Source organism: Haplochromis burtoni, unplaced genomic scaffold (genome assembly GCF_018398535.1).
Source record: "Haplochromis burtoni strain Fernald_Lab_line unplaced genomic scaffold, NCSU_Asbu1 Contig_54, whole genome shotgun sequence".
In the NCBI taxonomy this organism is placed as follows: Eukaryota; Metazoa; Chordata; class Actinopteri; order Cichliformes; family Cichlidae; genus Haplochromis; species Haplochromis burtoni.
Genome location: NW_024582415.1, coordinates 1,910,176 through 1,982,264, shown reverse-complemented (window position 1 = coordinate 1,982,264; position 72,089 = coordinate 1,910,176). Strand labels below are relative to the sequence as shown.

The 72,089-nt window shown below is 37.7% G+C and overlaps 1 protein-coding gene across 1 annotated transcript; it reads right to left on the bottom strand.

The window, feature by feature from the left end:
* Positions 1-28,337: 28,337 nt before the first annotated feature.
* Positions 28,338-67,361, bottom strand: aacs (acetoacetyl-CoA synthetase). The gene is made up of 18 exons (XM_005924516.3): positions 67,032-67,361; positions 65,903-66,006; positions 65,130-65,250; positions 63,891-64,004; positions 56,334-56,431; positions 55,630-55,744; positions 55,357-55,438; positions 55,123-55,276; positions 52,635-52,715; positions 51,625-51,749; positions 41,773-41,837; positions 38,079-38,201; positions 32,128-32,241; positions 31,077-31,202; positions 30,736-30,805; positions 30,479-30,537; positions 29,963-30,165; positions 28,338-29,844 (listed from the first exon to the last, which is right to left on the bottom strand). The coding sequence occupies exons 1-18, from the start codon at positions 67,168-67,170 to the stop codon at positions 29,707-29,709; spliced, it is 2,031 nt and encodes a 676-aa protein (XP_005924578.1). The 5' UTR covers positions 67,171-67,361; the 3' UTR covers positions 28,338-29,706.
* Between the last annotated feature and the right edge of the window lie 4,728 nt (positions 67,362-72,089).

Sequence of the window (72,089 nt, the reverse complement as noted above, 5' to 3'; positions counted from 1 at the left end):
AATATGCTGACAACAGATGTCCTAAATTGGTGCAGCAATCGCAGAATGATAATATATCTCATAATTAAGACAAAAATGGAAAAAGCTTGTTGAGCAAATTTAAACAAAGGTTCTCTTCTAATTTAAAGTCATTAGAGTAACACAGTGAGGCAGATTGCAGGGAAATTAGTTTCTACAGTTGTTATCTGGTTATTTAAATCTTTGATTCAAAGTTAAAAGTACATTTTATAGTATCATCCCCAAAGTAATTTCACAAAGTACTGCAATTTATTATGATATGTTACTTTTTGAAAGCTAGTTTTCAAGATTGCATTGATATATGAAGTTTTTTCCTCTTTTTTTTTTGTTACACACTGGGTATATTTTGCTTTAGTTTATAATCAGTGTTTTTTTCATGGGTTGCTAGGAGAAGAGTTCTACAAAGGAAAGAGTTCAGAGCAATCTATTTTTAAAAAATTCAAAAAGTGATTCTGAACTTCACCATCATGGGGTACTGTAGGGTCTTTACACAATAAAAGGTTTCTTGAGATCACTGGCACTATATAAACCACTGCCTAGATCAGTGAGATAAACATTCAACCTCAACTGTCCCTTTTTTAACAGTTTTCTTTAGGAAAAGCTAATACAAACAAGAAGTCCAGGTTGAAGACTAAAAGAGTAGTTTTGATTTAACTACACCACAGCAGTGTCCACAAATAGACAAAAACAATGCAAAACAAAGATAAAGGCAAGCTGGGAATATAGTGATTACCTTCAGCAGTAAGAACAGAGTTTGCATTGGTCTGACAGCATTTTCCAAAGTGCCTTTAAAATAAGCCCCACAGATGTAACATTTCATTCTGAAAAAACGAAAGCAAAAGTTGAGAATACCTCTTAGATAAAATAGATGTTTTATTTCTTTGTTGATTTCCTATCTACATAAGCCACAGAAATTCTAAATGTGTAAAGCAGGTTGTTTGATGTAGAAGGTTGGAAAGAAATATATCATTGATTTTTCAGTTTGCTAAGCTTGAATATAAATTAGATTTTCTTCAGATTTTAGCTTCGCTGTAAGACGGCAACCGCACACAGAGAAGAGTCTGTTGAGAAAAGAGTCTGTAGAGCACACTGACCACCTGTCAGGAAAGGATCAATCTATTAAGCTTGGTTTAATGTTTTGGATAAAGTTCTCTCTCTCTTTAATCCAAATGGAAGATTGGTAAAGATTGGAAATTAGAAAAAGAAGACATACAGATGGATTATAAAGCGAACAAACAACAACAAGGTAGAGGAACAAGGAAACTGCGAGATGAAGGTATAGTGACTGAGACAGACAGGCAGATGGAGAGAAGAGTGAGCAAATAAGAGAGAGTTTGGGATGGATGGATGCTGTGATATCAGTGAAAGTAAGCAGGACAGAAATTGTTGAGCTGGTTGTTTGGACAGATGGCTGTCTGTGTGCTAATTACAGACTGAGTGCTTGACACTGTGAACACAATCAAAGAGGAAACTAGCTTTGTTTGTTCAGCTTCACCCACACATAGGCATGCACACAGAAAAAAAGACACTTATATACACATTAAACACCAATGAAAACAGTTTGCAATGCCACAGAGTGGCACAGGCAAATACACAGAAACTCACATTAATACTTACACCGAGGCCCAAAGTGAGACCTGCACTGAAAACACTCTTATCACAAATTTACTATGCACTACTTAACTGAATTGCCACACTGTCCAAAGGTGCAGGATGACAACTGAACACAAACCTTTTATCTTCTGTTTTTGTTTTGCTTTTGCTTCTTTTTATTGTTTTAAAAGCTAAATATTTTTTTGGATTTTGGATGGATTGGGTGGATGTTTGGACGGATGGATGTTTAACATAAAAAAGTAGAGAGACATTTTTTACTACAATTTGCTCATGAATTTCTCTCATAAAACATTATATTTAATTGATTCATATTTCTCCAACGCTCATTATGAACATAAACTGCAGTACTGAGTCACTTCTTATTTCTTTATATTTTGCCTCCAGGGAGCCAACTTTTTTCACATTTTTTAAAGTGGTCTTGACAAATAATTCTTCAGGCTTTCTGAACATCTCTTAAGGTTTTCTTTGAATATCAATGCTTTTTCATTCATTTTCATTCCAGTCCTTGTACCTGACCAAGTCGATCCATCAACTGTCCAAAAAAGCCTCATCAGAAATTTCCGTTTGAAGGTTGGTCAACAAGGCATTCTTAAGGAAGCGAAATAAGGGTTGGGGTATGGCAATTTACACAAGAACTGGAGCGAAAATCAGTCCACCGGGTCTTAAAAAATAAAAGGTCAGGCAGAGAGGTACAACAGTATCAACAGCTATTTGTAAAATACAGTGGAGGCTCTGTCACAGTTTGGGGATGGATTTTACAGAGCGCTGTTGGGGATCCTGTCAAAACTGATAGTATTATGACCACAGACAAATATCATCAGGCTTTGATCCAGAGTGCAATACCATCTGGAAAGCATCTGAATGGCTATAGCTTTACTTTTCAGAAAGACAATGATCCCAAACAGACTGCTAATGCAGTAAAGTATACTTACATAGAAAAACATTGGTGGATTGGCCTTTCCAGAGCCAGAATCTCAACATTTTTGGAGCAGAATGGGATTCGCTTGAGAGAGAATGCAGGGGATTTGTTTTTTCTTTTCCTGTTTCTTTTGTATATGTGACTCCATCAATCCATGTCTTCCATTTTTCTAATCCAGGGTTATGGTGGGATGCCGGAGCATAGTAGTTGTCATGGATTGAGCTGTATCTATATATAGATATATATATAGATAGATAGATCTTTCTCTTTAGATATCTCTTTCTCTATAAATAGGTGTGTCTCTAGAGCTAGAGATAGATATCTGTATCTATATCACTTTGGTCAACCTGTGCTGTTTTTAAATGTGCGTAAAAATACATTGACTTGTCATGTCTTTGAACTGTGGAAGGAAGTGAACCTATTCAGGCAAGGCGATCACAGGGCAAAGGACACACTGTAAAATATATCATAAATATTGTAAACATTAGAATTTGTTGCTTCCTGTGTATTTGTGTCCCAACTGGTCTGAATTTACAAAATAAACATGTGGATCTAGAAATTTTAATCATTTTTTTTTTAACTATTTTCTAAAGAATTCATTCTTATTACAGAAGGTATGTTTGTTCTCCAGATTTAAACACTAGTCCTAAAATAAATCCTATCTATAAGGGCTAATAATAGAAATGTCAATCACATGTGAGAACTGTTTCCAAGCACTGACAGGAGGCTTTGTTGACATCTGAGTCAGCTGACTACACTTCTTCTATGGGACTGTGCACCACCCTAATAAATGCTATTAGCATAAATTTGAGAAATTAAAACCACATTTATATTAAAGATACAATGAGTGTTAAGCTTTTGTTTTTTGCTTTTTTTCATTCCAAGTAACCATCCTGCTTAAGCATGTATAATCAATGAGTCCTGGAAGAGGACATCTGTTAGGTTTACTCGAGCTGCAGTGATTTTTCACTGGCATAAAATCTTTTGTTTGTAGTCTGTTCAAGATGTGTTTGTTTGTTTTTTTGCCTTTATAATTGAATGCATCTGTGACTTACAGGGGGACACTTAAACCTCTCCACACTAGCCAAAATAAACAGAATAACCTATGAGGCAACAGACTGTCTCTACTTCACTTTTATCTGTGAAGAAAAACACAAACACAATAAAATGGCTATTTTCCATAAAAATGTTCCAGCAGCAAAAAAAATACACCACAGCACTGTAGAAATAATTTTAAAAAGCATAAAGGAGACTTTATACCCAAAAACCTGCAAGTCATTCCAAAGGACACCACTGTGTGTACGTATATTCCCATTTGCCCAATTATGTAAAATGGATCATGTTGAAACAATTATATGTATTTCAGACACATAACACAAGCCAACAACTTAACTGAAATGATAGAAGCACACAATTATCAACCAAGGAACTATGAAAATTCAGTCTTTCTTTCCTTCACCAAGGTGAAAACAGGTATATGTGGATGAAGTTCTTATATCAAGAGAAAAGGTAGCTTTGTTAACGTTTCTGAGTAAAAAGAAAGAAAAAAGATCAAACCAGGGAACCCAATGAGTCAAGAATTCAATAAAGAAAAAAATATAGAGCACACAGGACATACAGGTTTAGGAGACATACCGCTAAGTGCAAACAGGTGGCAAACTAACACGGGTTAAACTAATCAAGGATGATGAGACAAGGGAAGTTTAATTAAATACAAAGGGCAAGGCACAAAAGGCTACTAAAATAAATTTAATTATTACAACTAAAGAGGGGAAAGGGATTAACTTGATACAACCTAAATAAAACCAGAAAGTCAAAGTAACTTAAACAGAAGACTCAAAAAAAACAGCAGGATTGGTGTGGAATTTCAGTTTTGGTGAAATTAAGCACCACCAAAAAGATTAAGATCAAGAGTAAGAGTAAAAGACAGTTTAGTTTAGATTGGCAACTGGAACTGGAACTCTAACTTGATCTCCCTTCTGTCTGCCTCATGAGTCCCCCTTCCTTATTGCTTTCCCTCTCTATTCAAGGCCATGTGTAAGCTTGTTGCATTAGCAAGCCACCCATTCCCACATCCCTTCACAGCTCAGTCACCTCCAAGCAGCCTCATTATCAGGGAAACATAACGAGTGGGGTCTTAACGAGCTTAACGAGGGCCTAACGAGGTGTTGGTGTCTGTCGTTACCTTGGCGTCTGGTTGCGCCTCATCAGGCAGCCATACAAAACAAGGTAACGGGCACCAGATGTTCTGTTAGTTTCAGTTTTTGTCTTGTGTTGCTTATTTTGCTGTTTTTATCACCTAGACTTTATTTGGATTTTTTCATACTTTCGTAATTGAAAAAGTTGGTTAAAATGTGAATTATTTTGAACAAATTCTTCAGTTCTTTTTTACTGCAGGCATTTTCGTACATCAAAGCAGGAAAAACACAGGTAATAATGATGGCTGCATTCAATGCCCTGCAGTTACTGATATTGATTCTTTACCATGCTTTCCTGCAGCACTTATTGGACTTGACCTTATGTTGTTTTTTTAATAAAGTAATTATTTTTCAAGTTAGGTTTTTTTTTCTATGCCATGAAAAAGTGATTGATTTGACCTTTTTTGCAGTGGCCTATTTTTTGTATGTCCATAAGAAAAATTGTGCATCTACACTTCAGTTATTCCCAATAAAAAGCTTTCTTAAAAAATTAAATTAACATGCGAAATGGAACTAGACGCCATAACAGGATAACTGATCAATTCAGTCATTATGACCATCAATGTTTTAAACCAGATTTGATATACCTTTATACCTTTATTAGTCCAGATTATGAGACCCTAAACAAATCGTTCTCTTAATTAAAACTAATCAAACAGGAATATTTTTAACGAAATATTGTCAAACCAGTAATCCACAAATTGCACAAAAAGTGACAGTAAAACAGGACATTGCCTCTAGCCTTGTGGGTGAAAGCCTTTGCAATGTAAAAATAAGCACCTCATTCTTTGAGTCCTTGTGAAACAAACTTTTGTTTGGTTCTTCACAGTTACTGCAATTTTAATGTGAGAAAAATTCAGAGAGTACTAATAGTCATTAGCACTTTATGCATCTGTCCTTATATACCACTATATATGATGTTTGCCCCATTTTGTCATTCTCTTGGTGGGTTTGACTAGATAGTTTAAAATGAATAAACTAAAATATTTCTAATTCTTGTACTCAATCTCTTTTGCCCTTTTGTTGGCTTCTGACAATAACTCAGAGAAGTTGGTTAAACTTTTGCACTAATCCATAGGCGAACTTATCTTTTTTGTTTGTTTTTGTTTTTTAGACAGTGCTTACTGGAGTAAAACAGACCGTTCTGTCATCTGCCAGCTGTCGTGAAACATTTGCTGCTGACAAGGCCGCTAGCCTGGCTCAGACTGAGCCGCTAATCCTCCAGTAAGAGCCGTTAAACCACTACAGCTGCGGCAGGCAGTCTGCCACCTGAAGCCAACTGGACTGTCTCAAGCCACACACATAGGGATAGACTCAAATGCACACACAAACTCAGTGATGTACATCATATACAGTAGAATGTCAGACAAAGGCACCACATTTTTCCTCTTGTTTAATCTCTTCTGACAGTCTGTATTTGTATGCGTCTTAGGTCGCTGGATACGCACAGGGTCAGCTGTGTGATATTTGTCTGTGTATATGTGCGCATGTATAAAGAGACAGAGACAGACGGCCAAAAAGACCGAAAAAGACAAGAAAACACAGCAGGACAGAGCTCATGGTTTTGCCTTTTTCTATGTTTTACACGGTAAAACATACATGCAGGAGCTTAGCCCTCTGCCTTAATTATCCCAGTGTGCGTTTGTGTGTTCTTTGTCTATATGAAGCAAAAAGAGAATAATAAAACAATTGACAATTAAATGGGTAGGTTTGAGAATGTGGCGAAAGGGGCTTACCTGTTTATTTATTCATTTAGGGTCTACACGCACACACAAACTGACACACATTTGGACAGACCTCGAGTGAAACAGCTTGCAATGAATATTCAGTGAATAATATTGTATGTGTGTGTGTGCGTGCGAGAGAGAGAGATTAATATGGAAGTATGGTTACCGCCTTGTATAATCCCACTCAACAGGAAACCTACACTCCTGGGACAGGACATTTTGTGTGCTGTGTGTCTATGTGTGTCTCTGTGTTAGCTCTCACAGTGAAGTGCTTTAGGGACATGGGGGTACTTGTGTTTCTGAGTTAAGTAGGAAATCAGCACAGCGAAATACAAAAGGTTAGGCTAAACAGAACACAGACACATGCAAACACATCTTTAGCTCTCGGCTGCGCTCATTTTTTATTTAAACTGTCGTGTACAATTCTGCATTGTGTGTCATTTTATATGTAATTATGGCTTGCGTGCTTTGCTACAGGCCAGCTTTTACATTGGGAACAATTAAACACCTAGAGCATGAACTAGATGGCTCTCCAAGCATATGCATAAACAAAACAAAAAGAAAATGTAAATATAAGATCATATTCTACTATGTTTTAGGAATCTGCACATGTAGGGCACTACTTCTATAATCTACTGCTCTTTACATATGAATAGTCAAAAAAAATACCTGTGAATCATGTTGTCTTTCTAATTATGGCTAACATATGGCTAAGTTTAAGTTGAAAAGAAAGTGTCGTATCTAATGACATATACCTGGAGTAGAAGCAGTACCTATGTATTATATATATATATTATACTATGCTATTGCTCAGCAAACACTGATGTTATGATTCTGTCTAGTGTTAATAACAGACATTCAGTCAGACTTTATGCATGCATCAGGAGATGAGATGTTCATCAGTCTTTATTAAGACACTTTAGGTAGCATTTGTGTGTCTAATTAGATGCATGTAGTTGCATAGCTTGTTTGGTGCAGAAAACAAATTGGATGATTAATGTGCTGATGAGATGTGATTGGATAAATTGACAGCAGGATCATTTTATCAGCTAGTTATTCCATCTGTTATTCAGTCAGTGAATCCAATATCAGGTTAATTAATCAGTTAAACAGCAGTTGGTTAATCAACCAACCAATCATACTGTAATTAGTTTATTCCTCAAAGAGGTTTTACCTCTCATCACCCCGTCTACCTCCACTATCACCACTATCACCCTTTTAGATAGTTGGGAAATTAAAATATAGTTTGCAGCACATAGCAATTCAACAAGTCTTGACTTCTCAGGGTAGAGGAAGGAGGAAGTTCTCTGCTGGTGTGCACTTATAATACAAAGTAAAGAACTATTATTGCTCTGCTATTAGCTTCTTTGAATGGTTTAGTGCTTAGCTTAGTAATTTAAGCTGTTAGGTTTTGTATTTTGAAATTATGCATTTTTTCTTTTCAAATTTGACTTCAGATATGAAGAGAAAAATGTACACAAGTTCAGTATTTTACTTATTTACTTATATGTCAGACTTCTGACTTTTTGTCATCTTTACTGAAACATGAATGACTAACCCTTTGAGCTCCTTTTGTTTATAAACAGATACACAAAGTACTCTTCAACTGTTGCAGTTCCTACAGAAATACTGCTCATGATATAATTTTCTTGCCCTACAACAGACTGGCAACCTGTACAGGGTGTGACAGCTGGGATAGCCTCCAGCCCACTGGCGACCCTAAATAAGCAAGTAGAGGATGGATGGATTTTGTAATGGAATGATTTGAATTGTCATAGAAGAACATCATTTTGCCCTTGCAAAATTTACCCTGCATTACATTTTACATAGGCATACATAAACTTTCATTCTCCTTATCCAAACAAACATGTAGGCCTGGTCTACTTTGGGTGGCATGGTTGTGTTTTGGTCTTCACAATACGAAGTTTGCCTGGATGGGTTTCTTCCTGGCTTGCTCTCAAACTCCAAAGGTCTGCATGTTAGGGTAACTTAGTGATTCTAAACTGGCTGTGGATGTGAGGAAGATAAAATGCTTAAGATCATCGTATGATTGTATGATTAAAACACTTGAACTGGTGCTATTTATTCAAATTCATATTTCACTAAATGGCCTGTATTTATATAGCGCTTTACTAGTCCCTAAGGACCCCAAAGCGCTTTACATATCCAGTCATCCACCCATTCACACACACATTCACACACTGGTGATGGCAAGCTACATTGTAGCCACAGCCACCCTGGGGCGCACTGACAGAGGCGAGGCTGCCGGACACTGGCGCCACCGGGCCCTCTGACCACCACCAGTAGGCAACGGGTGAAGTGTCTTGCCCAAGGACACAACGACCGAGACTGTCCAAGCCGGGGCTCGAACCGGCAACCTTCCGATTACAAGGCGAACTCCCAACTCTTGAGCCACGATCGATCCCACTAGTTTAAGGAAACTGCAAATACCACATAAAGGATAATTGATGTGACAGTATTCATGAAGCATTACTCATTACCATTTTCAAAAGGTTGCCCACAGTATGCATCCACCTTCTGGGAGCACAGAACAGTAAAGGGTTAAAGCTATGGCTGTGGATATAATTACTTCTTGACTTTGTATTTTTGACTGAATTTATGGTGTTTATATATGGTTAAACTAGATGTAATGTAGCTATTGTTTCCTGATCTTGATCTTAGCATGGGGTACATAGTATTTAAAAGTCCTGCACTTCCTTCAGCATATTTCAATCAACCTGGGCAGCTGACATTTAAAGAGGTGTAACTGAGATCTAGCAGTTGCAATGAATGTTGATTAGCAGCCACTGCAGAAGGTGAGTCTTCTCAAACTGCAGGGGAAATGATCAGGAATTTGTGGGATAATTCATAAAGCTGTACAACTACTATAAAAACATTAATAAAAAAAATTCCCCTCTCACCCCTGCGGGCGGTCTATCCTTCAAGCTCGGGTCCTCTACCAGATGTCTGTGAGCTTGAGGGTCCTGTGCAGTATCTTAGCTGTTCCTAGGACTGCACTCTTCTGGACAGAGATCTCTCATCTTCCTGGGATCTGCCAGAGCCACTTGCCTAGCTTGCTCACTGCACCTAGTGCTCCGATTAATACTGGGACCACTGTTACCTTCACCCTCCACATCCTCTCCACCTCTTCTCTGACCCCTTGGTACTTCTCAAGCTTCTCATGTTCCTTCTTCCTGATCTTGCTGTCATTCAGTATCGCTCTAGTCCTCATACTAAAAAAAATTGGAATTAGTGCATAATTTAATTTTAATTTTAAAATTTCCATTCAAATGAGTGTGCTTAAAAGTAAGTTTCTAATACTTTACACAATGTTCAGATGACAGCAGTAACACTAACACTTGTGTTTGACATGATTTATTACATATCTTAACACTATGTAGTGTATATCTATATCCCAAATACTAATAATACACATAATTCACATTTGCAGAGGAAAAAAGAAAGACAGAAAAAGTCCACATTCTCTAACAGGCATGGGAACAGGAGTGTTAAACAGTAAAATCCCATAAAAACCTTAAACCCTCTCCTTGGGCTCCTCCTGGTGCTTCTCTTCCTAACTTTGCCCCTTTAGAACCGACCTAGTCTACTTTGTTATTTCTGAGGCAATTAAACATGTTCCTTTACCCAGTCTGTGAATGGTAAAATGGAGTGGATGGCCTTCAGGATAATCCTTGAGAGGGGGCAGAAGGATACATTTGTAGCAGGTCACTGAGGAAAACGACGCAAGAACTGTGTGGCAGTCTCTGAGTGAGGCAGGAAGAGACAGACCGAAAGAAAAGAAAAGAAAGCTTTTCCACAAAATCTCAACTCTTTAGATTCTTAAAAAGTGCAGAATCAGCATAGCCTAAACATTACGACTGAAACATACTGTACCTAAAGCCAGTCTGGAAATATCACAGATTTATGTGAGAACTGTAGACTATAAAACATGTAAAGTGAATTATTGTGGCCACTAGTAGTAGTATTAATATTATATTATTTAGTTGTTGTAGTTTTTATTGAGTTTGCTACTAATGTGGGTTTGTGAGGGGGAGCATATTTCATTTTACTCGATGGGAGTCACTGAGACTGTTATGAGACGTCATCAGTGAGGTCTGTTTGGAAAACTCAAAGACAATCAAAAGACCAAAAAATGTCACTTTGTGTTACAATGGTGCTATTGCACAACAATATGCCCTGTTACCCTTCAACTATTCAACTATCTTTCTGGCCTTTAATTAGTTTCTGTCATCATTGGACGTATTAGCATCAGCCAAGATATTAGATATTCATAAAGATATCCATGCTCCCTAGAGACACTGATTAGGATGAGAAAACACTCCCAGGTGAGGGTTCTTTAGCCCTCTTTAATATCTTAGATGGAGATGAAATCGATCCACAATCCCATTCGGAGTGCTGAGGTGAGGATCTTCCCACAGTGAACTCACGATGTGTTATATAAAGCAGATTAATATCGCTGCCATATTTAGACCTCCAATAATTATTCCTCAACTTAATTTACAAGATTGTAAATGCTGCACTGAATGCATCTGAACACTAATAAAATAAAGTTTGCATGTCTGATGAAAGTGTATGTAGTTGATAAGGAAGAAAGACAGACTGTCTTAAGCCAAAACAATAAAACCAGTGTTTGTTTATTATTTAAAATTAAAATAAATTTTTGTTTTTTATTCATTGCTGAAGTTTCTGTACTGCATTTCCTATTTTCTGCTGCACAATATTTCTTTATTTATAAATATTTATATAAAAACTGGGTTACTGATGTGAAAACTTGAGTAATAACCACAGAAAAGGGTGAAAAGGGAAGTTTAAAGTATATTCGCTGCACATAAATTTTCATTAAAAACACAATTTTGCAAGCTAATAAGACTTCTATGCCTCAGTGAGTAGCATGTTTTTTGCCATATCTGCATTTTACATGCTGGTTAAAGCAGAAGCAGACCTGTGAAAAATCATGTTTCTCATTGATGCTTCCCTTCAATTTCATGCAAATATGCACATCCTGCTCAGCTCAGAGACCAAATGTGGATGTAATCCCCGTACTGCAAACTTACATATGCTCACAGGCAAACAAATGGAAAACATAAAAGGACAAAAATACAAAAAGAAAAAAAAATGGCAGTGGAGATGCACTATTACTCTGACCCATGAAGGGTTTGTCTCCACCTGCCTATTTACTACTAGAGAAAGTATAAAACGACAGTAAAAGTGTGCTAATTTAGCTAAAGCTAACATGGTTTGATGAGGAGTTTGACATCTTTAGAAAATATACATTTCTTAAAAGGAGTTTGATGACAAGATTGATTTTTTTTCTTCATTTTTTTCATTTGTTGGCAGAGCAAAAACTAGTATCCAGTGATACAGTATTACTAAGCTCTTGCTTAAAGTAGGCCAGGTTTGTCAACTTTAAATGTGTAGACCACAGTTTCCTTCATTGCTTAACAAGAATTTGGACCAGAGAAAAACACACCTCTTTATAATTATGTGCTCCCTATCCATTTTTATATATACCGACAGCTTCATGCATCTTGCCACATTCTTTGTATGGATGTCTTTACTTTTCTCCACTCCTTCCTGGCTGAAGAACTGTAAAATACTTACCATTAGCTAACGTAGCAATACCACACAGTGAAGTTACTGTATATAACTGTTAGTGTTATATGAATCTATATCACTGGTGTAGATTTTTATGGCTGAGCTGATTTTAAATATTTTATATTCAGTTTAATCACCAGTAATGCATCATATTCTCTATATTTATAAATGTATAAACATATTCATAAATATATTTTTATATTAACCTGTTTTATTAAACTGGACATGGACGGAGATGTTTGCTTGGTAACGACTCTCAAACTGATCCCGGAGCAATGAAGATTCCCATCACCATCAAGGAGCTGGTCCACATGCATGTGTAAACAATCAAAAAGAGCTGCTTTTGCTATCGGAACGTGGACTTGCCTCTCAAAATTACAAGCGCTACCGAGTTCAGTGAAATTGGAGTAAAGCAGTAAAGAGTTTATCATGCTTCTAGAAAAAAATTGGCAATAATTTAAAGGATGCAAAGGATGCCTGCTTTATGACAGAATGCTAATTTGAAATACAAGGAGAGAAATTGCTTTGATTTTTACTCACAGCTAATTTTAGATTTCATTGGACAAGCATTGCCTGTCTTGCTTGTCCAGTTACATCTCAATTGTTTGACTTTATTTCCAGCATTATAACTCACAAGTCGCATGAATTTTTTTACACAGTGTTTTATCATTATTGCACACCTATGCAGCCCCTGTTTGGTCTTACACCAGCAGCACACAAGCTGGAGGTAAAGGCATGCCTTTTCTGCTGCACCACATCATGCTCTTCCTGCTGAGGTGAGGCAGTGGTCTGCAATATATTACTTAGAAAATTTCATATATATTTTTTTAAAAGTATAATCATCCTTGGGTTTGGACCCAGGATTTTAAGTTCTCAATTTATATCCTTCAGTTTAGGATTTTCTTTATTTTTTATAATAATAATTAGGGTTTGATCTATTGTCTCTTTGGATTGTTTATATCTCATTCCATGTGCCTTGGTTTATTCCCAGACCTCCCTTAGTGTTGTGAGACTGTATGTTTGTGGTTAGTCTGTGTATCTGTTGGTTTATTTCCCCCTGGAACTAGACTCTGTTCACCTCAAACATATATGCTGTGGCATTGCTGGTCCAGTTGTTGCATTTAACTCTTTCTCACAGAGTGAGTCAGAAACTTCAAGGAATTACCAGGAAGCAAAGAATTACTTTGAGAACCAGGAATTACTCTGAGAATGTTACAGAAGTCTTAGTCACAAGAGGTTGGCTGGAGTAACACTAAAGTGGAGACCAACAATCTGTGAGAGAACAGTTGCCACAACTGATCCTAAAGTAGCACATACAGATGAGGGATATGAGCTGCAGGTGTAAAGAAGCAAGCTTGGGAAAAAAGATGCTCCACCCACCTCTCCACCTTAGAGTGAAAAAGAAAGGGTGAAAGAGAGCGCTAGGGCAAGATCAAGAGATGGAAAAAAAAACAGAAAACAGAGAACGAACCCTAGCCTGTGCTTAACCCTAACAGACCACATCAGAGTCTTGTGTTCAAGTCCTAAATTCTGAAATTCATGACATAAAGGCTGTGAATTTTTTCAAATGCTCATGTCAGTTTCCATTTCATGTTGTTTATTATGGGCCAGATTAAAAAATTAGGGTTCATCCAGGACATTTTATGAAGCTAAAACATCAGAGTATTTAAATAAGGGGAGCAAGCGTTGACTTGAGATGTTCACTGATTGAGTAGCCTGTTTTATATTTGCTGTCCATCTGGCTTCCCTTACACCTTAGTTTTTTTGCATTTGTGGGTCCCGCTTCTTGCTAATAACATGTGAATACTGCAAATAACTCAAAAAATCATTATTTTATGATGCATGCTGTGGCACACAACTGATGTAGCAAAAGTGCAGAAAGTTTTAGTTCTAAAAAGTAAAAGACAAGGACAGACAGATGAGACAATGGAATAATCGAATACAACATAACCTGCATCTGGATGAACTGCGTAATGTATACAAGAATACACACCTATTTCTATATCTGGGTGTGTATTTGCTGTGTGTACACAAGGTGAGCAAATGCAGTGTGTGTTTAGTCTTTGGGTCAATATCAAGAGTCAAGCCTTATCCCTGTGTAATCCAGCTACCCCGATAAAGCTTTTTTTTTCTGTGTGTATGTTTCTGAAGGTGTGTATATACACACACACACACACATACACACACACACACACACACACACACACACACACACACACACACGTGTTGAGGATGCACGTTTTATCCCTGTGTAATCCACTAAACTTGATGATCATGAATGGAAAGTGATACTTCAAATAGGTTTGTTTGTATGATGAAATCCTTTCTCAGTTTTTCTTTTTCAATTATATCTCCTTGGGAGTGTGATCTCATAATCAAGGACACAGACTAATGAGCATTTGCACTAATGGACCGTGGGAAAAATCAACATGACTCATTTTATCCAGACTAATATCAGGTAGACATTCATATGGTCCTTAGAGAGTATAGTTTGGGACTTCTTTTTTTCCTGCTTCTTTCTCTCTCTCTCCTTCTCTAACCCTTTCTAGATGATTATTGGGCTGGCTCTGTCTTGCAGGTGCATCTGTTTGAGCCATCCCTTCCACACTATTTCCATATTGTGTAATCAAGTTTCTGGTATTTAAAGGCTGGATGGTGTACTCAGTCTCCACCAGACTGTCTTCATGAATATGGTTGTACTACTAATGGTTGTAGCTTTTGGTCTGTAACGTCATGTATCCATCTTCTTTTCCACTTGGAACCCAACCTGAAACCTGTCCATCTGGCTCTCCACTAAACTGAGGAGTCTTACAAGAACCTAAAGCCAAATCTACCCACTTCATTCTGTTTCTCCCATTCCCAGCCAAAGAAAGGACTTACCTGTGCTCCACCTGCCTGCCCACTCTCCACCTGCATTCTCAAGGATTCCCACCTGCCATTTGTGTACGTCTCTAGAGGCCCATTGAGGAAACAAACAAGTGAGCCAGTGAAAACACACTTAATTCTAAGCAATATTCTATTGTACTCACTTTGGCAGTTGCTAACATCCTCTCTCCTCTCTGGCAGGATTTCCAGTCTCTGCCCTGCAAAATATACAACCTCAACCAGCCATTTACCAGTTGTTGTTTTTTTGCAAACACTTATCTTTCATTCAATAATCCTTTTAAAACTGCCAACTGTTGTTTGAGTCTGTTCTCTGAGTCTGCTTTAAGCCAATACATGACATTCAGAGACTTCTGCTGGTTCCTGAGCACTGAAGGTCATCTTGATTGTCTTGATATGAGTCATGTTTGTCCTTTTCTATGGTACACCAATCCTAAAAGGTTTTAACATATATTCCATGTCTGAAACAAATGTGTTTATAGATTCATTACATTCCACTCAGTTAGGGTTAGGGGTTAGGGTTTATACTATACTACCTTTATACTAGACAGTGTAAAGCTGGTACAAAGGTTTAGTTAATAATTTGAAGAATAATCAGCTTGTATGCAAATTAATGTTTGCACTGAACACCAGTCCAACACAGTGCACAGTTTACTAAAAAAGCATTTACCACAGCTAGCCAACCTGAGATGAGACGAGTCCACAGTCAGAGGTCATAAGAGGACCATTCATCACCTTCATTTGTGCTGTTTCTAAACTTTAGGGATTCTGAATCCTGACTGAAACGCTTCAAATAAAGACAACAATTGTCTTTTGTCTTGTTTGTAGCTCTAGTTTGTCTGTTTTTAAAATCGTCTACATGACTATAATAAATATTATGTATTCTTTTGTCTTCATCTTCTTTCAGTTGCTCCCTTTAGGCGTTGCCACAGGGGTTCATCTGCCTCTTACCCTATCCCTGGTATCATCTTTAGGCACAACACCCCTCTGCATATCCTCCTTCACTACACTTATGAACCTCCTCTGAGATCATTTGCTTTTCCTCCTGCCTGGTTCCTCGATATTCAGCAGATTAGTGTCTCCTGTGTTATATATTTTATTTATTGATTTTTCCAATTTGGACTAATAATTGAGGCATTTCTGGTTACTCCATCTGAAATCAAAATAAAAACTAGTATTTTTCCACAAAAATCTAGTTGGATAGATCATAACTTAACTATGAGAAAGCTGCGTATATCCACCCTAGGTCCTGAAAATATGGAGTGACCAGGGAGTTTGTTACAAGAGGCAAATAATATGATAATAATCTGATTGTAATTTACACTAATCTGCACACAAATAGAAACCTTATCAAGAAGTGGAGTGGGTGTGCTTAAATTTTACTGACATATTAAAGTTTGCCTAACGACAAACCATAAAATGTTATTTTCAGGGTTTTTGTTGACACCTACTATCAAACCGTAATCTATACAATTATATCAAGGCTTATATGGTACTTTTGTAACAGTCTAATTTGTATTACATAACAAAATAAAAAGGGTACATTTAAAAAAAAACATAATGGCCTACTTCTTCATCAATTTTGTATATATATACTTTTGTTGCTATGATGCCAGGTCTCTCTTGGAAATGAGATTTTTAATCTCAATGAGATTTTTTACCTGGATAAATAAAGGATTAATAATAAAAATATATTATTTTTCTGCAGTGATCCATTTCTTCACTCTGGCTGAATTTCTTCCAATGTAAAGTAACTTGCAGCTCAGAAAGCTCCTTCAGCACTGCCTTTCTATCATTTGCATTTTGTCATCTCCAATGCCATTCATTTTTTAATTCATTCATGTTTCCTGCTGTCTCCCTTGAATAGATCTGTCTGTCAGTCAAATGTGAAATCTCAGAAGTCAGTGATTCAGTTTTTGGCAAAACTCAAAACCGCCATATTTCCATTTTTTCTGAGATTCCAGGTGTATTAACTCAAAACAGCTAGTGAGACACTGTGAAAGAATGGGTCACTTTCAGAAGCACATTGATTTCCAGTGTGGTACCATGATAGGGTGCTACCTATGCAATAAATCAGTCATGAAAATTTCTTACGAAATAGTCCACGGTCAACTGTTAATGGTTTAATAACCAAGTGAAGGCAATCAGGAATAACAGCAGCTCAGCTACAAAGTGATAGGCTACATAGAATTATAGAGCGTGGTCAATGGATGCTGAGGCCCATAATGTCCAGAGGTCACCAACTTTCTGCAGGATCAATTGCTATGGACCTCCAAACTTCATGTGGCCTTCAGATTAGTGCAAGAACAGTCCATAATGAGCTTCACGAAATAGGTTTCCATGGTTTAGCAACTGCACCCAGGCCTTATTTCAGTGCAAACTGTCAGATGCAGTAGTGGAAAACACACTGCCACTGGACTCTAGAGCAGAGTCTGGTGTTCTCTGGAGTGACAAATCCCACTTGTTGATCTGGCAACGCAATGGGCAAATCTGGATTTGATGGTTTCCAGGAGAATGGTACTTGTATGACTGCATTGTGCTAAGTGTAAAGTTTGGTGGAGGGGAGGTTATGGTGTGGGGTTGCTTTTTCATTTACCAAATATGGGCACGTAAACTAATCTCACTTTGCTCCTTTGAAGCTGAATGTTCAATTAGCTTTGAGCATCCGTGAACCTACCCAGAACAAGAGAAACTGTAATTAAGCATAATCATAATTCCTCAAGCATGCATCCATCTTGCATTATTGTACGATGAGTGTAAACACACACAAATAAAAACAGACTGACAGTGTTTTCCAATGTTTAGTAAAACTATTTAAAATGCATCTGACTCATTATCCATTTTTCACCAAACTAATTCCAATACACAAAAGAGAACAGAGCTGTATCTTCTCCAACAATCAGTCTCTCAGATTTTGTTGTGGCATAGGGGAGAGCCAAGATTTTTCAGGCAGTTAAACTGATGCACTTAGAAAGTCAATGATGTCTCCAGGAGTGGAAACTTGGTACAAATACACACTCACAAACTGCACTCAAATAACAAAAATCATGCTGTGAGAGGAAGAGAGTGAGTACTGGTTATTTTCACAAAGCAGGAAGACACCTACAGATGAACAATCCCACACAAAAAGACGGAAAGATTGACGGGTAGAATTGGAAAAAAATCAAAATGTTCACGGCGTTCAGCCTGCCTGACTTATATTTATGACTTCATATATGATTCATCTTTTTCTCTTTCATTTCTTCCCCTTTTTTCCTTTACTGTCTTCCCATGTTTGATTTATATTTGTGTTTCTTTACACCATCATTTTGCATCAAGATGGATTAGCTCCACTTTCCTCCAACAGTCCAAAGATTTGCATTTTAGTTTAACTGACTATTGGCTATATGTGTCTCTCTGTGTCAACCCTGTGATAGTCAACCCAAATAGCCCAAAGGAATCTCAAATCCCATTTAAATTCATTTGAGCTTAAGTGCTACACCTTAGAGAGAAACAAGTTCTCTTTGGATACATGAGCAGAAAGTGCAGTCACTGAATTATTTTCATGCTATTCAGTGACCATTACCTAATAAAATTAACAATAAGTGAATGAAAGACATTTCAATATTTCTCTAATTTGATTTAATTTTGGAATACGGTCACACTGACGTCTTTCTTAATTGCTTTTCTTTTTGCCCCTTTCACTTTATTCTGAGGTTTTCATTTTAGTAAGCAAACTGAAATGTGGCGCTTAAATGAATGCACTATGTATTAGCAAATTGTACTTAACACAACACCAAGTGAGGGTGTGGGTGGTACCAAGAGTCTTTGCAGTTGCAGCAGACAAGTGCAAAGACTCCAGAATAATAACACTGCTCCACAGGCAACTAAAATTACTAAAAGTGATGCAGGGGAGCAAAACAGAAACTCTTGAAAACAGCAGTGAAACATTGGGAAGCCTGATTCCTCAGACAGCGTTCGCTTGAGAGAGCTTATGGGGATACCTTGATGTTTTCTACTTAAATTGAATACTTTTATCTGTCAGGCACTTGTCAGGCGACAGTAAGAAAAAGTTACTCCTCAGGTAACCTAAAGTAACTGCTGCAGTCTCTTTAAAAGGACACTGCTCGGCAAAAGTTAAGAATGCATTTTCACAATTTCTCAGTCAGTGTTTTGAAAAGACAACAAAAGGCAAAAACTATCAAATGTAATAACTCAGATAAATAACTAGAGGACTTGAATGAACACTTAAGAGGCTGATAGTAAGGCAAAAGCAATTTGACTGATGATGATTTTCAAAAGCATGACTTGAGAAAGGTCTTAATGGACCATATGAGTAACATTAAATAAAAGGGAAAGACATTTTACTACACTGTGCATACAAAATAAGTGTGAACCAGATTTTTAACAATTTTTTAAAATTATTTTTATTGACAGTAAATTGATAATATAAAGACATGGACAGAAAAGAAATAATGAGAGATATAAAGAACATCAGAGGTTTGCTTATTGCAAACAGGTGGGTTTTCTTTTTGCATTATTTATGATTTTTAGTGATTGTTTTTACACTGTGTTGAATAAATTTAGATGAATACTGCTGCCATTTATCTTTCAGGAGGATCAAGGATGTATGAAGAGTTGAGAGGAGTGAATTGAGGGTCAGTTCATTAATAGTATGATGCACTGTATGATGATGTATGATGAGACTGTGCACCGTATGGGAAATACAGTGTTAAATAGGAAGTTCAGAATAAGTGATTGTTATTATCACCATGGCAGTATGATCAGAATGTAAAGACTACAGTCACCAGTGTTGCTCCAGCGCTCATTTTATTTTTAGATAAAGGCACTTTTAACTACATGGACTACTAAGCTCAGCTAAACCGCTCCACATGAAGAGAGTGGAAGGGAATGCAGTCCTTTAATCATTTGTGCCAGGTGATTTCCATTAATTGACAAAGTAACACAGGAGCCAGTCGGTGATAAGAAAATGAGGACAAGAATTGACATACAGGAGCTGGAGGAGGAAGAGAAGGAAGCATGGATAAGCGAGAAAGGGTAAATAAAATAGGAATCTTTACAGCACATTGTCATTATATTAGAAACCGTGCCTGTATAAAACATGCTCATCAGTTAATTAAAACTTGGGAACTAATTATATCATGTGCACACAGCAGCATTTTTTTCACTTGCTATAGTTGCCTCAAAATATCTTTTTGCCTCTGTGGCTACTGCCAGGCTCTGTAAATCCTTACAAGAGCTGTAGTGCAAAAGAAAATTTGTCAGGTGACTCATGGAAAGGAACACGATGCAAATTTAGGAGCTGATGAAGAAAACGATAGCAGGTGTAGAGGTAGAGGTCAATGCTGAGTGCCAATGAGGGCAAAAAAAGCTGAAGGCAAGTGCAAACCAGAGTTCTTGGACAAGAGGATTCAGTTAGCCGACAAAAAGCTTTACTTTGTTCAATGTTTTAACAGTAAACAACTTGAAAAATTATGTCACATTTTTATAATAACATACTCAGCTCCTTAGCACATTTAGAGGTCAGTATTCTCTCTCTGGATTTGCAGATGTGATTCGACATGGGAGGAAAAAAATTAATAACTCTAAAGGTTGGCCTGCCTGCATTTGTATATGGCCTGCATTTGTATAGCGCTTTTCTAGTCCATAGGACCCCAAAGCGCTTTACACTACATTCAGTCATTCACCCATTCACACACACATTCACACACTGGCGATAGCAAGCTACATTGTAGCCACAGCTGCCCTGGGGCGCACTGACAGAGGCGAGACTGCCGGACACTGGCGCCACCGGGCCCTCTGACCACCACCAGTAGGCAAACATGGGTTAGTATCTTGCCAAGGTTTTCAGGTTTAAGGATACATGTACATGTTTCATCTGTTTTTCAGTAAAATAACAATACACCATATACCTTTGTATAGATTTTTAAAAATAGTTTTGTTATACAGAATCCTAAACATAGAATTCATTGTCACAAAAACAATATCAGCCTGTCTTGGTTACCTTGACCTGATCAGCTTAATTATTACAAAAAAAGCCCTTTCTGCACCGCAGTTGTTTCAAATGAACATTTGGAATGAAAGTGACAAATTATGAACATTACTTAGACCTGTTGCCACCAAATGTCCTCTATGCTTAGTCCTTTTGTCATGTACAAAGGTAAAATTTATGAATTCATTGTATGTCGCACGGATGTTCCCCACATTGCACCGATCCATCATGATGGGCAGACAGAACATGTATCAATACATCAACATTTGGCATTTTGCGTCTGTCATGCTTTGCATGTGCATAATTCTACCGTATTGTCCTTTAACCTCTTTATTGATTATTCAGAATAAATGAAGGTGACAGTTACAGTGAAATATAAGCTTTCGGGTTAAAATAGGTTGAACTAAATTGTACATTTCCCCTCTACTGTTGTTTGATTTGGGACTTTGTTTCATCCACAATCCCCTACCCACTCTGTCATATACACTCATGCCTGTGGCCTTTCTAGCACAAAATAAATTGCGTCTAGTCGGCTTTTGAACAGTTGGAGAACAAGGAAATTGCCATTCACAGGTCCCAGGTTCCATGGAGACTGTAACATTTAATTAAATATCCTTTAAACATTTTAAAAGAAATTACTATTTTAGGGGACATAAGAAAAAAAATTTCTATGTGACAATCTGAAATCAGAAAAATATATGAGAGCAATTTGCAAAACTGCTCATCTCAATCTGAGCCACTCTACACAGCCGCGACTCCTTTACATTTTAGCTGCTTCCTGTGTCAAACTCAATTGATTGACCATATAAAACAAATTGAAATTCAATTGCTTGCAGGGGGACATGAAAGAATTACTTTTGGAGATAACAGAGTGAAGGGAAGAGGGACTCCTCTCGAACAAATTATTGACTTTGAATATGAAATAAAAGTCATGCTCAGTGTGTTCCTGCGAGAAAACAAATCTAAAGATCAAACAGGAAAGGAAGCAGGAAGAAAGCAGACTAATTGTCAAAGTCAGTTTTACTGTGTAACTAATGGATGGCTATTATGAATTCTCCTTTTCATTATATGGTTAGAACCATACTTTGGGTTTTTTTGTTGTGTATGAATTAGATATGCTATGGCATACACAATCAATGTTGTGGTTTTAGGTGTTGAACATGATTTATTCACATCCTTTTTTGTAAATCATCAATGTTCATGTTCTGATTTCCAGTCAGTTATACTTTCTGCCTCCTGCTGGTTTTGTGCTCCACTTATAAGATATCTAAATGCATTTATAATGTATATACCCAAACATCAAACACATTAGAGGCTGTATAAAGACCTGCTTATAATGAGATTTCCCCAGCTCCTAACCCTGCCAACATGTTGACCAAATATGCAGTAGCTTTTACAAAATTAATCGCTACTAATGGCCCCCATCTTCAATGTTATGTCACTGAAACATCAAAACAAATAAATATCAAAGCCATCCAACTTCTGCTGCTAGAAAGGACAAAAGCAGATCTCTGCAGTTTAAAAGATTCATCTTCTATAGCATCTTATTGCAATCTATTAAATAGCTGTTGCAATATTTCACTCTGGACCAGACTGGTGGATTTACCACCACCTGACCCACATTGCCATTCCCAGAACTATATTCCTCGTGCGTCTAAAGATAAATCAAAAGTTTGCAAGTTCAAGGCTAGCTGTGTTTCACTTATTTTGTTTCATTCATTTGTTTAGCTGAGCAGTGATTTAGTCATATTTTGACATTATTAACTGAAAACAGGAAGCCTCATCCACCCTCTGCTTAGAACTACCTCAGATTTACAGCAACTTTTCAACCTGGGCGACAATATGGTTTGGTTTAAGGCACTGAAAAATATAGGTATTATTATCATATTATTATTATTATTCTACGAAGACTTTGTGACTCTGTAACTATGTCACCTCACTTGCTCCCCATCAAGCTTGAAAAAACAACCTATGGAGTCGTTTTGATGACGGGACATGAAGAAATATTCATTTGCTGCAGAATCCCTGCTTACCAGATTTCTTCTGAATTACAGTAGACACTTAGAATAAATAAAACTCTCCCTTTCTCCTCAACTCCCTGTGGTGATCCTGTGTCCTTTGATCAGCCTAAAACGGAGGCTCCTTCCCATTCCTTATATATGAATATGACAGAAACTGGGTGAGGTGCTTCATTTTCACTTCAAGAACAAACATGTCTCTGCTACATTTCTGTCACCACAAAGTCTGTTCAGAAGTACGCGTGTGCAAGCATGTGGAATATTCATTGATGTTGTGATCAGCCTTTCAGGAGAAAGTCCCTTTGGAGCAGTTTAGATTTAACAAGTCTCCAGTGGGGGTGAGAAGCAAGGGATGAACAAAGTCACCTGAGGATAATTGGGAATGCAGACAATAGAATAGACTAGACAAATTAAGTGAGCTGGGATGACAAAGTAAACGTAGAGCTCCCAAGTAACTCCACTTTTGTAATGTATGCTCTTCTTTCGTATAGCGTGATTGATCTAACATTTTGTGGGATATCTGTCATGTGACCTCAGAAATGTAATAAACCAAGGTAAATGTTTGCAAACAAAAATATCTTTGTGTTTTCATAATGTATGTTGTCTGTAAATCTGTAACCACATAAACATCAACTACACACATACTGCAGCTAAGCCCCACAGAATATTGGATCTTCTTCTAACACCATAAATAATGTATCAGTATTAAATTTAAACATTGTCATTTAAATAAATCAGTATTGTGACCAGAAAACAACCTTAGTTGATTTCTTACGGCTGAAAGTTAATTTCAGTGTCATACAGTTAGTCCCCATTAGTATTTACACAATGACACAATTTTACCTCTAACCCTAACCCACCACATTCAGTTTAACCCTAAACTGAACAAATAATGTGTGACTGAAGAACAGACTTTAAGCTTTAATTCAAGAGGTTTAACAAAAGTATTGCATTCATTGTTTAGGAATTACAGCCATTTTGTACATATTCACCCATTTTCTGAGGCTCAAAAATAATTGGACAATTAACTGACAGGCAGTTTGTGTACAGGCGAGTCCTATTCCCTCATTATTTCATGACAAATTTAGCGGGTAAAATATCTGCAGTTCATCCCAGGTGTTCCAGTCGTATTTGCTAGCTGTTCACTGAAACACTGTTCAACTGGAAAGTAGAGATGCTGATGTGATGAGGTCATTAGGCTGAAAAACCAAAATAAAGCTATCAGCTATCAGCTTTAGGAGTGACCAAATCAACAATGCGGTTGATATCTTAAAATTCTCTTATTCTTAAAAAGAATAAACGCACTGGCCAGCTCAGCAATATCAAAAGGCTTGAAAGTCAGCTGAAATAACGACAGTGGATGACAAGGAGGAAGGCAATCACGCCAAGGTTTATAAGGTACAAATCATGATGTTACACTAAAGAACCAGAAGACCTGATTAGGTTTTGTCAGAAAAGTTAAGAGCCTGAACACTTCTGAAGATAATGATAACAATAAAATTGGGGGGATGACAGTTAACCTGCTGCAGAAAATTGGGTAGAGAAAAGTATGGAGAAGGAAGGGAATAGCTTGTGATCTGAAGTATACCACATCATCTGTCAAACATGGTCGAGGTAATGTTGTGGCATGGGTATGCATGGCTCCAAAGTGAACTGAGTCATTAATATTTACTGATCATGTGACTCTTGTTGTAAGTAGCAGGATGAATTGTGAATTGTACAGATAATAAAAAATACAGAGAATTGCACACTGCTCAGATCCAGGTAAATTATGGAAAGCTGGTTGGATAGCACTTCACAGTGCAAATGGATAATAACCGAAAGCATACTGGTGGTTAGTGGCCAGTGGTTAGCTCTCTTTAGCATAATAACAAGAAACTATTCTCTAAGTCACAGGTGTCGAACTCCAGGCCTCGAGGGTCGGTGTCCTGCAGGTTTTAGATGTATCCTTGATCCAACACAGCTGATTTAAATGGCTAACTTACCTCCTCAACGTGTCTTGCAGTTCTCCAGAGGCCTGGTAATGAACTAATCATTTAATTCAGGTGTGTTGACCCAGGATGTTATCTAAAAGCTGCAGGACACCGGCCCTCGAGGCCTGGGGTTCGACACCCCTGCTCTAAGTTAACAATATCAGCTTATGATCACCACTAAAGTTCATGTTCGTCAAACCCAATGATATCAGCAAACCTATGAGAAGTTGCATGAAACGTTTAAGCTTGATACAAAAATAAAATAAAGAGCTTAGAATCTGTTGTGTAAACTTCAGAACCATAACATACTGCGGGCAACCTTCATAGGAGTGTCAAGCATGTAGTGTGACTTTAAACACATGTTTTACTGCCACAACTATACCTGGCCCATCTATGAGGGAAGTGTTGGGAAGGTTACTTTTAAAATGTATTCCACTACAGATTACAGAATACATGCCCCAAAATGTATATAGTAACGTATTTTGTTACGTTACTCAGCGAGAGTAACATATTCTGAATACTTTGGATTACTTAATATATTATTTAGCTTTTTACAACTGCATGAATGTACCATTGCTGTGTGGTTTATTACTATTACTGAAGGTTATTCACCATACCAATAGCAACTAGATTTTAAAATCTTAATATAAAATGAGTTACAGTAGGGTGAACATTAGGTAAGGCTGCACATTTTGCAGCGATCTTGTATAGAAAACTATTCCGCGTGTATATAAAACAGGTTTGCGGCTCCGAGCCGTAAAGGGACTTTCGTCGGGTTCCGTGTCGGGCTCGTAGCTGAAAACTAGCTTTACTTTGTTGTCTGGGTCAGCTTTGCTAAGGAGAGACGGAGAGAGGCGTTGAAAGGCTGCTCCAACGGAACTTATTGTTTCGGAGGAAAACACGAACACAGTGTACAATCGAGTCTTAATTAATAGCTTACTTACAACTGGGCTCGTCAGGCACTCTTCTTGGCTGCAGTGGTTATTATATTTACATGCTTCCAGCTCCCGTTTCTACTCGGTGACAACTCGTACTTTTCGACTCTTTTTCTCCCTCCCTCGCGCTCACCGACAGATAACGGGTATGTATGGCAGTCCATTCTGACTGTAGCATGGACTACACTGCCCATGAGGCTACATTCTTTAGGGTTATGCCTCTAACACTCTGCCTTTATATTAAATCATTTTTTGAACAGTCATCTTTAAAAATATTTCTTCACGTCATTATGAGACGCGAGATTGAGACACAGGCATTTGAGCCTCTTAATGCGTGTTTTTTTTGGGTTTCCACCGGTGTGGAATTACCAAAAATAGAGAGGGCATAGCCTAACATATAAAACAGGAAAAGACTGCTGTGTAATCCCTTTATTTCAACAAAGTAACTATTCTGAATACCACCTTTTTAAACGGTAACTGTAACGGAATACAGTTACTCATATTTTGTATTTCAAATACGTAATGGAGGTACATGTATTCCGTTACTCCCCAACACTGTATGAGGGTGACCTTAATTTTGATCTCAAACATGCAACGTTTTGTGAATATGTCCTTACATGATCAAGATGTTATAATTTTGTCAAAAATTGCTCACAAACCAGCAGTAAACGCCAGCCAACGTACTCAGAACTACCTTTGTGTTAGTTCCCACTACAGGAGACGTTGCCACAACCACATTATTTGAAGCACAAACAAGCTGATACACAGACACAAGGTTCGTGGATGGTAATTAACAGTCAACCTATGTAAAGTGCAACATCAGGTGGTAAACAGTCATTTCCTGGTTTGTGATGTGCTCTCTTATGACTGTTGGGATAAATCAAACAACTCAGAGCCCCTTGGGGAACTGTTTGGTACTCAGCACTGATGTTTGTTAGCCTTTCTATACTGAGGAACTGGACTCTAACCAAGCCTCCCTGTTTCTATTTTTCTCACTGCTACATTTTGAAGTTTGGGTGACTGGCAGGGCTGAGCATTCACACTTATAAAGGTTATAGGGAGCTTTTAAACTGCCAAGTTTATTTCTAAAGGAGCTGTCTGTCAAAATGACTGGCTTTACACAGATCAAAACACACAAGCTGAGACACAGTTACTCAAACACACACGTGCACACACATTTTTTGTTATTCAATGAGTGTGTCAGTTTGTTTTATGGTGTTTTTTTCCACAGTTCGTATGCCGAGTTGTTCATCTCACATTGAAAGCTATAGCACCAGTGCTAATTTAGTAATATCATATTGGCTGTTGGCCCTGCGACAGACTGGCGACCTGTCCAGGGTGTACCCCGCCTCTCGCCCTATGACAGCTGGGATAGGCTCCAGCGCCCCCCGTGACCCTGAAAAGGATAAGCGGAAGTGAATGGATGGATGGATGGATGGATATTGGCTGTGGATGAAGATAAAACTCAAATAAGCTGTATACCTCAGCTCAGAATATTTAGGTCTATAAACTTTCGGCAACTACTTATTAGTTGCTGGTAGTTTTGTGTCAGAGCTCAGAGGTAAATATTTTAGTTAAGCTGTTAAACATAAATGTTGATTCACACTCCTGTTTACTTCATACATGTGTGCTGTGCCTAGAAAGCCTTGGATGAAGAGCTTCCCAGTTTATCTTAGGAAAGCAATGTGGATGCGTACTGTAAATTTACAATAAGCATAAAAGGCTTACATTTTGGAACACAAAACTTTTTGTTTGCTCTCAGACTGGCCTCACTTTATTGGTTAGCTGACAGTTTCCAGCCAGAAAATGCATACAACAAAATCCCTGTGTTAAACAGCTTTAAAGTTGTTTCTTACACAGATATTCCCTCGGAAAACTCAACAAAGACAAGGTGTGCAAATAGCGTTCACAATCACACAGCTCGAAACCAGACCTACAGTGACCAACGTTATCCCGTTATCAAAAAGAACATACAACCTAGAATATCGTCCAAAACATCTGTCATGTTTGATTCTTGCATTCTCAAATTAAATACACACAGTAAAAATGCTTTATCATAAGAAATATTTGATGCCTAAAGAACATATATTTACTAAAAACAATGCAGATCTCCAATGTTCCACCTGATTTCACTCAAGTGTAAACCATCGAGTTATTTATGATTCTTGTCTCCTATAGGAGTAAAAGGACTTGTGCATCTTTATGAGACAAAATAATTTAATTAATTAATTTAATTTAATTGTCTACATGCAAAAAAGCAGTATTCCAATCAAAACTTTGTTCCTGGAGCTTTTGTTTGATATAGGCATGATTGTGAACTCAAACATTAAACGCACATGTATCCAGTTAAATGGTTTACAGTTATACCAAATATTTAAAATAATCATAAAGAAAAGAAGCTTAACGCACCAACTTATACAGGAAACCACACACAATAAGCCAAATGAGAAAATGGTCCCTATTTTTTATTTTTTTCAGTTTAATTCTTATCCATAGATCAAATGGCTCTCTGACATCTGTTCCTTTGCACAATTGACACTCTGGTCAGGTATTTGCTTCTCATGGAAAATGGAAATCAAACCCACAGGAATTGTGTTTTATTACAGATTTACTAGTGACCAAAACCACTACAGTTAATAGCATCAACTAGGCTACAGAATTTGTTATTATAATTAGGAAATTTTAAATAAATAACTCGTTTTTTCTATGTACAAAGTACAACACATGCTTTTCTTAGCGTTGTAACAATCATGGAACATAGATACAAATGTATACAACAGGCTTCTGTGGTGAAATGAGAAATGTGCATCTTGACTGAATCCTTGCTACAACAGATTGATAGATAACGACCTATTCTGGTTTTGGATGGGGGGACAACATTGAATAGAGGATTTCGAAAACAAAGGTTCAAAATCAAGTATGAAATGTGATATAGCTTTTTAGGCAGAAAAAAAAGCTATATTAGTTATTAGTAAGCTATATTAAATTATATTATATTAGTTTAGTTTTCTAGGCTTCCTTATTCAAGAATTAAGTAAACTAGAACTGTTACACAAACATAATACAACTTCCATGACTTTGGTTAACACGTTTGGGTGGCTATCGTTAAAGGCATAACTGTAAAGTCAACACAGTTTCACAGTCCCAAAATGTATACTGATATACAAATATATCCACATTAAGATAGCAATCCACACCACATAAACATGATATGGTGATATGAGCCAAAGCTGAGGCGTAACTCCAAGATGCGTGGGTGTATTTATCTACACACCTCCATGGATTTTATTCAGGGACCCACTCAAGGTTACAGGCAGGTGACACGGGGAGATATGGTTCTTCAGTAGCTGATAACAATCAAAGTGTGAAGCCGAAGCAAAGCACTTTATACTGCGTTTCATTTCTTCAAGGGCTTCAAAGCATGAGCTTATTCACAAGCACTGCTAAACACACGATATTATATCCAAAGCCTCCTTCAGTGTTCCATTTCCAACACTTAATTGTGCAGTATGGTAGACTATGAGCAGCTGCTTGATGACTTGTGGAACACTATGTCTCTCTGTCTGCCTGATATAATTAATTTATTATTATAATACATCTTGTTTGGTATTGTTATATATTATTTTGACACACATCATCACCTTTTTGCCCTGTATGCAGCGCAGGGTGTCTGTTTGAGGAACCCATGCAATGAACTTTGCACATCACCCTGTACCTGTAAATTTACATAAAGTTAGTCTAAAATCAAAGCTAAAACCTTTTCAGGCTACGTGTCTTTGCAGACCCTCTCTTCAGCTCTGTGAAGCCACGTCTCTAATAGTTTTGCAGTTCAGGAATGTTTTTGTAGAGGTCCAGTGAGTCAGGATTGGAGAATGCTCCTCTTTGTGTCACCTCCCGACCAGCAATCACTTGTTTTACAGCTACCTCCACCTTCTTACCGCTGATGGTATACTGTAGAGGAATGAAATAAAGGCTGTCATTCAAGAAAAAGGATTTTTCTATTTGCAGCCTGACAGAATAATATAAAGTTTTTTCATAACTAACTGATAGATTTATTTTTTTTTCTTACAGGAATGTCTCTGGTCTCCAGCAGCAGGGCGGGTACGTGTCGAGCAGACAGGGCTTTTCTAATGGCTCCTTTAATCTTCGCCACCAACTCTGGACTGAAGGGCTTACCAGGTGCCATCTTTAAGAACAAAATAACTCTCTCTTCTCCGTCAGCGTTGTACTGTGGAACACAAAGACTGTCTGACACTTCCTCAAACGCCTCCACTGCAGAGAGGAGAGGAAAGGAGAGGGCAGAGGGCAAAAAGGCAAACCAAAAAAGATGAGACACAGAGAGAAAAAGATGTGAGAGGTGAAAAGAAAATGAGAGTAAAGATTAAAAGAACAGAAAAGACAAAAAGTGTCCAAACTAAGCAGCGTGAGTACGTACGGAGAATGGCAAGTGAGTAAACTTTAAAAAGTGGACAATGGGATGGCAAAGTCTTATTTTTCCAGGAACATAAAAAGAACCATGACTCAGAACCATTTTCTTTTATTATCTTACACCCACACCCTACTCCATCTGCAGATAAAGACTCACCAATGTTGTAGATCTCTGAGCTGCCGAATCGGACTCCGTTGGGGTTCAGCGTGCCGTCACTACAGAAAAAACAGATTTTCTAAATTCAGAGCTGGCGTTCCTGTAATTGCGAGCCATTTTGCCACAAATTTCCACAGGAAAAAAAAATGACTCTACAGCCTAGAGTTGTGACAAAATATCACACAAAAGGGTATGAAGTACATTTAAGCCTGTCCTGATGAATCAATAAAACGTATTGATTGCAGTTAATGGCTGACCTTCTGCCCAGCATGACAATGCCCCCTGTCTTTGGATTGATTTTACAGTAGTCTCCGTGGGCCCACACGCCTACAGAATGAGAAAAGGAAAAATTTGTCTGAAACTTTGATTTTTTTTTTTTTTGTGCATACCTGAAGAACACATACTGAAAACAAACATTAAAAAAATGAAGGAGCAATAAATGCAAATAAAAACAGTTACATAATGTAAGCACAGATAAATTTAAACTGGGCGATATTGCTTAAAGGGTAGCTGTACAGCAGGGGTATTACAGGTGTCTCTTTATGTACATGTAAACTGTAAATATGTTTCTATTTTTACACAACATTTGTGTGGTTACCGGGATATGTAGAAAAGTATGCTTTATGATATTTGCTCTGATTCTCGTCATTCCAGAAGTGTGTTGGCTGGCAGGGGATTGGCTTCAAGCAGACAAGCTCCCCACTCTCTCCCCACACAGGCTTACCTGTTAAAACACATATTTCACAGGAACAGAAAGTTGCGGTGTGTGTTTCCCTGCAACCCATATAAACCTGGGCACACGTCCATATGCACAAACACATAAGCGTATAAGAGACACAGTATAAATCCTTCTCTGATAAAAACAAAAAGAATGTGTGTCGCTCTCAGAGAACCTGATACCTTTAGTGTGTGGTTTCACACAACCCTAACAGCCTCCCTCAGGACGGTGTTATAGGCTTAAAGACTGACTAAAATAATCCCAAACTCTTTCTACAAAACTGCCTTTAAATTATCCTTCAATCCACTCTCCTTTGAGGTGGTGGAGACATGCCAGTACAGCCTGCAGCAGGGAGCTGGGGAAAGAGGGACTGAAATCAATGACAGAAACCTAGAGGGCTTTGAAGACTTCCACCATGATAAAAAATAAATAAAGAAATAAAGAACAACACCCTTTTTATTTGAAATTAATAATTTAAAAAAAATGTGTTTCGCTAAAGTTGGTCAGTATATTGTTCCAGGGAAAGTTCACACAGTCCTTCAGTTACTTTTTGGCCTGGCAAATATATACATATAAGCTCCACCATCAGTGACATGTAAGATAAAGGGAGCATTTCTAATTTCCTTGGTAACAATTTTTAAATTTTCTCTATATCTATCTATCTATCTATCTATCTATCTATCTATCTATCTATAGATAGAGATAGATATAGATAGATAGATATATTTATTTATTTATTTATTTATTTATTTATTTATTTATTTAAATGCAGCCTGAACCTGAAACTTATTTAAAAGCTGACCACAATCCCTTGACTCTGTTGCTCCATTGTCCCCATACAGTAAATCTCTTAATTGCTATTGAGGTTGAATGAAACAGAAAGTGGTAGGAGGGATTATTAAATTCTGAAGAGATTCACCCAGAGTCTTACCGTCAGGGCTCCAGGCTTCCACAGCCATGCCGAGATTTCTTGATTGAATCTCACCTCGATACACTGGAACTGTTGGGTTCTGGCCCATGAAACACGACACTATGTCAGTGCCACCTGGGAAAAGAGTTGAGAGAAACCGGGAAGTTTTCCATTATATTTCTGCAACAGACATATAATTTTTCTAAGAAGTTAAAATTGACCAGCTTGTGTCTTAAGTTTTTGTCATTAACGCTGTTGGAGGAACCTTGACCTACAAAAAAGACAGAGCAATGGGAAGTCTGTTAACTCTGTAGCGTCTTAATAAATTCATTGCTGTGGTTTTCATTGTACCCTGAATAAAGTCAGTGAACCCTATAACAGTTATAGCAAGGTTTTCCCATTATAACAGAGTACCATCTGTGTTTCAAAGAGGTGTTCTTTTCTTCTTTTTTTTCTTATTCCTCAGTGAACATGGAGCTGATGAGCGATTCTAATTGTGATTTCTCCTACAAGCACTGTTGCTCGTCTACATGTATTTTAGCAAACTTTATGCTGGCTTTTTTATTTCTGTTTTAAAAGTGGAATCTCCTCAGCTCTTGCCACAAAGAACCTTGGCCAAACATTACTATTGCCCCTGACCTCTGGATCTTAAACTTTATAAATAATAGTAAGAGCTGTGGTAACAGGAACAGGAAGTTGCTTTGGTGATTCTTCAAGTCTTAACTTTGACCATGTTTGGCATATACTTTTGACGCCTATGATAAAGACAATCTTTAGTTTCCATATTCCACTTATTTATCACCATTTCTGAGGGGTACCAATAATTTTCTCTACAAATTTTAATTTCAAAAACTTTTCAGGAAGGCGTAGACCATTCTTTAATCCTTTAGAGTCATTGGATGTGCCAGTTTAAGATGACCTAGCAGCAAGACGCAGTTTCCTTTTAAATTATATTGAAAGTGCAGACAAAAATAGATTGAAGCCAACAATATAGGGTATGCTTCTGTTTTAGACACATTTTACTGTAAATAGTCAGAAGTCTCTTAGATATTTTATGATGTGATAAAGATAATGAATCACATTTAGTGTGGTAGGACTAGGGTTAGGGTTAGCACATATGATGACTTAGACCTCAAATGGTGAAACTGGTTGGAGGGAGGCAATGTGTACGTTTTTACCTTATTTCATTTAGTTTGGAATACTTGGAATGTACAGACCCACACCCATATCACGTAACTATGTAAAATATCAGCAAACACTGACCAAGAGACATTATCACACTTAATACCAGTGTCTTGTATTTTTTTGCTCCACACACAGGCAGCATTAGCTCGCTGCTCCACCTTCATTGACCTATATAGGAGTTCCTTCCCTTTGCAGCACTTTCCTAAAACTGTCATGAAGACGCACACATCTATTCATCTCTTTCTACCTTCCAATCATATACCATTTCTGACACGTTCTATTCATCTCCCTTCTTATTGTTTGTTCTCTACCTCCCTATTTCGTTCCACTCTGCGTGACAGATACCATCCATCCATCTCGTTTGCTTTCTCTCAGTTGCTCTATGCCCTTCTACTGCTCCTTCCTCCTTTCTTGCATTTCTTTGTTCTTTACACTCGTTTTCTCCGTCTCTCTTTCTGGCAGGTTCTTTATTGAGCTCTAATTGGCTCCCAGGTGGAAGTAGAAACTTTGTCTTCTGATTAAACACACACACTTATAGTGGGACGATACGCAATTAGATTAATATTACATTTACCTTAATAGGTGAGTACAAACACACAAAAATACATACATACACACACAAACAGAAGCACATTTAAGCCAAAAGTCAATGTGGTTTTCTTGGGATGCCTTCCATCATCTGACATGTAGTGTGCATGTGTGAGTAAGGTGTATATACACAAGAGTGCAACGTGTCACACTGATCTGATGCTCCTAACAGCAGTGACTATTTTGAAGTGAAGAAAAAGGTTTTTTGAACTCCCCAGTTAGTTTTCATAGATTTTTGCACATGTGAGTGCGTGCACGCACATCTTCTTTCATTTGTGGAGGTGTTACTGCTTTGAAAAACTACTGGCACAGTTTGAGGTCAAACAAAGCCACCAACTGAGACAAACCAAGCAACCTACACAGCTAACCTACGCATGAATTCATTTATCCAAAAATGAACTGAATTGAAACCAAAAACTAAAAGAAAATTGAAAAGATGACTTGGTAAATACTTCAAAATTAACACAGAGAAGAGAAGAGAAGAGAAGAGAAGAGAAGAGAAGAGAAGAAAAGAAAAGAAAAGAAAAGAAAAGAAAAGAGAAGAGAAGAGAAGAGAAGAGAAGAGAAGAGGCGAGGCAAAATGGGTGTGGAGAGCTGACATATGGAGAGTCAGATGGAGGTATATTAGGATTGAGTAAATCCAGCAGTGAAAGTGTTAAAATCACCCACTGAAGAGCAACAGGGGTCTGAGGTCCCTGCTGAACAGAAAACACACAAACACTCTCCTGATATACACGACAATCTCCGTTAAAAGTTTTCACAACCCCAAGTAGACTTTAACTGAAGCACATGTTTATACACACACAGTGACACGGGGTAAAATCAGCAAGGGACCCACATATATGAGCATTCAGAACACACACACACAGCATTGACCTCATGGGTCAAGGTTAGGTCGGTTGGCAGCCAAAAGGGTTGAAGCCCTCTGTTGCCTTTGGCAGCAAGATGGAAAGTGACTGGGGCAGGACCTGCTGTTTCGAGTCACACATTCACAAAGAGCCAGCGCTATAATTCCAAAAGGACGAGTCCAGATGAATAACAAATTGGGTCTTCTTCACAATTCACCACTTTAGCTATCATTTTGTTCAAATATTATAACACTATACTGTCAGAGGAACAGCACAGGAACAGGTTGAGCTCTTTGGAGACAAAGTCAGAGAGGCAAAGCTGAGATGGTTTGCACATTCTAAATAAAACATGTTTGATGGCCAAGCAGCAAGGTATACAGGCATCTGAAATCTTCTACTTTTTCCCCTCATACTTCTGCTGCTGGAGTATGGCAGTCCCAAAACCTTATGGTAAAATATAATGTAATTTGGCACTGTTGGGATTAAATTCATTTTTCTAATGCCAAAAGCTACAACAGTTACAATACCTACTGTTTCCATAAGCCATTTGACTCATTAAAAAATCTTTACAAAGTAACTATAAAGGATCTTTAAAGTGGAAGAAGAAAACAGTTTTATCTGTTCAGCTAACATGGTTTCTCAGTGCCTCTGTTATGTGATACCATTTAATACCGAACTTGTTTTATTGACTTACTAACGCAATTAAAAAGGGGATGAATACAGCTTTGTATTGAGCTAATAAGCAAAAACTTGTTTTTCCTTGATTCGTTCTATGTGTTTGTCTCATAAAAGTTGTTGTGTGTCACAAAATCGTATGAGTTGTTGAGTAACAACCTATAATGCAAACAAACGAAAATGTGTAATTGCCATAACCAACTATTTTTGAAGTTTTCAGTAGATTCTTAAGCCTACAGCAAATTTTGCACAGACCACCTTCCTCACTAAACAGATTTCTTTCTTCACTTATCTTACACTCTGCAGAGTCACAGATATTTACGACAAAAATAACCTAAGAAAATCTGCTTGCAGATTTCTTCTGTTTATTTTCCATCTCTCACCAGATTTCTGCCTGTGATTGACATTTCAGCTGACGCTTGTGTCCAGCATTTCGACTTACATGTCATTGTGAGCATGTGCAACTTTGCATATGTTTGCTTGTGTATTTGAGGCTATATGCTGTACCCATTTGGGCTGTCATTCACAATGGCTGCGTGTATGTGTATGCAAGCGTGACATTCCAAGCTGCTTCTCAGTGTGTGTGTGTGTGTGTGTGTGTGTGTGTGTGTGTGTGTGTGTGTGTGTGTGTGTGTTTAATACGTCAGTCACCCAAGCTCTGCTAAATGTTAAACGTTTCAGGACTCACAGAAAGAGACAGATAGCATTCTACTGGCCTGACAACATCACAATGGGCTGAGAAGCACTGTGTGCGTTAGACCCGTGCGTGTGTGTGTGCATGTGCGACAGTTGTGGGTGGTGAGGAATATGTAGCCTTCTATACAATTTATTGTTTTATTATTATGCATCAGTCCTTTTGTGCTTGTGTCAGAGATGCTTTTCTGTTTTAGCTTTAAAATTTCAAAATACAAATACAGTATATATTTTAAATGTTTTAAAGACATCGGGAACCAAACAATTTGTTGCTCAGACATCACATTATGCACCAGAATCATCTTGGATATAAATATCTTGATTTGTCAATATATATATAAAATAACATTAGGTTAAATATAAGTAATCTTACATTTACATAATCCTTCTTTTCTTTCATTTTTGTCAGGGATGTTCCTTACAACTAACTTATTAGTTGTTTAAACACGAGAGAAAAAAAAATCAAAGTGGTCAACCAGTCTAAATTAAAGAAAACACTCAGAACACATCTAAAAATAAACACAATCTAATGGACAAGGCTAGACATTGCATTTGTATTTGGGATCAACAGGCTTGCTAGTTTTGCTAGTGTGTGTTCTAATGTGCTCTTCTTCAGTTTTGTGAAAAGCACTTTAGGGGGAATTTCAAAAGGTCAGAAAAGCTCATGTTTCAACAACAGTGAAGTATTGTACAGTTATGATAAATGTTAAACTGGCCAGTTCACGTTCATGTTAGCTGTTAGCTATTAGCAATTACCCGTTTACCAAAAACCTTGCCTTAGGGTGTGTCACAAGCTAGTGCCAGTGTTGGTCCCAAGCCCAGGTAATTGGGAGGGTTGTGCCTGGAAGAGCATCTGGCATAAGATTTTTGCCAAATCAAATATGTGGATCCAGCTGCTGTGGAAACCACTGGAGAAAAAACAGAGCAGCTGAAGTTACCTTTATCCAATAGCCACCTTAGCCATCTGTTATCATTAAGATAGTGGTTAGCAGCTATGGCTAATATTAAAATGATAATATTAATGTGAGAGCCAGGCAACAAACACCATCAGTCCTGTCTGCAGAGTTGTAATGGATGGTGTTAATTTTACAGAATAAAACAATTACTTAAGTCTAAAAAATGCCAAGTTTCTCTGAAAGTACCAGACTGAAACTGAGGAAAGTCTAGACACAAGATAACAGCCTACCTGACTAACTGTATTTGATTGGTAATTAAAATGTGGAGCTTAGTCACCAGATGCACAGAACCACAAATTTTTTAAGTAACTTGGAAATAGTAATCTCTGATAGTATTTTATCAAGTATTGAGTAGTTTCTTGGGTATCAGTTTATCAGTAAATTCAAGTATGGTCACTCACTGATAAAAGCTAGCATATCACAAGTTGTCCTCAATGTAGCTACAATGCAGCTATTATTCTTAATCAAAAACAGGAGAAAGATGAAATGGAGTATAAAGAATACTCGATGGCTGAATCAAATTAAAAATAAACAGAACTTGGTTTCATTTGTTAGTGAACAAAACAGACAACAGGTCTTTAGCAATAACTGGAGAAAAAAACAACAGCTAGCACGATTAATCTTTACTTATTGCGCAGGCATTTCATGCATTATGTTCCTAGTTAAGTAGCTATTAATTTGAAGCGCCACAGATTGTCTGTCAAATTTTTATAAAGAATATATTATAGACAATAGTTTTTTTGTCAAACCACAATCTGATTAGCAGAAAATGCACTAATATGCACCTGTTGAATATTTCATTCATTAAAAATGTATACTATAAATTGTTCTTACTGAGTAAAAGCTTGACATTTTTAAATTAATTAAAACTGTAATATTAATGTCTAAGACAAATATTTATCTACAGTTCTTTTTAATGATTAAATGATTCTGTGTCATAATTCTAAAAAAACAATATGTTATTCTTAAATTCTTAAGTATTAGAAAAATAATATGTGTTCTAGCAGGTTATGTGTTATTGAGTCACCTGAAATGGAGCCCAGCAGCACGGTGCTCTTTATGCAGCGGTAGACATAGTCGTAGATCTGAGGTTTGAGAGGAGATCCAGTAGACAGGATAGTGTGGAGGGACTGGAGATTGTGTGTTTCCGCTAGAGAAGGAAAACACAAAAGGTAAAAATAAATAGCGAAAGAAGATGAACAATAAACTCCGTAGTTTACTTATTAGTAATACATAACTGTGTTTGAAGTCACTTTTTGAATACAACCTAAAATGTTCCTAAAATGTTGAGTGTTAAAAATTCAGTGAGTTCCGGAAGTACAATAAATTTGGATTCATTAACTGGTCAAAAATAATGTGGGCAAATTGGAAAATCTGAAAAGATTATTTGGGATTCTCATTTGCTTAAAGAGAGCAAATGAGCAAAAGCATTGGTTTTTTGATCAGACTCAATATGCAGTTTACATGCTTGCATTGAGACAACAATAGTCACACTTTTATAGTGAGGCTGCACATATTTTAGAATTACTGGTCTGGGATCAGTTATCACAGTGGTTCCCCCCCCCCCCAAAAAAAAAAAAAAAAAACAACCCAAGCCAAACCAAGTTGGAGTCACCAATCATTTGAACCAAATTAGTAAACCAAACACATAAAATGGGTATTCACATTTGAACAGCTGTGGCTTGCTGCACCCCAACTTGTTGTGTTATTGTAGTTTGCCACCCTGATGTGACAGAGCATGCAACGTACCGCACACATCGCTTTAGCCATCCTCAAGATCCATGTCCATGTTCTCTGTCACACACATATGCCCAAACCACAAGCCAATAACACTCTGGGAACTAATAAGGTTCCAGCAATTGCCCCTTGCTCTGCGCACACACACACAGTTGGACTTTTGCTACCCCCCACCATGCCTCCAGGTGTCCAGTCCAAATGTCATCCTAGGGAAAAGGGCCTCTCCGCTGGGGCAGCCAGTGAAGAAGCTCCCACTATCCTCCTCGGGCCAGTGGAGGCATGCACGCACGCACGCGCACACACACACACACACCAACATCTCCCTTTGCCACGCTCTCTTTCTCTAATAAGCATCCAAATGCACACACACAGTGCCAACTGGATCAAGTGGCTGGCTGACTAATAGGGGTGGGGCAGCGAGCGGGAACAAGAGAGCGAGACAAGCACAGAGACACAGCAATGTTTTATTTTTTTTATGCCTTTCTGTTTAGTATTAGAATTAGGAATGGGTTCAGCTCATTTAAAGTTAAAGAGAGACGCACAAACAATGGCAACAAATGCAGATTTGTGGCGATTATCAGAATGCACTGTGCTACATGGTGACACTTGGTATATGCAAGTTTTTTCTGTTTGCACTTCTGACAGAAAAATTGTTAAGCCTGGTGGCTGCAGTTTAGCCATGCACTACAAATGTTATTACTGCAATGTGTATGGATGACATACACAGAGCTCTTAACACACACAGCTGGTTTGGTACTTTACTTTCTTGGAATCCTATTTCAGTGTCCCACTATTTCCTGTACATTTTACTTTGTTGTCCATCTACACTCAGGAGTACATTTAGACTAAACTCACATTAAAACCATTATATTTTGATTTGATGAAAATCATGTAATGTTTCTTATATGCCATATAGGCTTAATAAATCCTGGACTCCACTGTGATTTCTTCATGTTTGTTTTAATTTTTCCAGCTGGCAGCGGATGTTTAAACCCATCAATTTTCTTCCACAAATTAGGATAACAGTTGGGCTACAGCCTATCCCAGCTGCCATAGGACAAGAGGTTGGGTACACCCTGGACACAATGCCAATCTAAAGAGAGTTAACACAGAGAGACAAACAGCTATTTCTGCTCACATTCACACCTATGGCCAATAAGAATGTCTTCAGGCTGTGGAAGGAAGCTGGAGAGAGAACCCACGCAGACATGGGTGGAATACAGACAGCCTGTGGATTCGAACCCAGGACCTGTGAGGAAACAGTGCTAACCACTGTGTTACTTTAGAAGTAGCTAAAAATCGCCCCCAAAAACACAAGTGACTATAGTTTCGGTAGAGCAGTTCATCCACTTACTGAAAGGTTGGTGGTTCCCTGGTCTGTATACCCAAGTATCTTTGCCCAAGATATGTAATCCCATGTTAGGGGTGGGCGGTATAAACAGTATATGGTAGAAACGATATGAATTTGGCCAGCAATAGAGATTTTGACCATACCACTCTACAGCGATAGCGCATGTTGCTAGGCTACGAAGCCGGACCGCTTGATGGATTGTCGGAGCATTACGGCTACCGTAGTCGGGAGCCTCAAGGAGTAATACGTACTGTGCTTCAACATAATATTACTGCATTGTGTGTGTATAACCTCTTTTTAGGTTTTATGGATATTATACATTTTTATGCTAAGGATATGTCGGCCAATTTCCACTGGAAATGCCTTTTGGTTAAACTGTCAGCAAGGAATTTGCATTTTCACTGTTAAATTTTTATATAGCTTTAATGCACATAAAAAAACGGCTGCTTGTTTAAGTGAAAATACATCGATGGGGTTTTTTTTGCACTAATAAAGTTGTGGAGGAGACAAAGTATTTTGTCTCGCACCAATTATATCGTCAGTTATATTGTTATCGCAAATTTTCAAATAGATATTGTGCTAAATATTTTTGGCCATATTGCCCCGTCTTATTGACATATCTATTGTAGTAGTAAGGAGGTGGACTACAATGTCAAGCTCAACTGCAATCTGATCAGATCTTAATGCCAGCCCACATCGATCGATGGCTAATTGGAAAATCTAATATATTTATATCAATATAGTTAATCTGCTTCAGACTGCCTGGAGTGAATGCATATCTGCAGGTATCTTTAAAAACCACCTCCACCACAGCTCCTTCTTTTATGCTGTGTTTAACTTAATCAATGTAATATCTGCTTTCATTGATGCTTGTTCTATTTTGTGTTAACATCTATGGATGTGGAAAGGCTGGCAGGTGTACAGTCCCAGAATAGAGGTATCAGATATAAATTACTGCAGATGGAAATAACTGTGTCTCTCAAACTATAGTTTTGCTGTCTAAAATATGGCTGTGTGAAACTGAAATATAGCTTAACTAATTTAACTAGAATTCCTGTTGCTTTCCAGTGAAATGAACACCTACAATAATGCGAAACAGGTATAAAATCTAGAATTCTTACAAATAAGGAAAACCTGATGGAAGTTACTCTATAGCAAAGACTAACAACTATGCTGTGATAGTGTTTTGTTCTAACACAATACAGTATCTAATTTATTGCTGCACAAGTTCCAAAGAGTAACCACTACATGAAAGCTAGCAGCAAGTCAAAAAAAAAAAAAGCACCAGCACAGCTCTGGTTATCTGTCCAGATCTTTTTCTTTCTCTAGAAAGTTGTGTCACTAAAAGCAATTAGGTGGACCTATCCATGACTCATATGAAAAAATCATAACAGCCTTTTTATCCTTTTAATTCAGTGTCATACTCCAGAACACAGGGCAAACTGTTATTTCATCCAGTTAATGGAATAAAGGACATTCAGAGTCAAACAACATTACTATTATAATCATTACTGTGTCCATCTGCTCTTATTGCTACAAATTCCATTCTCTTAAAGTAGGTGTGTACGTCTATATGTCTGTGACCATGCTCACATATTTATTTTACTCTTTTCTATCCATGAACACAACTTACAGGGTGTCAGGTTCCTCTCCTGCAGCACAGACAGCCACTTGGCCCCGGTACCAAAGATAGTGATGCTGATGAAGAAAAAAAAAAAAGATAAACATTATTCAGTTTGCCAGAAGTAGCGAGTGTTCTCATATACTTTGAGAAGAAAAAGGAAAAAAAAGAAGAAAGAATTTGCGTCAGTGTTGCCAACACTGACAGTCATTGCAAAAGGCCTCCTACATACATGTACTATATTCTGCATTGTGACAGCAGGAACTCCAAACAACAGAACCAAGCTAGCAGACTTTATGAGTGGGGGTGGCATGAAATATTGTTGCCAAGTTTCACTGCAATCTGGCTGGCTATTTTGGAAAGATGCTGCTGGACAAAGTGATGGATGAATAAGTGATAGATTCACAAAGCTGCCAATGATCCTTGTGACATCACAATCTTTACCATCACTGGGATATTCCTGAGTGTGTCAATCACAATTAAACATATCCTGTTTTAGTCCTTGGATGCTTTTGATTAATATCTTTAAACAAGAGACGCAGTGAACAACTGCAAATATTAACAGAAGCATTTTTAAATTCTCAAGGAGTTTTGTATTTAAAACCCTCACAAATCTGTGACACCTGTTACACCAACAGGCCAGTAGACACTGTCAATGATGAGGATATATACACATCCTGGACAGGGAGGAACGCTGATTTGAGCGCGGAGTCAAGGAGGACATTTACGTGAAAAGGGAAAGACCATCTCTGAATCGAGGAGGGGGCCTAAGGGTACATCTTTCACCACCTTACAATGCTGTTATTGCAGTAATTCACCAACTCTCTATGAATGGTACTCATGGCAATTGATCAATGGTCATTGACCAGTGGCCATGACAATTTTCATATTATTGATCATGAAACTGACCTCATGGCCCATTGTTAGTCAGTGGTGCTAGTTTCAGTCATTATGTAAATGTAATGTTTAAAAGGTTGGGAAAACCTGCAATCAGCTGAAAATGAAGAAGTCACTTGGATGACTGACGAAATGTTTCTCACACTGAAAATGCTGCATCCAGATGAAGAGAATCAATTTTTGGGGGTCTCTGAATTCTAAAAATGTGACACTTTAGATATTAAATAGTATGAAGATTATTTAGATGCAAAAACATTGTACATCGTTTTAAACCAACATTTCTTGGTTAAAAAAAAAAAAAAAAAAAAAAAAGGTTAAGTTTATCTTCTTCGTAACATTTGCCAGATTGTTTGCAAGTACTCTACTCTTTATGGGTTTCAAAATATTTTTCAGTTGTCCCATAAAATCCATTGTCACCAAACACATGCATGAGTGCAATAAAGCCCTTATATATCTGTATTAACATCACTGTACATTACTTTTAAGGCAACGGTCAAGTAACTTCTGAATACAATATTTGTGATACTTGAAAGACCTGCCAGTCTGCTTAAGACTTTGGTGCTGAGACTGAACTGTAACATGGCTTCACTTGTTGCCCTGAATCTATGCAGACAAGGCATAATTTCATTGTATCTGCTCTGAATGCAAAAACATAAAAAGGGCAACAGTTATTCAGCAGACCTTTGCCCTTAATCCCATGTGCTCCAGTGGAGCTGCTCAGTAGTCTGGTTGGACAAGGAAGCTCCCAGCGGGGGAGTGTGTGCCACTGTGTAAATGTAAAGGAAGGTGATGTTAAAACAGCTTGTGTGCTCATCCTTCTAGACAGATAAAATTTTAAAAAGGAAAGAAAGGGGGAAAAAAAACTGGCAAGGACAACTTTCAACTGGGTAAATACAAAAGAGAGCCGAAAAAATAAATAAATAAAGACAAATTGCTTCATTTTTAGATGTTTCGCAAGAAAATTGTTCAGATGAGAATGTAACAACACAACGGTTGCTCACAACAATTCTGGGAAAAATAATTTTAGAAAGTTTTGTCTGCGTGAATTGATGTCACCCTGACAGCTGACAACAGTTGGGAAACGTGGATGGTAAGAAGCGACAAAACGTCACTTTTGTGTTCCCCTGCAGTTTTAATTTTAAAACAAAGGGCCTTTTCAAGCCTGTCTGTAAATGGCTTTATTTGTGTCTCAGTCTATGTCTTGCTGTCTTTTTAAGTTATTTTTGTTGACATTAAATCAATCAAATTTCATCCATTGCTATGGTAACCATTTATGTCAATCATAAAAGGGCTGTCTCTATAAGAACAAACAAAACAACAGCTTGATGAACAATAATCAGGAATTGTTTTGCAGTGCAAGATCTCCTTTGCTCTCGGTGGCTCGTTTTGATTAGTGGTGATAGGGGTAAATGAAGAGAGTGAGGATTTGATAACGGTCTCAAGATGCAATATGAAGTATGATTACGCAACTGTTGTCAGTGCTCTTTCTGCCAACTCACACTGAATCAAGTGTTTTATCTTGTTTTACCTTGTGAGTCTAATGTTATATCACACTATGTGTAACATTAAGTGTTAAACCTATCTGACGTGATCAGACCTAACCAGACTTGGATGGCCATTTTCTGCAAATCCGGGAAAGAAGAACTGGGACCAGTAACAGTGGTTTATGACATTCATACAAAAACTGTGTTTCACTCTTGTCGTCCTGAAAGCATGCCAGTGTTCAGTGTTTTGTGGACCACCCATTTGGCACAGCTATAATACCTCAAGGGCACCAACTGTACATGATGGAAAACCAAAATGAATGCTAAATTTTCAAAAGGTCCTTCTCCACCAGCATTTGTACAGATGATTTAACATGGAAACTTACAAGACTTTGGGAAGACAACAGAGGAACGTAAAGCATAGAAAGTACAAAAGTAGAACTATAGTGTCTAAAGTGCCTATGCCTTAGACGTGTGCTTTCAAGCTGTACTTCTCATTCACTTACAGTGTGGTTCATAATAAGGTAATAATATATTTCATGATATTAGAAATCTAAGAAGATTCAAACAGAAGAAAATATTAGAAAACAACCTACTTTATAATACTTATGTATTATTTTGTCAGTATTTAATTAAGTTCTTTTAAAAATAGATTTTTTAAATTCATAGAATCTGTACTTCATCAAATGCATTTACAAAATAATTTCCAGTGAAATACACTGCAAATGTATACAAATCCTTTTAATATTAAATATAGTGTGCTTGTTTTAGTGTAAAGGAAAAAAGAAGAAGATCACACACCAAGCAATTTAGACATATCGATAGACTAATGGGCGTTTTTTTTGCATTTTGCATGCAGACCCTTTTTTGTTCTCTAAACCTACATACAGACAGTCATTATCCATCCTACCTATCATCTCTGATCCGCATATGAAATTTTTGGTTTCTGGCTACCATGGAAACAGTCGCTCTATTCTGATTGGAGGCAGGTGGCCAGGTGTAGCTGCTAATTGGGTGCTTAGGATGGAGGGTGGAGGAGAAGCTGTGAGTCTCTGTTTGTCAGAGTGTGTGACAGCATGTGCAAATATACCCGTGTCTGTTTCAGGGAAGACATGTTACTCGAAGCTACTAAGTCAATAAAAGACACTCAGGAGCAATCAGACACAAGAGCACCTCTGAGCAATTATCATGGTAATGTGTCCCTACGCGTGTCGTGATGTAGCAATTGAAGCTCCACTTGTCAGTGGAGTTTACAAATTATTCTCACACTTGTTCTCCGTCACAGTAAGTTGTTTGAATATGTTGGAGATATGAAGCATTGTCTTCTTCACATGTGCGTTAGACTAGAAAGAACAATGAGTAACTCCTGTTTGACAGTACATTTGTTTATTCAAATGTGAAAAATGAGGGAACTTTAGTGTAATTGCTATAGTTTACACTCTAAAGCTGCTAAATCAACGTAACCTGGTAACCTGGATTTCAAAATTAAAGTCGTGACATTCTTTTTAAGGTAAATATTGCATTTTGGATGTAAAAGAATTGTTAATTATGTTAATTAATTATGTTAAAGATTTGAAGATACCAGAAAATCCCATTACAGATAAGCTTTGAGTGCTCAAATACAGTAGAAAGCTCTGTATACGAACTATTTACCATGTACGATAGATAGATGGATCCAGCTTGAAGAAGTGGATATTTTAATTGTTAAGCCCACATGTCTAAAACTGTAGCTGAGCTGGCAAGATGCAATCTGTTAAACTGTCTGTACTGTACTGAATCTCTTCCAAAGAATAAAATTAATAAATAACTGAGAATTTCATCTGGCAGTAATTAAAGATAAGACTTCCACACGGCAGTCGCTGGCACAAGCGTGGAAGAGGAGTTTTCCTGGACATAGTAGTTCAAAACATAATGAACAAAAGATTGAAGGGAAAATCCTTGAATAAATCTTGTGGCCACTTCATACATAGAACCCATTGAATAGAATTTGTTTTTGGCTCTCCTCAGAAATAATGCTAATTCAGTTTTCACTCTGGCTGGTAAATCAACTAAAGTATGACACCTTACTGTAACACATTTAGTGACTGACTTTCTTCCTTGAAAGACTTGGAATGCCTTCCATTCAATTAAATGTTTGTATTTCTTGCTTGTCTGAATGTTTTACTTTAGAGATGACATCCAAATGAACATTTTCCATCACTGGGTTCTTTTAGGTATTCAGATCCCTTCATGGCTTTTGGCAGTTTTTACCACTGCCAAAGTAAATACAGCTTTCTGCTTTTCATCAAAGCCCCATTGTGACCCATTACTAGTGGTAATTTTCCCTTCCAAGCTCTAAAAATTCTTGAATTTTATTTCATTTCATGACCATTGATATTCTGATCGGTTAGTAACCCAGCTGCATAAGTGCACACCTAGAAAGTTTGATTGCAATCAGAGTATTACCTTTGGATTAAGATAGCAAATGTGATACTAGGCTATGAAGATTTATACTTGGCAAAAGATCTTAGAGCTATTTGTGTGTGTGTGTGTGTGTGTGTGTGTGTGTGTGTGTGTGTGTGTGTGTGTGTGTGTGTGTGTGTGTGTGTGTGTGTGTGTGTGTGTGACTGCAACAACTAAAAGATAACATGAATAGCTTTTTAATAAGAATTTAAATGTCTCTGATATTTGCCTGAATCCCAACACTGAAATTAACTCAGAAGCAGAAAGAGAAGACTTCTAAAAATACTATTATCTCTAATGAAGCTTACAGGATGTTTCTGAGGGACAGCTGCAGGGAAGAAAAGAGGAGACATGAAAACATAATACTCTTTTAATAATATTGTGCGGTGGAATTCAGAACTAGTCTCCCAGCCTTGTCAACCCTTTCCAGTTTATCTGGATGTTGCCTAGCAACACAAACAGAAATTTAGAGGCCCAGAAACAATTTCATGACATTTAAAATAGGAGACTGAGATCAAAATTGAAGCGAATTAATGACAGATATTTTTATGTGATTTATATGTGGCATTTTGTAGGCATTTTGTGGACTGGATTGCAATGATGTGGTCTCGAAGTATTGGTGGTAGATTCTTTTCTGCCTCTTAACCATAACAATTTACTTGTACACAAAGAACTAGTAAAATGCCCAACATTTGTTACGGATCATCTCAAAATCAATATGTGCAACCAATTAAAATAAACATCTCTACAGAGATGCTCCACAAACCTCAGCCTCCCCTCACCTTTTTTTCTCTTTCCACATCATAAACACAGCAAATGTGCTCCAACTGCTAATCTTTTCCTATAATTTAAAATTATTTTATTCAGCATAAATTCAGCTGTTAAATCATTATCATGAAACACTAACCAATAAAACTCAAGGCAAAATGGGGATGCTTCAGTGTATGTTCCACACTTCCTGGGGCTCTAGCAGATTTAGTCCCAATTAAAATGTCTACCTTGAATTGAGAAGATCAATCTGTGAAAAAATTCATGTCAGTCTTTCCCAGAGGATTTTTGTTTTAAACATAGCACTAGAAACTTGCTAATAGCGCTGACATCAGCTCTTAGCTGATCTTCACACAGTTTAAAAGGTTCTATCCATCTTTCTGTCATGGTGGTAGTCTTTCATTAAATTACGTGGGTATTTTTGCTAACCGCACTCTTACCTTGCTCATTGAATCGTTCCATGACATACAGGGCCATAAGCATCTGGACAATTCTACTTTTTTGTCATTTTGCTTCTTTTTTCCCCAGAACTGTGCGGACACTTTTAGATGTTTTCTGGCAAATTATAATCTGCTCTTCTTGTTCTTGACTGTAACCAGTGGTTTGCACTCTATTTATAGCCATTAAGACATCTCTTGATTGTAGACTCTGACAATGATACGCTTCAGAGTACCAGTATTCTTGATTTCGGTTTTCTTAATAAAGGAAATAATTCTGCGATTATCTGCTTTAGTTGTGTTTCTGTAGTCTTTCGGGCCTTTTGCCGTTAAAATTTTTCTGTCTCTCTGATTAATTTATTTTAGGTTTTAACCTACAGTAATAAGAGCCTTCTTTAATTGCATCAATCTCTTTAAACCTAATTTCCAGTATGCTACAAATTCTGCACTTTTGAGTCAACTCCAGATCTTTTATCGGTTTAATTTGTGATGGAATAATGAGGGCACAGGCCTCATCTGGCAATGAAACTGCTTGTGTGTCAATTGTCCAGTTACAACTATGAACAAATATGGCTGCAATTTCTAAACAGCTAATGCAATACGTTTGTTAAAGCTCCTGAATTAAAACTGAAAATCTGACATCTTGAATGTTTAACTTAAAGATTATAGATCCTAATATATCCGATGATTGAAATGACTACTAACAATGAAATTTGGTGTCAGGACCTACATACTGATCCTGTTAATAGTTTCTGCAGGAGTACTTTTTCTTGGCACTTGAGCTACTCCCCATGTGTCAAAATGTTCTCCCCATTATTCCAATTCTTGCTGAAGGCAATATGCCATCTCTGAAGATGGGTCTGCTACCTTAAAGGGTTTTGCTTTTGCTGACCACAGTACATTTCTTTTTCAACTACAGCCTGGCTGAGCATATAAAATAACGCACAGTTACAGTCAGGAGCCCCACATAACAAAATATATGACTGTTGCTCGAAATTGTGCAATTGCTCAAAAATGCTAAATACAGGCTAGTAAATATAAGCGACATTGTTTTTTAATTAAATGCAATTCACAATCCATGTAGATGGACTACTACTAAGTATAAGAAAAGCAAATATTTCTGGTGTAATAATAAACCATTAAGTGTTACTGGGCATTTCTTTGGGGCAAGTTACATAATACAGTTTACTCTATCATCTTTATCATCTCTATCTTTCACTTTTTGAACACTTTCTAACTATAATCTCAATTCTTTAAAATTGTGGCAGTAGGTTATTACAGAGAGACCATTATCATATATTATTTTTAATGAATAAATTACTGTATTCAGAATCCATCAAAAATACTCAATATCAGTTTTGTTTCCAGTGGATGATCAAATATACTGCTGGTCAAAATAGCATATCATACTAATGCTGGAAACTTGTATATTGTATTTTGGAGGCAATTATCCCCTGCTATTTTCCACTTTCTCACAGACCATTATGCCATGTCCTAAAACTAGCATTTTAATTGGAAATGCTATGAGTATATCTACTGGAGCAGAGCACTTGCATAGCTTTTGAGAAGATCTACATAGCAAACAATGAGGAAAAATATGTTCTGACCATCTTCTCTATCATATTTGAATCAATTAATTGCTTCTCTGCATGCATACACTTGAATCCTTGGTCTTTATCCCTTCTGCAGTCAAATGATAACAGGGGTTTAAGGTTGTGCTGGTGGATGATGATGTCAGGGAGTAACACGGGTCAAAGCGATTGGCAACTGCTTGCCAATTTATGCATTAAATTAATACAAATATTATAAGATCCATAATAAATTTCCTCTGCCTTGCTGTAGTTTCATGTTGCATATCTACAAATAACTGACACGTGCAACACAGATGTATCTCTGTGTGCACAGACACTCGCACACACCTTCTCAACTTCATGCCCAGACTTCTGCATGCCTTCAAATTAAGTTTTAGAGTGGAGCAACAACACCGATCAATAAACATCACCATCATCATTATAATCATCAAATGAGAGAGAAACAGAAGGATATTTCTGACTGCTCGTTTAATTTTTAAATTGGAGTGTAATGTGTGTAGATTTGCAGATACATTTGTTTATCACTTCTTAGCCCCGCACCATTTTTTTTTCATAAAAAAACCAAAACAAACTCTGCTTCAGCATCAGAGTAGAATGCAGAGTGGAGGACAGACAGATGAGATATTTTACACAGAAAAAAATAAATTGACAATGTAGTCAATTAGATCTAAGGGAAAAGTAAAGAGCGTGCATAAAAAGGCTTAAGGTGTTACCCTAATGAGTGTATGTTAACCTCTCTGACGCCGATCCTATTGGTTATCGCTGATGTCACAGGGCAACGACAGAAGAACTGAACTACGAAGCAGATCATCCAGTTCTACAGAGGATCAATACCCAGTTTAACATTTAGTATTTTTGATTCTAATAGTGGTGTTTAGGACATTTACCAAGATAGAGGATTTGCTGGAAATATTGACATTGTAGACTAGACAGTTTTAACAACGTCAAACTCTCGAATCCCAGTAGCAAACTCACCTTTAAATCTTGTTTTACATTATCAATTTATCTCGATGAAGCAAATTTACAGTGGGAAAAAAAAAAAAAAACATTGAATCTCTGAATTTGATAAATCTTGACGAGTTTCTAAACCATGTTTCCAATGTGGGCATGACATTCAAAAATGAAATGAAATTCCTGTCTTAATATGATCTACATTGTGCATCCTTTGAGGTGAACGTCCTCTGAATTGAATACCCAGATCCAGGTTTCGGTATCTGCGGTTGTCTTGCATGGGTTTTTAGGTTCATCCAAATGAACATCACCATCAATCTCCACATCAAAAAGCTTAAAGGACTGCTGACCCTGCTGACTTGGAACAGTCTGTTCAGCTGAGCGCAACACTTCACTGTGCACTTTCAAAATGACAGCAAGGCAGCTCATTTGTGGCGATCAATAATGGAGTTCGGGGTGTCTTTTGTAAGTTTGAGCTGGTTTCTTTTTGAGATATGTGAAACTATAATTATGTTTGGTCCAAATACCGATACATCACATGGTAAAACTGTCACATAGCTGCTGCCTGGTGGCTTGTGACATGACAAGTTTTGGGAACTTTTAAAAACCTGTTTGTTTTTTTGTTTTTCAAACATATTTTTTTATTCATATAAATTTGTTTAAAATATTCCAAAAATATAACAGTTATCTCAATTACCACTATATGTTCCCTTCATTTCTTCCATTTCCTCCTTTACAAACAATCCTTCGTTTTGAGATGATTTTCCTTTATCTCTTCTAATTTCATAAGTAATAAGTTATATTAATTGTTAAATATTAATGTGCTGCCCAAAAAGGGTCCCAAAAAACAAAACTGTATGATTTTCTCTGTATTCTTAATATCTATTTTCTCAGCACTATACAGTTAAAGGAAAACTCACTTGTTCTTATCCCTTATTAAGAATGCTGTGTTTCCCAGACTTCAGGTCCAGTAAAGCTACAATAGATGTCAGTACGATCTATTAAGAATTTGGAGTGTCCATTTTTTAGACAATTAAGGCACAATGGTTTATCATTTCAGCCCTGGTGCCAAAACCTAAAGCTTCACTTACTAAAGTACAGTCTCAGCAGGTCAAAACACTGAAAACATCAGGAAAATATAAACAAAAATGTTAAAAACAACTTATATAATAAGTACAAAGAGCATATCCTCTTTCAGCACAGTTAGCCACTGTCATTTCCTTTTTCATCCTCCCCATGCGTGCGTGCGTGCGTGCGTGCGTGCGTGCGTGCGTGCGTGCGTGGCTAACTCACCCCAACTGGTCTGTCAGGTTCCACAGTACATTGGGAGTCGGCATTAGTGGTGAACCGTCATACAAAACAACAGAGGCTCCCACTGCCAGTGCAGATACCAGCCAGTTCCACATCATCCAGCCAGTCTAAGACCACACATGCAAACACAGTGGTCAGTTTATCTGGTATAAAACACCTTTCGTCTTAACACGGATAAAGCAGAGTGTAGCAAAATGGACATCTGCAGCAGACTGTGATTCACCTGATTATTTTTCTCATTTTACTGCATGCTGAGATACTGCTTTGGCACCTGTCTTCACATGCGAATAAAGTGAATTTTGGTTCTGCTGCACAAAAACTGTCAGTGAAGAGACTTTTACAAAACCGCTGAAACTGCTGAAACTCAGTAAATTAATCAGTTTAAAGAAAATGTCTCAAGAAGTTTAATTTATTTTACGCCAGTATTGCCAAACATTTGATGAGTTGTTGCTTTTCATGATGTTTATCTTCTGACTTGCTCTAAATAATTATCATTTGTCCTTCTGACTGCTTTTTAGGAATAAAATACGCTATTTAGATACATTGACTAAAGATTGTTATGTATATATTTCAACAGATTACTTGAATACAGTAGCTGGAACTTCACTGAAATTTTGGAATTTTGAAACGCTTGGACACCACATCAAAAAAAAAAAAACTGTCAGATTTTCACATAATCCAATGAATACTTTAAAAAAAAAAACATGAGTAAAAGAAAGTAAGTTTGTAAAAAGGAGTTACAGATTCCACGATAGCATTCACAAGACACTGGAGTGGACTTGACATATTCATCAGAGGTTTGTTCAAGTAAATCAAATGCTACTATCAACTAAAACTATTAGTTAATGCAAAATAGAAGGATTCACTAGTAATCTCAGACTTTTCAAGCCGACTTGCACATGAAAAGTTAAACTTTTAAACATTACACACCAGCTGGTATTTGAAAATATTCAAACCATGAGTGTGTCACTTTGAACAGGTTGTGAGCTTACCGTAGTGTAGTAAATGATGACATCACTGCTGGTCATATTGCCATGGAGAATGTGTTCTTTCAGGTGCTGGATGAGAGAGCCCTAAAAAGACAACAAGTATTAGAGACTAACGAGTAATCTAATGATCTAATGGTCGATTTATCTCATTATTATCTGTGAGTAAAGTTTAGTTCATTTGAGCTGACACAAATCTGACACGTGTCACTCATATTTAAAAAATTCTATGCAACAGTTCTGACAAGGCTTCGACACATGACACTTTATTTTTAGACTAAAAGGGAAGTTTGTGGTTAAGTGTTACAGTCTCCAGCACATCACAGCTGGGTACATTATTATTGCTGGTGAAGGGTACGCAAGTATCTGACCGTGTATTTCGGTTTTGAGCCCATCCTTACATAGATACAGGTGCTCCAAGTATTCGTGTGTTTGTGTGTGCATATAGTCTTTAGCTGGACTCAGCTGCCATACCCATCCTTTGGTGCGTGCCATCTTGTTACTGACAGCATGTTAACAGAGCCGTAACAAAGCAGAAAGCACAACAGTACCCAGGCTAATTGGCTGAGCCAGAGAGGACTGCCAGCGTCACAGTACGAAATGTTTTCACCAACGCATTACTGTCCAATTATCGGCTGCAAGGGGAGAAAGGGGGGTGGGGGCAAAGGAAAGAGAAGGGGACAGAGCGAGAGACAATAAGGGAAAGAAAGAAAAGGAAGCTATACTGTAGGAGAGAGAAGGGAAAGCAGAGGGAAACTAACCTGATGAGGATCTTAAAAGAAGAACTAAGAAAAAGGAATGCAAGTTTAGAGCATAAAACCAATGTGAAAGGAAGGTGAGAGACTAAAAGCCAAGTTGGAAGCAGCAAAAGGACGAAAGGAAAAAAACTGGGTGCAGAGAGGCAAAGTATGAGCCCATTAAAAATCTAATTGAATTTTTTTCTTTTTTAAGAACCGTGCAGCTGTGTCTCAGGTGGTAGAGCGGGTCATCTACTAATCGGAAGGTCAGTGGTTTGATCCCCGGCTGTCAAGTTGGCCTTGGGCAAAATACCGAACCCTAAATTGCTCTTGATGCACCCATCAGGGTGTGAGTGTGTGCATGACAGGTAAAAGCCTTTAAAGAATAAAGTGCTGTTGGAATGTGGCTTGTAGTGTGCCTGAGCCCTTGGTAAGAAACCTTTCACATTCTCTCAGAGTATGCTTTCCATTTCTTCTGGTTCATATGCTGAGCCTAACTCACTGTTGTACTCTTATGTCGCAATTATTTTATTACAAGATAACGGAAAAAGTCCTAAAAAAATTCTGTTTTTGGGGGGAGACTTCCCTCAGACAGACAGAGTGCAAGACCAACTGTTTAGTGAAAATGCATGAATGCATTTGTTTGAGTGGGTTAAACCTTTTGAAATGGTGAGTGCTCCAGCTTTCCAAGTCCAGTGGTCTTTTTGAAATCAAATATTCTTCTCACACTAGCCCTACCTCTGATGTGGTGTGTTGCAGGGAAATGTCATTCATGCACTCTCTGGAGAGCAAGTAACCTTTTCTAGGATCTGCTGATGGAGGTCTGCTGCCACCTTGTGTTGGGAAGCGGAATGAAACGACAGACCACTTCAGCAGATGTCTTACTGGAGCTGCTTTGTTAGGATGCTAAAAGTGATCTCAGTAAGATGTTCAACAGCATTAAAAAAAAATAATAAATTGGATTAATGCCCTTTCAAAAAAGAACAATACATATAAGACTATGAAGTAATCTGCACTCACTCAATGAATATCATAACATTAATAAGCCTTCATATTTTGCTAAGTCATAAAAACAGGTTTTTCTCATATTAAGCAGGATGTGTGTAATCACGGACATTTTATTTCTAAAGCACACATCACAAATCATCCAGCAACTAAATGATTTTTTTTTATTCTGTTTTAAAGTTCGAGAATTGGCTTCAAGACTCAGCATAAATGAGAAATGCTTTCAATGTTGACAAGATGGAAATCCAGCAATCCATAATCTCATGACAACTGGGCATCAATCTGCAATCTGCTGACTGATGCGCTGATGTTTGACTAATGATGATGTGATGTTTTACTGAACAAATGCTTCCTTAAAGTTTTCCCTATTTGTCTTCTTGAAAACATTAATCTAGTCTTTTAGAGAGGATCAGACTCTTTACACATGGGTCAGCCCAGGAGAGCTTTGCAAACAGATGTGACCAGAGTGGGTTTTTTCTAAGTAAGTGAGACAGCTGCCTCTGCCTCTACCCCTTGTGGAGCATTAACAAAGCATGAGCTACAAAAACAGCAATTGTGTTTTATGTTATACAAGGACAAACAAGAATACACAGCAACCCATGGGCTTTAATCAGTGATGGCATTGTGATTTTTTTTATTATATAGTTATCAACAGTGTGCTTGTGTTTATGTATGTGAAAAATACTGTGTATTTGTGTATTTAAACTAAAGACTTTTAATTCAGAGCAAGTGCAAGCCAGTGTGTTTCTTACCCCAGCCGAGTGGACCATACATTTAGGAGCTCCTGTGGTTCCAGAGGAATACATGATGAAAAGAGGATGATTGAAGGGAAGCTGCTCAAATTCCAACTGAGGGAACTGGTCACCCTCACCACGCCCAGATGCCAAAAAGTCATCCATAAATACACTGTGAAAAAATAGACGTAGAGCATGTCTCTTTTTGTTTCTCAGTTTAAAAACAGTGTAATTATATTTACAGACACACACCTGTTGGGGATTTTGGAAAGGTCAGTTTCATGTTTGGTGCGAGCGTAAGGAATCACAATGACTTTCTGCAAGTCTGGCAAACCTAGAAGAAAGAGCGAAAAAGGCTAATGTTTTATATTCTCTTTAATCCTCAAACATAGTTAAAGCCAGCAAGTTGCGCAGAAATTCTGATTTGTAACTACTGTCAGTAAACATACATGCATGCATACATACATACATGTATATATATACATAATTTGCTGGTAAATGTCTTTCTCCAATATGAAAACCAACCTTTCACAACACTAATTAGCTTTTCCATGTGGTCGTGTGTTTTCCCATTGTACACTACAGCAGCAACAGAGAAGATCAGTTTAGGCTGAATTTGAGAAAACCTGTCAAGGACACCCTGAAAAAAAAGAGAAGGACAGAGTTCAAATTTAGGAATTTAACAAATATACATGAAACCCTTATTTCTGAGAAAAACACACACCTTCCAGAGAAAAAAAACAAACATAAACAAACAAACAACCCCCCTAGAATAATAATGGAATACAATAATAAAATAGAATAATAACATACATAATAAAATAAAAACATTTTATAACAAAAAGGAAACAAGAGTAGAGCAGAATACAAATCCACAGGTTTGTTTCATGGTTGCAATGGTAATTCTCGGATCTGCCAGTAGGGGGAGTAGAAGCTCAAAAAATACCGAGACCAAAGGCAAAAAAATACTTTTGGGAAAGAAATCTCAAAGGCAAGGTTTACTCCCCGATCCTCCAATAAGAGCAGATGAAAGACCAAGAGGAAATATAATACAACAACCCTAATACTGCTACAGGTATACTACTACCTAACTTACATCCACAAATATATAAACTACATCTAAGATGTCAGATTAAATACAGCTGGTTTATTACAGCTTTAATACAGCAGAGGGGAATAAAAGTCTGACTCAAATATATATAAATTAAGAAATAAAGGAAAGTCCTTACATTGACTCCAAAGTCAACAGATGTTGAGCTCCAAATAGCTCCGATGCTGGCTGCTGCTAACATTGCCTCCACTGCGTGGATACCATTGGGTAGGTAGCCTAACACGGGAAGAGAGAGGAGGATAATACAGTTCAGTGCAGAATTTTAAATGAAGGTTTCCTTATTAAAAAATTTGCATGAATATGATGACTTTTAAAAATATAAAAGATATAGAAAAGTAGTAAAAGTACACAGTGAACACTTCAGAGACAGAATGCACATAGATTAATCTGATTTCAAAGCAGCAAAAATTAGCTTTGTTTGTCAAGCTCTGTAGTCATATGCTATCCAAAATTAGTACAATAAAACAGCTGGTCTTTTGTAGTCTTATCTGTAGTCATACTGAAAAACTTCACAGTCAGTTCACATAAATGACACACTTAAATGACAGAATATTGGAAAACATCAAAGAAATGAAGAAGAAACGCGTGTAGAGAGAGAGACAGTGAAATAAAACAATCTGGATACAAAGAAGAGCGAGGAAATACTCTTGCATATTTCATTCTGAACAAGTTGAACTGAGACCATAACTACTGTCTTGTAGTGACATATTCCCAGATCAATAAGTGAAATGGTGACCAAGTCAAGCACACAGAGAATAATTTAAGAAGAAATAATTAATTTTGTGTTTTTGGGACAATCCCACTGTAAACTGTTCAAATTAACTTCCCTCCAGCCTCCAGTCATCATAAAAGTTCAGAAAATTACCAAATCTACTGCATTTGATTTTTGGTGATCAATGTTTCATTTGAGCAGGAAAAAAGCTAGATCATTATGACATGCATGACAAAGTAGCAATAAACGCATGACTGGAGCTACCATGCTACCTTTAAACATAGAGCTGTTCATAATGTGTCTTATCTAAACTAATAAAACATAAAACAACTGGTAGTTCCTGCTAGACAAGCTGACTGGTCAAAGACAAATAGCAACTATATTGATAATCTCCATGTATAAATTGATTTTTATGGTTGTTATGCATACTCTTGCTGCAACAAGGATGCTGATACTGCCTGATAACATCTTGGGCTGACAGATCACCACCCTGCTACGTTGGCTCCTAGACTAATATCTCCTTACCTTAGCCGGGAGCAAATTACGTCACGGATCATATTCTTACTACAAAATCCTGTTTGACGACCTCTGTGGCTGTTATTATGAAAGACTACTTTGTTACACTGTGAGAGTATTGCTTACGCATCAGTGTAACACACTGCCCTACCTGTTTATTCATCCATGCTAAGCTGTCAAGTATACGTGCATGTTGGCAATGAATTAGAGACAAATTTCTCCTCATGTTGACAATAAGCACTTTAGTGTGATGCAGTTGTTTAACCACACTGGATACTAGAATTCGATGATGCTTTCTTTTCTAAAACAAAAGAATTATTTAAGTAAATACCTGGGTAAAACTGAAAACTATATACTGAATACAGCCTGCAAGGTTTTAAATAAGCTGGGAATTGCTGAGTGAAGTGATTCCCGTTTTTAAGTTTTGTAGGTAAGTGCTTTTTAAATTCATTTTATTGCATCAAGGCTTTTTGACTTTGTCAGGAGTCTCAAATTAAACTTTATTTAAACAAAACAAAAAAAGAAAAGAACAATTTCATTAAATTATAAAATCCTCTGGTGAAAATTAGGATATTTGTGTTGTCAGTTTTGAACCAGTTATAATATAACACTATAAAAAAAAAATCAAAGTGCTAAAACTGAAATCATGAACACACTCTGAGCTCACCAACACTGTCGGAGAGAAGTTAGGGGCTTCTCTATTTACCTGTTTGTCTCCTTCCCTGAACAAACAGCCCCCTTTATCCCCACTGCCTCACTGAAAATCTCCAGATGGAAATGTACAGATATGTAATGTACGGACCAACTCAGTTTAGTTGGTGACTTGCAGAGTACAAATCTCCAGGCTGTAGCATACAAAAATAAGAAGATTTACAACAAATCAAGCTCTGGATCATATCTTCTGCATCAACAGCAATATGGATGACCCTCTTTCTGAGCAGGACGACGATTTAGATAAATATAGATACATCTGATAAGGAGGTAACAGGTGCTGAAGCTGCTTCTGCTTCTGCTGAAACATACAAATCCAAGTGGTTATATCTTTTGGATCCAGTACCTCCTGGCTTACATGGCAGGGCAACAGCTGCAAATGACCCCTGGCATTACCCAGTTTGCTGTGCCAAGAATAAGTGACACCAAGACATGTTTTGATCGGTTTATGCTATTGTCACCAAAGAAAGTCACCACTGCTATCACAGACCTTGAAGGGAAAAAAAGTCAATGGCGACATTTAGAATGACAGTGATGATGAATAAAAGGGCTGTGCGATATGACCAAAATCTCATATCCCGATATGAGACATTTATCTTCCTGACAACGATATAAATCACAAAAATGTAACATTTTCTGTAAATTCTGTGAATCTCGGGCAGCTCGACTTGTGTGAAGTGTTTCCAGATGGGCGTCGTGTAGCTGGAGTCGAGTGTTTTAACTGATGCATGATGAAACTACACATTTTTAGACATATGTTGTAACGGCAGCCGTTTTCTTTGTGAGTATTTATTACACGGTGTACTGCGGCGAAAGGCCTGTTCTAACGTTTGAGTCTATTTTTTTTAGCACTTGACGGCTCTTTTTTGCTTCTCATCCGTAAATTCTCTGCATACTCATTCACAGGATTCAGTTTATTTTGAAAAGTCTCAACAGGATCTTGAGCTTTATAGTGAAAGGTTTACGTGGAAAACAAACAAGCGGACGGCGGAGCCACGCGATGGTTTTACCATCATTGTTGCTAACGACAACACGTAAAAACAGGCGCTTGTCCGTCTGTAGTGTGGTTATATTAAATATAAGAAAGAAAGAACTTTAAGAAATTAATATAGCCACTACAGTTACGATCAAAACGATGAAAAGATATTGCTGTAAACAGTTTATTTGCAACAACACGAAACTAACGATAGCGTGATAGGAAACGATAGACATCATCCGATATATATCGTTATATCGAACAGCCCTACCTGAAGCCCTATACTGGTGTTCCTTTTGATGGAATGTACAGATCCAGCAACGACACCACTGATAATCACTGGGAAACATCAACAGGCAGAACTATCTGGTCTTTAAGTTTGAGTTCATGAGCTGTTTCTGGATCCAAACTCCGCTTCAGGTCCCAAAGTCAAACAAACACTGCAGCATCACTGAGAGTTAAAAACTGTTTTTCACCTTTAATAAAAATGATCAGTGAGGCTGCTCCACCAGGTGTAACGATCAAGTTTAACATCCAGGCATCCTCGAAAACAGAATTTATGAAATTTAACGGAGTTAGATAGACGTTAGCAGGGAGTTGGATCGCTAGTTTTCACCCAAACATAACATACAATGATCTGACTGAGGGATTTCTTAAAAAATTAAAACGTACAGCTCTGATATTGTTTCCAGCATAAATGAAGACAAAAAACTAAACAACAGTGACGTTCTGTAGGGCTACCAAAGTTGAGGTAGCTGGTCTATAATGATGTGCTACATGGTGGATAGCTACACAGCTATGGTAAGCATTCATATAAACACAGTGAAGCATGAGGATGAACACTAACTTTTTTCCATTCAGTAAAAGTTAACGTGAGGGTTCCCGATGGTTAGGGACAAATGTAATTGCATGGCAGGAAAAAGATGCTGTAAACGGACTAAAATTTAGTCGGGAGAACAACTGAGATAATCCATCCACAATACGAGGTTAGTCATTCATTTACTGCTGCATGGGCTGGGCTGTAGTTAGTTTAAATGAATAGTGGTAATAAAAACCGAGAGAGGCCAACAATGATTACTGCCTTTTTTTAGGGGCTTGTTCAGATTAAATAGAACAAGATACAGAGCATTAAAACATGTTAAAAACACAACAGCCTTAATAAACAGAGTAGTTTGGACCCAGAAGCAGTGTTCATACATCATCACTTAAAGACCAAATTTTCCAGGCAACAATATCACTTCAGACCTTTAGAATAATATCAAGCGTCCTCAGATTTTACAACAACAGCAACATCTGACAAGCTTGCTCACATTAGGGATATACGGAAGAGATGGATCCAGCTCCTTTCACTGATGTTCAACCCAAGGCCAGAGGTGACAGTAGATGAATATTTTGCCCCTTTCCATGGAAAATGCTCCTTCTGGCAATAAATGCTCAGCAAGTCAGGAGAATATGACATAATGTGATGCAATCAAAAACCAGCTATGCATGGAATTGAAGAGGACTGGAAGTTTTGGAAAAGGCAAACCTGCGAGTGGCATTCCTTGAGAAAATGAAAGGAAAACGTCTAGTCCTTGATATGACTACTGGACTGCAGGGGTCACAATATCACATGTAACAATTTGTTTGCCATCTATGATGTTGGACAAGAACTTCTCAGGAGGAAACGTACCATGGTGAGCAAAATAAAAACACAACCAAGCAAATAGATTTTAATCTGAGCTGCCCCCTGAAAGTTTGCAGCTAAAGGACACCACTCCACTTTCTTCAACATGTGTTTTTATAGACACCAACACTGGTGTTTAATATTGTCCAAAACAAAACATTTTTTTAAAAAATAGAAACACTTTTTTTAAAAACCCTTTTCTTAAAGTAAATACGCACGAGTCAAAATTGATCTGTAAAACCAGAGACGTTACTACAATTAACAATAATAAAATAAAAATAAATAAAACTAATTTTATTTTAGAGATGTGATCTAATACTTCTCAGTAGTAGTAAGGTAACATAAGAACCTTTTGTTTTTTTTAATATTAATATTAGTATTAAAACCAACCAAATTAAAACCAAACTATTCTTGGACAAGGAAGTCTAACAGGGTAGCCAATAGCAATTTTTTTTAAACCTTCTGTTTGTTTTAGCTTAATACATAAATGCAACTACACTGCAAATGCTAAAACTGAAACATACTTATTCTCCGTATACTTAGTTTAGTTTTAGTATGTGTTTAAATAACACAAAAATCAAAAGAAGTAGCGGCTGAATGGTGGTCAGGCAAGACAGGGGCTTCTTAACACAGTGTAGGATTATGCTGAAGTTAAAGCGACCAAGGAGAGCAATGAAAAGCACATGAAAGGGAGAATGCGTGTGTTGTGTGTGTGTGTGTGTGTGTGTGTGTGTGAGTGTGTGTGTGTGTGTGTGTGTGTGTGTGTGTGTGTGTGTGTGTGTGTGTGTGTGTGTGTGTGTGTGTGTGTGTGTGAGAGTTTGGCCCAGGGTCCACTATAAAGCATGCCAGGCTTCATCAGCTAAGTGCTTATATATCTCCTGGATTACAGACACTGACAAGACATTTCAGTCACAACTTGGGGGACAAGGACATTTCTGTCTTAAACACTTTGAACACACACACGCGCACACTCTTGTTTAGACATGCGAGGAAAGTAATTGGGATAAAGGAGAAAAAAGGAATGATGTAGCTGGTCTCTCTCCTTTTCCCTGTTTCTCTAGCCCCCCTCTGCCTTTCTCCATCCTTCTCGTCTTTCTAATGAGATTCCCATAGAGAACAGGTCATTTAGCTAATGGATCTCCCTACCGCAATATTCGTCTTCCTTCTGAACACACATAGCCAGAACCTTTCATATACACCCTGACCGTTCCTCAACAGGACCAGCTCAGAAACCAAACAATGAGCTCATAAACAGTCTTAGAGATTTACCTCATTGTTGCCTTGTAACAAAAGCAGAAACCCCTCCTTGATTTACTTTATGACTTTGGATTCTAGCACCCTACTGATGATGGTCAGAATATTTTGTTACACATACTAAGATCTGAAAAATCCTAGCATAACTGAACTCCCTGATAATACCACAGTATAGACATGTCAATAGACACTCATGTCCATGACATCTACCAGTCTGCCACATCCCAAAGGTGCTCTATTGGACTGAGATCTGATCTGATGGTGAATAGAGTGAATTTACTGTTATATTCAGACAGTCTTAGATTTTTGAGCTTTGTAATATGGTACATTATCCTACTGGAAGCAACCATCATATAATGGGTACACTGTGGCCATAAAGGGATGGACACAGTCAGCAACAATACTCAGATATGTTCTGACATTTAAACAATCTTCTATTGTCCAATTTTTCTGAGCCCATGCGCACTGCAGCCTCAGTTTCTTATTCTTAGCTTCCTTCTTAGACAGGAGTGGGACCCACTGTGGTCTTCTCTTGCTGTAGCCAAGCTGCTTCAAGGTTCCACGTTTTTACAGATGCTCTTCTGCATATCTTTGTTGAAATGAGTGATTATTTGACTTGCTTTGCCATCAGCTTGAAGCAATCTGACCAGTCTCCTCTGACCTCTCTCATGAACAAAGCATTTTCACCCACAGAAGTGACGCTCACTGGATGTTCCCTTTCCCCCCCCTTTTCTATAAAGACCATTCTCTTTGAGATGGTTGTGTGGGTGAATCCCAGGAGATCAGCAGGTTCTGAAATACTCAGACATTCCCAGGAATACCTTTTGGCACTAGCAACCACGCCATGTTCAAAGTCACTTAAAACAACTTTCTTCCCATATCTGATGCTCAGTTTGAACTTCAGCAGGCTGCCCTGGCCATGCCTACGTGCTGAAAAGCACGGAGTTGCTCCAGTGTGATTGGGAGATTGATTAGATATTTGGTTTAATAAGCAGTTGAACAGATGTACCTAAGAAAATGGTAAGTGCCGTGTCATTGTTGGATTTTTGTTACATACCACATAATGAAACACAGACAGTGACTGATAAGGCTCAGTATAGCGAACCATGCTTCACCTTTAAAGTATGAACCCACTGCAGGTGAAGAAATGACGAACAATTCAAAAACTTTATGGTGGCAAAAAAATAAAAATAAAAACAAAACAAAAGGTAGTCTCATTATTTAAGGATACTCATCTGGATCTTGTAAATGTAATTTTTTATATTAATCATAAGTACTACAACAACTACAATCAGACTGGAATGATGCTGAGAATAAGTTTGCCACACACCAAGTCCACAGTCTGTGCTTGAAAACTCCAACGTATCTAATCGCCAGATAGCCCAGTGTATGTTTCCGCAGCCAGCAGCAGTGATGCAGACAAACTTGCAAAAGAAACCCAGTTTGTAAAAAATAAAATACTTAATTTAAAAAAATGACTTGAGAGATGTAAACAACTGCATTACAACTTTTAAGATTACTGTTCACTGGAAGGTTGAACTCTTAACTCTATATGAACAAACTTAATGGTGGTGGCTGAAAAAAACCAAGCACCTCCCTATACAAATATGAACTTTGAAAAAATAAATGGTGCCATTCAGAAAGAGGCTGCAACCTGAGCCAAAACAGCCAGCCAACCTTCCCAGCGAGTACATGGAACACACTGACAGAGAAGTAAGGGATGAAGTGAAGAGGTTGTAAAGGACAGGAGTTAAATGGAAACAAACTAATACATCACAGTGAACTAATTTATGAGCTATCAACCAGTGTGTGGCTACCAGGCTTTAAACACGAGACTCACCTACGACCCTGTCTCCAGTCTGGACTCCCATCTTCCTCATGGCTGCAGCAAACAACGCCACATCACGCCTCAGTTCTCCAAAAGTCACCTTCACAATTTCCTCATTTGCCTCCTCTGATAGACAAAAACACAAAGTAAATTTAAGACACCTACACAGAAAGAAAAATACATTTTTGTAACATCCAAAAGGTTAATATGCAAATCTGTAAACAGGAATTTAATCACTTGATTTTTGATATTGTTGCAATAAAGTTGCAAGAGGAGTGGTGCACATATTGCAGGTTTATCAGCTTCAAAAGCCTTTTTCTACCACTGGTTGAGTTTAAGCACTAAAACTATTTGGTTAGGTTTAGCCTCTTACAACTGCTTGGTTAGGGTAGAACAAGAAGATCACATGCCCCTTTGCACCTGTTATCCTTCTCATTCAAAAAAAAGTTGGTAGTGACAGCCCAGTGTATCTGATGTCATAACCTGGCATCTCGCACATTCCAGAAAATTGAGTTATATGGGTAAGATAAGATTTTTAAGAAAGAAAGAGCAACATCATCCAGTACCACAGACAGGAATAGTCCTCTTATCTCTCTAAGTAATAGTTTACTGACATTTAGAGGCTGCACAGCATTGTGACCAATGGGGCTTCTTATAATTGTGTTACAGCTCCTGAGGGAGCTTGCACACAGGAGCAAGGGCCCACTTCGCCTCATATATATATGCACACATAGCAATAAAAGCAGACCTATCCATTAGTACCTGACAGAGAACCGTTAATCTAATAACAAAGTGACGTATGAAGCTTCATGCACAACAACGCATCAATCCTGTGCCCAACTACCCTCCCAACTCTGCACAAAAAAAAGCTCAAACACACACGAAAATCAAATAAATCACTAAGTAATTACAATCTGTGTGATACGGGGAAGAAAAACACAAGAGACAACAGTGCACAATTAGTGGTGGAAAAGGACATTAAAATTCACCATTAAAAGAAGGACTAGTAATAAAAACAATAACAGCAAAAAAACTGAACAGAAATGCAAACATTATATGAGCGCTAAGAGAATAAAGAGAAAATGAGTGCCTTGTGGTGTCATTTTAAAAATTCCCATTAACATGTGTGGAGTTGGCGCCAGGATTAGGGAAGTTATCCCCCATTAAAGCATCATAAATCCCGGTGCAGAACTGTCCTTTTTAATTTCTTATACCTTCATCAGCATAATATACTCTTAAGTATATACATACTTGCAGCGTAGAGAGCCACTTTGTCATGGTCTGCATGTTTGAGCAGGTTCTCAGCGTAGTTGAGCCGAGCTCCTTTAAACCACTCGGGAACATCTGAGATGCGTTTGGATACATCCACCACCTGATAAAAACACACGGAGGGGAGCGACACATCAGAGAAGCTCTGATGCTTTCTATCTTTCTCGTGAAATTGTCCAGACAATAATGTTTCACAACTGCTATGCTCTCCTTTTCTGTTTTTTTACTGTATTTGCAACAAAATTTAAGAATTGCGGACAAAATTTAAAAAGTAAGATAAACAATTTCCTAGAAAACTCCAAGGCAACACTGGGATATAACAGTGCAGCCCACAGTGCAAGACTGTAACAAAACGTTTGATTGACTGGCTAATTGCTTGCCTGTCCTCTATCTATTGTCTGCTTAGACAAAAGAGTGAAGAGGAAACATTAACCATGTGTACAGAAGGGGCGTGTGAACTACACCTCACACACCCACGTCAGAGGGTATATCCTGGAACTAAGCAGCATTAAGACGATGAAACAGGAAATTATATAATTATCATAATTTAAAATCACTGAACCTTACTTCAATTCTAGTTGGGTTTTCAGTTTAGCATGACCATTATATTGATGTACAGTAAAATATTAAATATTATATGTTTTAGTGACCTAAACTGTTTAGAAATGTAGTCTTTGGCTTTAAAACTGGGATAAGAAATACACACGTTTCTATTCCCATTTTTAGGTTATGCCATACATGAAGGTTGGACTCACCTCTTCATATGGCTTTGAGCTCACGACTCCACAGAAGCGCCAAATCTCTCCCCAGAACTCTGGGTAGGAATCCACTGACCACTGGTACAGGTCACTGTAGTTGGCTAGAAGACAAAAGATTCGTCATTATTTGAGAACAAAAGTTTCCAATTATTATTGTATTATTGTAGAGATAAGAGGAAACGTTAGTGTAAGCACCCCTTAGGCTTAGACCAACTGAAACATGTTGATATGAAACATTTTGGTATCTCTTCTTTCCTAAATCCTTACTCAAAATAAAATTGCAATTTATCTGGGAAAACCTTCAGCAGAGAGAAGTGGTCCTTATTCCTGAAAACTAGATCTTTTTATTTACAGGAAAGGTTTTGCTGTCCATGAGAGCTACTTAATCACTGTAGGAATGTAGGAATACTGTAAGGATCAGAACACCTGGTGAAATTAGGAACACCAGATTAAAGAAAATAGAAATCTGGATATCAGCACGTTGAAAATAGGATGATACTATTTTTATTGTTTCAATTACACATTCCTTCCGGCTATCTACACTGATGTACCAATCCCATCCTCGTCTCCTCTCTACTTATTCATTAGCCGGCTGACCATGTTTTTCAGCATTCCTTTAATCCTGTTTCTTTAAAATGTCACGGTACTAGAAAGACCATTGAAACAGGCCGCTCGCTTCCATCCTGGCAGCTCTGCAGGCGCAGTCTTTCAGTTCCGAGCTGGAAGTAATTCAAACACCACAGGCTTGTAAACGGCTAATAATTACTGAACAGGGAGTGTCAGAGTGGTTGTAGGTCATCCTTAATAAAACTCTTCTAAGACAATAAATTCGTAGATTTGTTTATGCTGATTCACCGCCTATACATGTTCTTTACATGTGTTCAAGTGGCAATAAGCTAGCTTGAAATGCTCCACAGCAAGCCATCACTACACTGTGTCGATTGTGAGGTAACGTGCTGCCTTTAAAACATGAACTGACACATAGCAAAAGGGAGAGATGCTGCTCGTTTCTGTTTTTCTATCTGGCTGAGTTATGCAGCTTCGTAGGCTCAATAATCCGACTTGTATTCTCTCCAGCACACCTACTCTGGAGCCTGTCTGGCTCCCTCCCTCTGACCCCACTCACCCAGATTAAGCCCGTAGTCCTGGTTGACCTGTATCCTAAACTTATCCATCTGTGTGTTCCTCTTAGAATCCGGGTACCACAGAACCTTGCTCTCCATATCCATAATTTTCTCACTCTTTCCTTCCGTGTCTTTGGACATCTTTGTCAAGTCCCTTTGTCGCCTGTTAACAACGAGTTAAAACGAGTCCCGAGCGTCGTATAAAAGCTAAGTGCTCCTGAGGTGACTGCTTTGGGTAAATTAGATCACAGGCTAACCTCTCAGATTGAATGGCACCACACTCCAGTGCGTGACAGTAGCTACGCTCACTGTCAGCGGAGAGCGTGGGGCTGCCTAGGAAAACTGAGAGGCCACGCCCCGGCGTCGTCACGTAGCAGGGCAAGTTCGGTTCAAGATCGACTTTGGTTGACAAGTGTTTGACAGTGTTACGAAGAATGCAAGCAACAGTTCCTAATTCGTTTCTTTCAGACGTCACAATAGGCATATATGCACACTTTTAATCCTATCTTAAATAAATAACGATGATTCTGAAGAAGGAGGCCTTACACCTGACCAAAATATTATATTTTTCATCAATACATGTTAAATAAAATGTTGATATGATGCAAATATGCAACGGTAACAAGCAAATTCTGAGCAATATATTGGTGATCACCTGTAACACATCATCATTGACTGACTGTATTTATCAGATTGCCACAGTCCTTCTGCTGTTGTTCATGTTTAATCATTTACATTATTGTGTTGATATTTTTTAATGATGTTTGGAGACAAAATTCTGATACTTAATGAGATGATGAAGGAGGCCGAAGAAAACCATGAGAGGTGGAGGTATGCACTGGAGAGGAGAGGAATTTAAGTCACCTTTAGAGAGCCAGTCAAAGATCCAAGGATTAAAATTGGTAGAAAAATTATCTTAAAGCCATTAATTCCACCATTCAAAGCAATAGACAGCGCTGAAGAGGGATACTGAAGAGACAATGGGCAGGGTGGAAGATGAGTGTCAAGGGGGATTTGTGATAGAAGGATAGCACCAAGGGTGAAATGGAAAGTTAACAAGACAGTACTGAGACCTGCTATGGTGTATTGTTTGGAGAAAGTGTCGCTAACAAAACGACAGGAGGTAGAGCTGGAGGTGGCAGAGATGAAGTTGTTAAAATTCTGTTGGCTGTGTGCAGGACTGAGAGAATTGAGTATGTTAGAGGGACAGCTCGGGTTGAGCAGTTTGGAGTTGGGGGGGGGCAAAGCTGACCACCACCACTGGCCCTTTATGCTTCTTTTCATTAAAAGTTATCATTCTTTAACCCGCGCACAAAAGCTGCAGTTGCAGAAATCTTGAACATCTCCCGCACGCAAAGCGAAGGCTTTCGATTGGTCCTCAGCGCACTGGCTCCACATCAGCCGACAGATCGCTCTATGTGGGAGGCGCATAGCTGTCAACGGACTGGCTTCTAGGCGTCAAGGGAAGGCTGTCTTTTAGGTTCACGATGTGGTTTCAAAAGCATTTGAACCAGTCAAAGAGCAAGAATGTTGGGGTCCGGTTTGAGGGGTGTGCCCAATTAGAATCGAGAAATAACGACACTCCTTGGTGGTGTCATCCAACCTTGTTTTCATTAAGTGATGGAAAAGCTACTATATAGTTGTATCATGTCCTGACTGTTCTAGTCTAGATTACATAATATACCAATATTTTTTTTTCTGTTACTATATTAATACTAATTTGTATATTGATATTAATCCCCAAGCCCAAAATGAATTGTAATCCACTGATGTCAATCTATAGCCTTAAAATATCCATGTACACATGATAGTGAGCATGAAGTCAAAATCTCTAGTTCCCTAGCTTTGGAGTCCAGATTATAATACCAAAGGCCTCATGGCCATTCTACCTGGAGCCAACAAAGACAATAAAATACTTGAGGAGCTCTGAATAGCCCCAGTGTGTCTTTTGATTTGTTGCATTTATATCTCAGTCTCTTAGCAACATGCCTTGAGTATACCTTGATAAAAGGCAAAAACAAATAGGGAAGGACAACGAATGTGTCCTTGTGTGTGTGTGTGAATACATATGTGTTTATAAGTCTGGTTAAAGGACGTGTTGCTGAATTTACACATTTTGAGAAGCATGGATATTCATTTTTTCCATGGCAGTTTACAATTAGCAAATGGAAATTTTCACATACTTTTTCCATGCAGGCCTGGTTAGGTTTGGATAGATGTGCGCTTTAAAACTGCATCTTGTATTTACTTGGGTTGTCATTGTCTAATATTGAAATTTGTTTATTGATCTGAAACATGTAAGTGTGACAAATATGCAAAACAAAAAACCAAAAGAAAAATTATTTTAAAAATCAGGAAGGAGGGAAACTTTTCACAGAACTGTATAAGACTTAGATTCAGCTTGCATTGTGGTTGTATAGAAATGTATTCGTAAACCTACAAAGTGCTTTATTCACATGGGGAAAATACATGAATCAAAGCAACAGCACAAACATTCTGTGATCAGGGGTTGCTATTCAGTTGAACATATTACTGGTTTGGGAGCTTGACTGTAGTAGAATTAAATGCATAAATGTCACTGCATTTGGAGACGGTTGTATTTAGATGTAACTTTTTCAATATTTTCCTAATACATTGAAAAACTGATGTCTAAAAACCCATATGAAACATATATGTTCCATAAAATCTGTAATATCCCTCATTCATTTTTTAAAATAAATGATATCAAATCATGACCAATGATGAACATTTTCATTCAGACTTAAGAAAAGTCTCCCAACTTCTATGTAGTTTTTCTTTTCTTCTTTTCTATTTTTTTGTTTGTTTTTGTTTAAATTGCTTGTTTTAAGGGTCAAAATCCACGATCAAGTGGATTTTGGCTTTGAAAAGGATTTTGTCCAGTTGTAAAATATTGTGCCAAGATATGAGATTGCCTTAAAGACTTGAAAGAGTTGACCTTTAGGTAGCTTGCTTCATTGTTAGTCAGACAAACCTTCTGTCACTGAATTTGACCCGAAATGGACTCCTGTCATCACGCCACAGTCAGTTTTTCCTTTATCTACGTAATCACATTTTGGCTCTGTATGTCTAACGTGGTCCAGCCATATTTTGTAACAAGCTATGACCACATCTGTAATTTTATTTTTAATTATTTCACAATGACTGGTCTTTGGATTGTGCAACATAAAATTTACAAGTAACACATTCCATATAGTTATAGTTAACTACAGCATAACCAACCCTAATTTTGAAAATATTTTTTGTCAAGTTAACCAGCTTAGACTGACATAGGATGACATAGTGTATGTAGAGCTTTTACAATGAATTTTCTTAGAGTGAAGTACAAAAAAATTGTTTGCTTTTTTCATGTGTAATCTTCAGGTTTAGCCATGTGATTTGGCTGGTTTGAGTTGCATTATGCATGTCAAGTGAATATATTATGATAAAACACCTTGAGCATTTAGCTTTTGGATTTCAAACTGTTAGGTCTTAAATTTGAGTTTATAAGCCTCCTTTTAATGAATATCACGTTCCAAAGTCCACTTGGATTACAAGACCTTGGACAAACTGAGCAGCATTTAGTATGCTGCCAAAGGGCAGTTTGAGGTTTGTTACATTGATTTAAAGTTCAATTTGAAATCATTTTATAAGGATTAGAACAAATGTTTGAGACTTGTAGTCAGAGATAAGAGCTATAGGAGGAGGTGGAGGTGGTCAACAAGTACAAGTATCTTGGGCTGTGGGTGGACAATAAACTGGACTGGTCATGCAACACAGAGCACCTGTATAAAAAAGCCCAAAGCCGACTGTACTTCCTCAGGAGGCTGAGGTCTTTTAACATCTGCAGGAAGCTCCTGAGGATGTTTTACCAGTCAGTGGTTGCTGGAGTACTTTTCTATGCTGTGGTGTGCTGGGGGAGCAGCACAGCAAAGAAGGACTCATCCAGGCTGGAGAAACTGATCAGGAGGGCTAGCTCTGTGGTCGGCATGAAGCTGGACACTCTGGTGACAGTGGCAGAGAAAAGGACATTAAAGAAACTGCTGGACATTATGAACAATGCTGGGCATCCTCTGCACACGGCCATAAACAATCAGAAGAGTCTGTTCAGTGACAGGTTGCTTCTCCCCAAGACAAGAACTAACAGACTTAAAAACTCCTTTGTCCCACACGCCATCAGACTGTTTAACTCCTCTCTGGAGGGGAGAGGGAGGGGAAACAGGAGGACAAAGGAGGGGGGAACAACTAAGCTGTAGTGCCTCTTCACCTCACTGTACAATACCTTGTGCAATACTTTTTGTAAATAGTCAACAGTGCAATAGACTCAATACTTGAAATGTGCAATTCACTTGTATTTTTATTTTTTATTCCTATTTATTCTATTTATCCCCTTTGTATATTTTATTTATATTTGTCTCTGTATTTATATGTGTGTGTGTGTGTGTGTTATTATATATATATATATATATATATATATATATATATATATATATATATATATATATATATGTATGTAACAATTCTGTAACTTCGGTCGTTGCTGTGCTTTTTTTTGGAAGTCGAATTTCCCAGAGGAACCCACCCGAGGGATTAATAAAGTTCTATCTTATCTTATCTTATCTTATCTTATCTTATCATATCAGTGAGAGTCATATGAAAGAGAGAAATGTCCAAATTTTCATTCTTTAGCTATTACAAAGGTAAAGAAATATCTGCACAATGCAAATTGCACGTTCAAGAAAGTGCCCCTCTAACTGGAAGCATCAAATTCTCCCACCTTATTCTAAAATGGAATATAAATGTAAAGAAGTGCCACCTATTGGCCAGAAATAACACGATGACAAAACAACAATTGTCCAAATTACATACTGAAACCAATGGGCAGTAAAAAATAAAAAATAAAAAAAAGCCTTTTAATAAGCCCGTTTCACGTAAGGTTGATTTCCCATAAACTGTGAACGAATACAAAATACTTTATTATCTTAAAAGACATTGCTCCAGTAGATGGCAGACTAATATCATGAAGTTGTATCCAGTGATAATCCTATTATTGTTTGTGTGAA

Bases quoted from the DNA above. Each gene is read 5' to 3' on its own strand.
- aacs (XM_005924516.3), bottom strand. From the start codon at position 67,170: ATGTCCAAAGACACGGAAGGAAAGAGTGAGAAAATTATGGATATGGAG. The intron at 56,432-63,890 runs GTGAGTCTCGTG...TTCCCGTGTTAG, and splicing joins GACTGGAGACAGGGTCGTAG to GCTACCTACCCAATGGTATC. The intron at 29,845-29,962 runs GTAAGAAAAAAA...ATTCCTCTACAG, and splicing joins TGGAGACCAGAGACATTCCT to TATACCATCAGCGGTAAGAA.